The sequence below is a fragment of the Ochotona princeps genome, chromosome 1 (genome assembly GCF_030435755.1).
Source record: "Ochotona princeps isolate mOchPri1 chromosome 1, mOchPri1.hap1, whole genome shotgun sequence".
Lineage (NCBI taxonomy): Eukaryota > Metazoa > Chordata > Mammalia > Lagomorpha > Ochotonidae > Ochotona > Ochotona princeps.
The window spans coordinates 60,828,160-60,897,364 of NC_080832.1; the positions used below are offsets into that span (position 1 = coordinate 60,828,160).

The following is a 69,205-nucleotide window of genomic DNA, read 5'->3' on the forward strand; positions in this document are numbered from 1 at the left end:
GCACTGGATAAGAGATTTCTCTCTTTAATGAATACCATAAACTTTTAAAAGTAGACTATAGATGCAGTAAATTACAGAGCTCACATAAAGTGCCCCAGGCTTACTACTGTACTGCTGGTATTAAGTGTGAATAGCTCCTTCTGCATACTTTAAATGTTTTGACACCACCAAATCCTAGGATCTATTCACATGAACGATTATATGTTAAAATTAAGCCAAACCAAATTGAATAATTTCAATCTTTTCAACAAAGAGTGGAATCATTTGTCAGATCACAGATATCAATAAAAAATAAAAAAACAGTTGTTTAATGAGAATTTGAAAACGTTTTTCAGGAGCCCATTGCGTAACCTACCAGCTAAAAAGTCCTTGCTTTGCATGCGCTGGGATCCCATATGGGCAATGATTCTAATCCCGGTAGCCCCATTTCCCATCCAGCTCCTTGTTTGTGGCCTGGGATAACAGTGGAGGACGGCCCAAAGCCTTGGAGTCCTGCACCCATGTAGGAAACCTGGAAGAGGCTCTGGGCTCCTGGCTTTGAATTGGCGCAGCTCAAGCCATTGCAGCCACTTGGGGAGTGATCTTCCCAAGTGGATGGTTCCTCTCTGTCTCTCTTTGTCTCTGCATATATCTGAGTTTCCAATAAAAAAAAACTAAACAAAACAAAATAAATCTCTAAAAGAAAAAAGGAACAGAAAAAAAATTTCTCAATAATTAGGTGCTGGGCCTGGCGTGGTAGCCTAGTGGCTAAAGACCTTGTCTTGCACACGCTGGTATCACAGTATGAGCATCAGTTCATGTCCTGGCAGCCCCTCTTCCCATCCAGCTCCCTGCTTGTGGCCTGGGAAAGCACTTGAAGATGGTCCAAAACCTTGGGTTCCTGCACCCATGTGGGAAACCCAAAAGGAGCTTCTGGCTCCTGGTTTTTGGTTGGCTCAGTTCCGGCTGTTGCAGCCACTTGGGAAGTGGATTGGCAGACGGAAGATCTTTCTTTATATGTCTCTTCCTCTGTATATATCTTACTTTCCAATAAAAATAAATAAATCTTTAAAAATAAAAAAGAATAATAAATAATTAGATACCAAATTTTCACCATCATACTAGAAAACCTCTCTGTCTTTGAAGTGGAAATGCTATACACTAAAGTCAATGGGAATTTCACAAATACTGTCTCTTTTTGTTAAATCCACCAGTTGATTACTTAGCAGTTTCAGTAATTGAAAAAAATCATCTTTGAGCAAGAAGAGTTAATTATAAATGTAAATAAGCTCCTCAGAACAAGCTTTTCTGAAAACATTTAGCACTTTCTGTGAGAGAAGTTGCATTATTCATTTATGTGTGCTGATTAATTCTTAGTACTCCTCCAGATAGTTTCCTTGGGAGTCCATCTTTCATGAGAGTAGAGATACATATTGCAATGTCTCTATCATACAGTTCCTCTAATGACTCTATGTACATATATGTTTACCTCTATATCTATAGATCTTGCACTTTGCATGAAGTTTGCTTTATTTCAGAGAGAACATATGATATTTATCCTGTTGGGATTGGGTTATTTCATTGAGCACAATGTCCCTAGTTGGAACTATTTTGTTGCAAATGGTAGAATTTCAAGCTTTCAATGACTGAGTAGTAGCCCACAGAATGTTAAATATATCCTGACAATAGGATGCTGAACTTTTTACCATTGCCTATGCCTGTAATGCCATGATGCCCTTAAATAATAGGTTGATGGACTTATGACTGTTTTTAAAAGATTGTACTATAACAATAAAATAGGGGAAGTCAGTAGGGAAGGGAAATTGGAGAGCGGGAAAGAGAAATATTTGAGCCTACAAAACTATTTCATAAAATAAATAAATTTAAAAATAGTCCTCCAGATATAAAATACTAGCAAGCTGCATTTGGCATAACATGTTTTCAATTTTAATAAATTCTTTTTTGTTCACCACATTCATAAACTGAGAACTACGTTATATACGGAAATTTTTGTTCAATTTTTAACCTAAATTTTAAGTACTTACATATTTTTGTCAGCTTTTACATAACAAAGGCAGTGAAATGGTGTAAAAATAAATACAGTGTCTTGTCTGATTCATCTGGTGGCCCCAAAGTGAACACATCTGACAGTAAATTTAGAGATTCCATAATCTTATTGTATCTGTGATGTGATGAAGTCTGAAAAATTAAGCTATTTTGTCAAACTAATCGAAGATATCTAGTTTTCTTTTAACAGAGAGGAATTCTGACTGTGTCCAAGTTGATTATAAGACTCTAATCTTGAATTCAAACTGAAGCCACATTCTGTAGCAGAAGCTGTCAGTGCCAGACACATATCAGATGCTCAACATGTATTATCTCACGTAATTTAATCTCTATAGCAATAATGGTGTAGATTGTAGTCTTACAGGCTTGAAAACTGAGTTTCTGAGAGGTTAAGGAACTCAATTAAAGTCACACAGCTTATATGTAGGAGAGCTGGCATTTAATGTTACAAATGGCGTGCTACAAGTTTCTCCATCACCCTATGATATGATGTATCTCAAATGAGGCTTCATTTGTGCCAAAGTCATCATTTGGGAACTGATAGGCCAGACATAGGGCCAGATATAGGTCAGATATAGTATTCAGAAGCAGCTGTATTTTAACATCCTTCTTGTAATTAAGATCACAAGCTAAGTTGATAAATAACCTGCCAAAATATTACTGTCATCCAGGCAAATGTGACATGGAATAATAAATTTTACTCAGATTTCTACGAATAACCTAAGTAATAATACTTAGACTATTTGTCATTAAATGAGGGTCTCAAAAACAACTGAAAATTTTTCTAACCTTGTATAGATGTTATTTAATATAATAATGCTATACTTGCATGAGGAAATTAAGTGGTTACAAGACAATGATTTGATCATGCAAAATTTCTTGAAACTAATAGAAAATGTAATATTTTCTGTTAAGTAACAAAATTAAATATTACATTTTGTAAACATATATGCCCCAATTCCATCTTGACTATAGTTTAATGTTACAAATAATTATTAAATAAGTTTATAAACAAAATTGTTTGTAATAGAAATAATTTGTTAAAAGTGAATAAAAGCAGTGAGAATGTTACAGCAACATTAAGTATTGAGAAATTACTAAACGTTGAAACTAAGACTGATGGGAAATATTAGAAAGACACAAGTGTTTGAAGCAGTGAACAGCACTATTTATCATGTAATCATAACACCACTACTCTTTCGTCTGGTAGTCCACCTGTCCTAAAAGTTGAGTGGTAGTGGAATCAGGTTACAAATCCCTGAGTTCTAAAGATACTAAGCATGCTAAACTTTCATCACAGACTCATATAATCCATCTCCATTAGGGAGAGTAATGTACACTGATAGCAGCAGTAAATGTCAACAATCTGCACTCAAGAATTCAATCAGGAGGTTTCAGTAAAGCCAATTTCTCAGAATCCTTCATACTTGATTGTCTGCATATCCTTTGACCCAGCAGTTCCACTTCCAGGAAATTATCCCACAATGTAATTTATTTATGTGTAACTTACTCTATAGATGCATAGATGGTCAGAAGGGTACATAGAAAGATGATAGTAGATAGCAATAATCTTATGTACAGAGACATTCATTGTAACAGTGTTTATAGAAGTCAAAGTAACAGAGAGGAAAGGCCAAACCTCTACTCAAAACAAGAATAATCATTAAGCAATCATTGCAGAACCATCAAACACAAAACACCACACTTTTTACTAATGTGAAAAGCTTTATAAGATACATTGTTATATAAAATAACCAAGGTAAAAAGTAACATGAAGAGTGTAATGTAATTTCTTCAAAAATAAGTGTGTTGAAGTGGGCATGTAGTCAGTGATTAAACAGTCTACATCTACATGTAAACTTTTTCTTGGTGTGCATTTCTCTGAACTTTTAAAGACTAATATATGTGTATATATAGCAATTTTGACTAAATTCATCCTCTTATCTTCATTATAGTTATACATTGTACAATACGTTAAATGTACATTAATTTGAATATTTTTTTCTTTGCTGAAATCATGTGGTGATTTCAAAAAGATAAAAACTCATGTTATTAACTAAATTAATACAGTGATGTAAAGTACAAACACACTATTAAGTATAGAATTCAGGTACAATAGTGTTGAGAATGTGTTTATTTCTTCATGATTGCATCTCAATTTTATTTTTAACATGTTTTAAAAGATTTAGTTGCTTTATTTGAAAGGCAGAGCTATATAGAGAGAGGAAGGAACAGAGAGAGCTATTTACTGGTGCACTCCCCAAATGACTGTATTGGCTAGAGCTGGGCTAGACTGGACCCAGGAGCCAGATTCTTATGATTCTCCTTCATGACTGCAAGGGCCTGAGGTCTTGAACCACTATCCGTTGATTTCCTAAGCACATTAGCAGGGAGATGGGTTAGAAGTGGAACAACTGAGACTAGAACTGGTACCCATTTAGGATACCAGCACTACAGGCAGCAACTTAACCCACAATGTCACAGCACCAGCCCACTTAATTTTAAATAACACAAATTTTTGTGTTGCTGAGTAGAGAAGAAATTTGCCCGAATTATGAAAACAGGTGTAGCAGAAGAAATTCTCTGGCTTAAATCTGCACAAAGACTACTTTGCAGAACGTGGCGCCCTGAGTATAAGCCATGTCTCAGTCCTTCATCTGTGCATAGCATTGTGTAGAATGGTGCTTGAACTTATCATTTCAACACTCATGGTGTGGAAGGAGCTGATAATAATTTTCCCTTTCATTAATCTTGTATTGAAGTGCCTAATTCCAGTAAGAGACACTGTGCATATACATTTCGCAGATTCTTAATGATGAAGGCACAATAATTTAAAAAAATGTTGAATCTGAACACACTAAGAAATCAATTAACCTTTAGATTTTGTGATTGTGGACCTCAATGGCTACTAATTAGTGATAAAAATTCAGTCAAAGATCAAAGATCTGAGAGCTTGTCATAAGACTACCATTCAGAAATACTTGGAAATGCCAACAGGCATGTTGGCATTTCATGGATGAAGTAACAGCAGAGTATATTTAGCATGTTGTGAACATGAATATGGCAAAATGGCAATTTTCGTCAGTTGTTGGCAATAGTTTAGAGTGATAACAAATATTATTTTGATTTTTTTGTGTGTTATTTAGTCATGAGGAAAGTGTATGGTAAGCAGTCCATTTGATGGTTTACTAATTTCCTTGTTGTTGAGAAGTCCGAGTTGATTATGTATTTAATATGATAACAATTTGTGTGCTGTGAATTGCATGAAGAGTTAGGTAGGGCAACGATGATGCCTACTAAATGTACAAAATGGATTGATGAGATTAGTCAGTTAAATCTTTTCACCAGTAAGGCACTCAACAGCCCATGAGATATTTATTAAAAATGTCAAATAAATCCTCTTATTTTTGTATCATAGTGTCAAATAGCAGTAAAATAAACATGTTAAGATCCTTAATCTACTGCTATGTTTCACTGTAAAATTTACCTTTGTTAAAATTTGCTTCTGTTCAAATTTGTTGAGATCGCACGTAAAAGTATCCTAATATTACTTTGGCTGGTATTTTCTAATTACTGTATAATATTTTGGGAATGTAAATTTTATTTGAATGTCAACTACAGTTAAGCATGTGCTGTTTATTTTTCTTGCTCAGGTTTTGTAATTTGATTGAATGTTTTTATTATAGTTTAATAAATGTTTGCTTTATTTAAAAAAAAAAAAGAAATACTTGGAGTCTTCTTCAAACTCTAAGTACAACACAGCTCCTCTTTGTCTAGTCACTAATTTTTAAAGCTATTCATTTTCAAAATCTTTCCAGTGTTAACCTCATTTGCCTTTTAAACTTATTGTATTCATATGAAGTGAACAAATTTCACATATTTCACAATGTAGATTTATGAACATAGTGGTACTTCCCATCCTATTCTCCCTCCTGCCCACATTTCCCACCCAACCTCCTCCTTCCTGATTTTTTTTTTTTTGAAAAAAAATCTTTACAATGCACACTTTCACTTCAATTCGCAATCACAGGCTCAACACTTCACTGGGTAAAGATTTCAACACACACCAATTATAAAAAGAAAGTCTCAGATTTCTCAAGTGTACAAACAGAGGCTGTAGCAATAATCACATCTCAAGATACCATTCATGCTCACTACATTTTGTGCACTCTGTGTCTTTGTGACCACTGATAAGGGAAAACATGATGTTTGTGTTTGGGGGACTGGCTTTTTTCATTAAGCATAATGAATTTTAATCATTTTTAATTCCCATTTGTATGTGTTCAGTTCATCACAAACAGCTCAATATCCTCACAAAATCTTTCCATATGTCTCATTAAGGCATAAGTGATAGGGTTTTTTTTCCCTCATGATACTTGAATTTTAATAGAGAGAAACAGATGTAATTTTATCATGATTTACCAGAAATTCATTGCTTATTGGATTGATGCATTTGTTTTGAACTTTTCCATCATTTTGCTTCTGATAAGAATTAGGAGACCTATTTGTGGGGCTCCAGAGCGACCCTGTGTGTTGTGGCTTTTCATGGGAGGGGGTGATATTCTGCCAGCTCTACTTTCAGATCAAGGGTGGTCTCCCAATGAAACTGTCGAATTTCTCTGGGCAATAAGATGCTGGACTCTCTGCATCGTCCATGCCCGCAATGAAGAAATTATGACTTGTTATGAGCTGTACTGCTGTAATAATATGAAGGAAATCAATATGGCGGGAGGTCTTGGGGAGGGGTTGGGGGAATCCCAGAGCCTATTGAACTGTGTTATAAAACCAAATTAAAAAAAAGAAAAAAGAAGAATTAGGAGACCTATTTATTTCAATTCTTTTTTGGAGGAAGAAATAAAGGAAACAATGTATTCATGTTGGGCTTTCATTGTTTCTTCTGTTTAAGTCTACTACAGTGGCATTTTTTTCATTTTGTAAATAAGGAAGCAAAGATTCAGAAATCATGTAAGTTATTAAATGTCAGAGAGCCATTAAAAGACAGATTCTGAATCCTGGGTTCCTAACACCATAAGTACAGGATAACAGTGAAATTCAACTCTTGGCTTACACAAGTCCAGTTGCAGCTAGTACTGCGTACTATAAATGAGAGATAGAGAGAGAGAGGGAGAGACAGAATCTTCCATCCTCCAGTTCTCTTCCCAAACGGCTGCAAGAGCAGGCTCAAGCTGGGAATCAGGAACTTCCTGTGTATCTCCCACTTAAGTGCAGGGGTCCAAGGACGTAAGCCATCCTGCACTGCTTTTCTAGACCATAAGCAAGTTGCTAGATGGAAAGTGGAACAGTGTTCTTAAGGGTTCCTAAGATGTCCCCAATGAATGTTGGCATCTCAGCAGAGGAGTAGCGTGATACACCACAACATCAGTCCCAAGAATTCCAAGTTTGTTTCCTCCAAAATCACCTGTTCCCTTGGGTATGCTGGCATTACACATCTTATCTGTTTTCAGATATCCTTAGCCTCTCCTCATTCTACAAGGAAAGTGAGTACACTAAATACACACATACATACCCACATACGTACATACATACAGAGGTAAAAAAATATCTGCAGTTACATTAGCACAGACATTCAAAGAAAAACAGCATTGAAATGCAATATCGAAATGCAAACAATTTCATGTGTGTTATGTCCAAAATTCAGAGCAGATTTTAGACAATGAGCATAGATTTCATGAGATTTCACTGAAACAGCTACAACAGCAAATAATGAGCAAAAGTTCCAGTAGGTAAGACTCTCAGGAAAGTGCTTCTCTTTACACCAGATGTTTGATAAATGCAAATATTTAATTCCAACCTAGTTGTTTCATAGCAGAGACTTTTACATAAATAATTGTGATAACAATATAATTGGGCTACATAAAATAGTAGCCAATTTTTCCAACCTACATTGTTGTGAATGAGAACTTTTTGTGGAGGAAAAGGATATGAGGAATGGGAAAGGTGAAGCTGAGTAAGTGTGGATTTGTTAAAGACTAAGACTGAAAATTGCAAATAAAGAGGATGAACTCAGTGAGTGAAGCTCTGTGTTTCTTGAGGAACAAGCAAAATATAAACAAAGGACCTACTGATTCAATTTTGAAGCCAGTAGGTGGAAACATGTCAGCTTTGCTGAGGGCAATTGTCTAGGTTCTCTTGCACCTAGACAAGTGTTACAATGCTAGGAGAATAGCTGGCTGGAATTCTAGACCTGGTTAGTGTCAAATCTGTTTTTATTATACCATGTTGCATATGTTTTTTCAAAGATATGAGGGGAACTCTGTGTGCTGACATGAGCCGCAGTACAGCAGAATGCAAGGGAAACCAAACCAGGGACACATCACTGCAGCCCCCAGGCATACCCTATGCACTCTTCAGTGTGCAACAGGCAGGGGCAGGGAAGGGTTTGCTGAAGATGGCCTGGGGAAGCGAATCTGAGGATGCATTGAAGTGGAGGCCTCCTAGGGACTGTTTGACAAGTGAGGACGGACATATGAGGACCACTGCAGGGAGGAAAAGAAGTTGAGATGGGATTGTTTAGAAGAAGAAACCAGACATGTCTGGCTCAGGCCAAGGCATCCACTCACATTTGGGAGACCTGGGCTGGGCTAAGTAGCATTGCCCAAACCCGCTGGAGCATGTAAAAGATGGGGTAGCAGGGACACTCGTCTGGGCTAGGCCACAGTATCCTCCTGCAAGTGTCAGGTTAGGCGGTGGACCACATTAGAGTAGGCTGAGATATCCACAGAGTGAAACTAGATCTGGTGGCACATACTGTAGTGGGGTTGTGAACTCAACTCTGTAGGACTGTAGCACCTGCCAGGTTGCATGAGAGCTGGAAATGGTGGCAGACTGAGTCAGGCTAGACCGTGGAACTCACTGACACTTATAGGAGCCAGAGCTGGAAGAAGGCCAGGCTGGGCCAGGCTGAAGCACCTGCCAGCACATGAAAAGACCATTACTGGGGCAGGCCACGTCAAGCAGGGCCACAACACAGTCAACATTCCTGAGATATGGGGCTGGAAATGGGCCTGGAAGGGAACTTGGAGAACTCCCTTGCTAGGCCACAACTCCCACTGGGGAGCATGAGAGCTGGGACTGGGGGCAGGTCACAGCAGGCAAGGCTTCAGCACTCGCATGTGGCCTGGGTCCAAGGGTAGGCTGGGCTGGGTCAGGATGCAACATCCACTGGCACACATAAGAGCCAGGAGGGGTGTGGGCTATGCTGGGCAGCACTAGGCCGCAACATTTGCTGGTGAGAAGTGGAACTGGGGATAGGCCCTGCCAGGCTGGATTGAAGCACTGGCCCACCAGAAAGCATAAGATTTGGGAACATGTATATACATATATTCATCTAGAGGAACTGTATGGTGGAGACTAGCACACTGAGAAGTAAAGATATCACAGTATGCATTTCCCCACTTGAACGGATGGAAACTGTTTTCCCATGGAACTGTTAAACATATTTTCACGGTAGGACACTGAACTTTCTAACATTGTCTATACCTATAATGTCATGATACACTTTAATAGCAGACTGTTGCTGAATTGTAATAATATGGAGGAAATGTTGGGATGTGGCGAGTAATGGGGAGGGGAATTCCTGGAGTCTATGGAACTGTAGCATGAAAAAAAGAAAAGATTTGGGAGTGGACCTGGTAGGGGAACTGTGAGTGCTCTCCTTTTAGGTTGCAGCCCCCACTGGTAAGCCTGAGAGCTGGGGCTGGAGATGGGTCAGGCCAGACAAGGTGGCAGCATCTGTCAGGGTACAAGTGGGCCAGATCTGGAGGCAAGTCAGGCTAAGCTAAGCTGCAGTACCCGTAAGTGTGCATGAGAACCTAATGGGATGCAGGACAAGATAGGCTCATTTTGTGTTTAGCTCCTGAACACAGGACAAAATTCTATAAGTATTACCAGAATTATAATATAACAATTACATATTGGAAGAATTAGTGCAAGCAAAATCCTTTTAAATTTCAAATATTTAAACGGTCATACCAAAAGTTGTTGGAAGGGCTATATGTTTTGATTTTAAAATAAGTATACTTACAGCAGGAAATTTAAGAAGCACACAAGTATATAATGTGAAAACATGAAAAAAAATCCTTTGCATTTCCTTTCAGGACATCCATGGTGACCATCAAGTGGTGACCAGTAGTAATCATTTTTATAGCATCTGCAAACATGATAAAATTAATCTCTGCAAGCAGCTTTTTTCTATATTGCCCCTTTTCCTTCAAGTACATGCAAATTCTAATTTTTAAATGCTGTGTAAATAACCCATAACATGTCATAAATGGATTAAATATTATATGCAAAAATTATGTGTCAAATATTAAATTTTTGAGTTTCTGGATTCCTTATTTTTTAAAGAGTATATTGCACATTAGATTCTTGGAGTTACAACAAATGCATGATGATTATTATGACACAATTATCAGACATACTGACACAAATATGCATTTCCATTTTTCTCCATTTGTTTTCATTTAAATGTAGCTCCCACATACATATAGGTAGAACATGCTGTATTTGACATTCTGTGTCAAACTTACTCGATTCAAAATGATTTCCTCAAGCTGCATCCATTTTAGTGCAAACATTTTATTTTTTTTACAGTTGAGTAGCATTTTAGTGTATATACTACATTTTCCTTATCCATTCTTCTGATAATGGAACACCTGGATTCCTTCCATATGCTGGCTATTGAAAGAAGAGCTGCGATAAACCTAGTGGTGGTTGCAGGTATCTCTTTGGCACAACATGGTCATGTCTTTTGGACATATACCCACTAGTTGTAGGATCAAACTGAAAGCCTGTTTTTAGTTTTCAAAGAAATCTCCATACTGTATTCCACCATGACAACACTAATTTACATTCTCAGCAACAGTGAATAAGTGTTCCCCTTTCTCCACATCCCCCTCAGCATTTGTATGTCTTGTAGATTATAGCCATCCGGACAGTCTCACTCTGGTTTTCGATTTGCATTTCCCTGACAGCTAGTGATGTTGGTCATTTTTCTCACGCTTTGCTGCTAACTTGTATTTCTTTTCTTAAAACTGTCTTTGGAAGTCCTTTGCCCATTTCTTCACTAGATTGTTTGCTTTCTTGGGATGAGGGGTATTTTTCTATTCTTTGAGTGACTGGCATATCATGTTAATCATTTGCTGAATAGGTAACTGGCAAATATTTTTCCCATTTTGATATTTATTGTTGCTTTTGTTGTGCCAGAAGCTTCTGGGTTTGATGTAATCCTCCTTGACTAGTTTTGCTATTGTTGTCTATTCTTTGAGGATTAGCCAAGAAATCATCACCTTGAAGTATTTCTCCTACATTTTCTTTCAGTGACTTCACAGTCTCAGGCCTTAAATTTAACAGTTGTTTTGTGTATGATGGGACATGGGAATCTCATTTCACTCTTCCACATGTAAATGCCCAGTTTTTTCAGTGCTATTTACTGAAAATATTATCTGGTCTCCTATGTATGGTCTCAGCACTTTTATGAGAAGTTGACTCCATGTATGCAAGCAGATAAATTTCTAGTCTGCATATTCTATTTATCTACATGCTTTTTTGTCAGTACCATGCTGTCTTAATTACTATAGCTTTGTAGTATGCTATGAAATCATTTGTTGTCATGACTTTGGCTTGTTTTTTTTTCTCAAGATCATTTTTGACTATTCTGGATTGCTTGTGATTCTGTACAAATTTTAGTGTTTTTTTCCTAACTCTGGAAAGAATGTCATTAGTATTTTGGTAGGGATTTCGTTGTATCTGTAGATTGCTTTGGGTAGCAAAGATGTTTTCATTATATCAAGTCTTCCAAAATAAAACAGCAAAGAATAGTTTTCGTATTGTGCATCCATGATTTATTTCATCTATTTTATTTTTTTCATTATGGAGAGTTTTCACTTCTTTGCTGAAAATATTCCTACATATTTAACTTTTTGTGACTACTGTAAATGAATTTCTTTCTTCTCCTTTTAAAACATGAATTTATTTATTTTAAAGGAAGGTTATAGAGAAAGGGACAGACAGACTGAGAGAGAGATTGTGTTTGCTGATTTACTCCCTAGATGGCTACAACAGTCAAGCAAGGGCTTGGCTGAACGCAAATTCCAAAAGTTTCTTCCAGGTTTCCCGCTTGCATGCAGATGTTCAATCACTTAGGTCATTTTTCCGGCTGCTTCCCCTGTCCATTAGCAGGAAACTGGATCAGAAGCGGAGCAGCTGAAACTCAAATTGAAACTCAAATACTGGACTAAAATACTGAATGCCAGCATCCAGGCAGTGGGTTTACCCGCTATGCCACATTGCTGACCCCTCTTAATTTCTCTTTCGGTGAGTTCATCAAAAGCATATTAAAAAGCTAATTTTTTGTATGCTTATTTTGTAACTTGTCACCTTACTGATTTGCTCTACCTATTCTAACAACTTTGTCGTGGAGTGCTTAGGTTTTACATATACAACATGCCATCTGCAGACATGAATATTTTGACTTCTTTCCAATTCTGATGTTTTTACTTCTTTCTCTTCCCTAATTGTTTTTGATAATACCTCCAGTACTATATTGAATAAGAGTGGTCAAAATGAGCATCCTTGTCTTGTTGCAGATCTGAGGGGAAATGCTTTCAGCTTTTTTCCTGTTCAGCATGAGATTCACTATTGGTTTGTCATATATAGACTTCATGATATTGAGGCATAATCCTTCTATATTTAACTACTGAAGGTTTTTTTTTTATCATGAAAGGATGTTGAAGCTTATCAAATGCCTTTCCTACATTGAGATGACCATATGGTTTTTGTTCTTCACTCTGTTGATGTGATTTATGACACTTATTGATTTGCAAATGTTGAACTGCACTTGCATCACTAAAAATAAGTTCCACTTGATCAATCTTTCTGATGTGGTTTTGGATTTAGTTTGCTAGTCTTCCATTGAGAATTTTTTCTTTGAGGATATACGTCTGTTTTTCATGTTTTGTCTATGTTAGATTTTGCTATCAGAGTCATGTTGGCCACACAAAAAGGGTTTGGTACAGTCTTATCCAGTTCAATACTGCATAATAGTTTGAAAAATATTGACGTTAGTTCCTACTTATGTGTCTTGATGAATTTAATAATAAAGCCATCTACTTCTGGACTTTTCCTCGGTGGAAGACTTTTTATTACTTTTTCAGTCTCCTTGCTTGCAATGAGCGTGCTTATATTTTCTGTATCTTCTTGACTTAACCTTGATAGGTTAAATGCATTCAGGAATCTGTGGATATGTTTGAGGTTTTCCAATTTGTTAGTAGTTTCTTGTGAGCATTTGTGATATAATGGTTTGGGTTGTAAAGTATCTTGCTTCATCTAATTTTGTTTATTTGAATTTTTTCATTTTTTTCTTCACCACTCTGTTAAAGGGTTATAAAATATATTACCAAATTCTTATTTCAAAATAATAAATATCATGATTACTAAAAATATGAGAGTAAAGAAAAAAAGACCTGTGAATCTACCAGTTTGGATGACTTGTTATTGCTGTTGAGGTATTTCTTCGTATATATCCTGACCTATGTTACAATTAATATTGAATGGTACAATAATGGAATGTTTACCTAGATGGCTCATGGAAATTATCCAGAAATATCCAAATTACCAGAACAGCCAGATGGTGTATCTATTTTCACTCTGTTTTGTACATATTGATGAGGTTGGCTTTAATGGTTAGCAAGGTTTCTTAACAATATGTAACTACAAAAACGGTAGTATTTCTTCATTAATTTTTCACATTCAATTTTAGGACATGAAAATTCAGCCTGGAAGATAACAGAGGAAAGAGAAACAAAAGGTGTACAAATGGATAAAGAGGAAGTAAAATGTTCCCATTTGCAAATGACATTATTCTATGCATAAACTCAAACAATTCATCAAGTGAATATTAGAACTTATAAATGAATAGCTAAGTTTCAAGATACAAAACCAACACACAAAAATCTCAGCACTATTATTGTAAACGTTAACAACTGCTGGGTAGAACAGGTGTAGACATGCCAATTAATGCAAATCTCTGGTTTATACAATGTCATACAAACTGCCTGTCTCCTTATTTATTCTGCTTTCTACAAGCTATCATACCTGTTAGCATTACCCATGAGATACTGCTTAATTCCTTCAACCTTTATTTAATAATCAGAATTGAATGTCTTTTTTCTCTTTCTCACTCAAATTATGCCATTCTTCAGTGTACACACATACATACTCCCAAAAGCAGAAGAATATCCATAGTAAGCCACATAGTCATCTATTATGTAAAAATGAAAGTAAAATTAACCAATCAAGAGTTTGCCAGCACTCAACTTATGCAGAATTTCAGTGAAATGTAATATTTCATTTCAATGATCCAATGCCTTTTTGTTTGTTTCCTCTAGACATTAAAGTATATCCAGTTAAGACTTTCTACAAAAACACTAGGAAAGTCTAGGGCATAAAACTTAAAATCTAGATAGGTTCAATCATTCAAGAGTAGTCATACTTATTTCTTAGTCTGGGCTTTATAAGCCTTCCTAAAGATCTGGTGTAGTACAGTTATATTACCAAAATACCTCCAAACACAGAATCTCCCAACTGAAACAGTCAGGAAGAGCCCAGAAATAAATTTCTAAACCTTTTGGAATTTGCTGTTTAGGGTGACCCATAAGACATGACCTGCATTGGAATCACTATGTTTACTCTGGGAGCCTTTGTAGACTATTATTTTATATTCTGACTTGTCAGCTTACAGTTTTAGAGATGCCCAAGAAAAATTGCTTTCCGAATGAAGAGCTATTTCCTCTTTCTCACTTTATAGCTATGCCCTGGAGGATTTTAGCCTCATTCTCCACGTAGGAGACAAGTCTGTCACCTCCCCATTTTCTTCTCAAAGACAGCAAGATATAAGGTATCTAACACAGTCCCAAAACTGTTCAGCTGCTTCTTGTCTTGTCCTTTTCATTTGAAACATATATTTTTATTGGGAAATCAGATTTATGGAGAGGAGGAAAGACAGAAAGATGTTCCATCCACTGCTTCACTCCCCAGATGGCCGCAACGGTCGGAGATGAGCCAACCTGAAACCAGGAGTCAGGAACTGCTTCTGGGTCTTCCACATGGGTGCAGGGTTTCAAGGACTTGGGCAATTGTCTGCTGCTTTCCCAGGCCACAAGCAGGGAGCCAGATAGAAAAGGAGTAGCTGGGACATGAAACAGTGCCTATATGGGATGCTGGTGATTGCAGATGAAGGATTGGCTTGTTGAGGCACTGGGCTGGTCCCAGCTTGTTGCTATTTCCAAGGGCCTAAAACTACAGTTTTTAAACTAAGGCTTTAAATTATTCTGTAACTTGTTAAATAATTTTATACTGACCATAAAGTTTCTTTTTAGGTAACTGTAATCAATAATCAGTTGCTAATTAACTTGCAGTGAATTAAGTATTCATAATTAGTTGCAAACTAATAGTAACTAACTTTATGATTAATTGATCATTTCTCTGAGGATGGCAGCCACCATCCTGATATGTTTATGTCTTCCCAAAAGGTTCAGTCTCTCCCAATCACACTTGCATGCCTCATTCACTAACCGCAAACCCGTTGGAATGCTAACAAGTTATTTTCCCACTTGGTTCTTCTCATGATACACAACACTAGGGAAGAGCTATTCTCCAAAGAACGCCTGTGTGGTGGCCAAGTCCTAATGTCAACAATGGGGACTTTGAAGTCACATGGATCTTCATAGTCTCTACTCACGGCACTGTAATGGGCTTGGAAACTTCTGAGACTAGTGGTCTACCACAGACCATTGAACTTAAAATGTCATCAGCTAAAATACACACAATGTGCTTCCTAAGAAAGAAAATGCTGCGGTTGGATTATAACAATGATTTCCTAAGACCTAGAACTTTCATTTTGTACTTGATGAAAAACTTCTTACTCACTTATTCATAGAATTTTACTGCTGGTTATTACTCTTGTACACACATAAAAGGAAAAGCAAGCAAAACAATTTAATTAAACTTCTGCAACTATTTCACATGCAGACTTCAACTTTTTTGAATAAACTCAAGCTAACACTAGTATGGCTGAACCAAAAGCACAAATGGAAGCCTATGCATCATATTTGTAAGTTGTTAAAAGCTGAATTGAAATGCTTTCACGGTCCTCCTCAGAAATTCCTTCATTGCCCAGAGAGGCCAAAAGCCACACCCTGGTTGCAGGCCAGTTTTATCTACTGAAAACCAGGGATCTACTCTGGACCTGCATGATAGAAACCAATGTCAAAAGGCCAAGCTCCCCAGTGGATGAAAAGAGAAACCTCCCCTTCTGCAGGTCCACATTCTGATGCAGATTTCCAAGTTCTCAGTACCTCCCAAAACACACTATCCAAGCAGAGGGAGAGAGAGAGAGAGCACCTGTCACCCTGGGACACTCCTCTGCCAAGACATCCATTAGCATTGATATTTCTGTGTGATATCATGAACAAAGGTCTTGAAAATTTCCACAAGTAAAATTTATTTCTTAACATTAAAATGTCTACCTTTCTCACATATTTTTCATCTTCCAAAACATTTTAGAAAAAGAAATTTTAAAAAATATTTTCACCATATAATTTTCTCATCCTTACTTTTATTTATATTCATGCCTTTGTAAAGCAAATATCAAAAAATAAAGTTATTCTGTGAAGAATAAATTGTCCTTCTCCAGGAATATCACAAGTTAAATTTAAGAGAAACTTAATGCTTCCTATTAGTTAAGATTGCTGGAAAGGAAGGAGTGTCTAGCTTCACTCTCACTCTTCATATATTTTTTTCTTCTACCTTCATTCAATGTGGAGTACAGAGGAAATAATCCTTTTAAAATACAAAAGAAAAAAAAAACTTGCCTAAAGTGTCATTTCTATTCTAGTACCATATATTTTTTGAGGAATAGTTATCCATTAAAATAGTCAAATGAACCTTGCTCGTTGTTATACAATCCACAAAGTCACAATTACTTTTCAAATAGCAATGAAAGGCAATTATTGCCACAAATGATATTGGTCAGTCGAGCCAAATGATGGTATAATGCCCAACTCTGTTTTAGAATAAAGCACCCGGGAACTGGAAAAGACATGCAGATAGATATAGGAAATGCTTTCTGAATTTGCAAAAAAAAAAAATCAAAAATCATAAAAGTAGTGCTATTTCAACAAAATTCTTTCTAGTTAGAATTGATATCCTTCCATGACAAATGAGATGAAATAGGATTGTCAAACATTGAGGAGGAAAAGCACAGAATGGTCATTTAAATTTTAATAACAATGAATGTTTGAAATGTAATTATATTTCATTGGACATTGGATACATTTATACTTGAAAATTACTTATTCTTTTTCTGAAAATTGAATAGCCTTTTTTTTAAAATCTGGCAGTCCTGTTTACTCAACCTAACAACCAGTCAGATTAATCACCACAATTTGTAAGCAAGAAAATTAAGTTTTTGAGTAGATCAAGGTATAAGAACTTGAGAATTTGAATAGACCATATTGGACTCTAAAGCTTAGGTTTTAATTCTCTGCTCTTTGTACTAACTGAAATTGTATTTAATGTATTTAGGAAATAAATAGGTTGGGTTCCATGTACTTTATAAAAATTAACTTAGTTAATTCTCATTACAGCCCTATGAGGCAGAAGCTGGTATTATTCACTTTTATAGATGAGTAAAATGAAGCATGATGATGCTGAAACACTCTCCCAAAGTCACATAGTAAATGGCAGAGTCAGGTTTCAGTGCCCAGGAAGTCTGGATACAGAACTTACCCTCTTCTCTCCGTCCACCACCAGGTAACATTTTCTTTAAGAACATAACCTTATTTTTAACTTTTCATAAAAGATATTCAAAACTGGAAATTGAATTAAATCTTCAAACAGTTTCATTTACACAAACCTAGTTACAAGAGAAGCATTACATTCTCAGTGATATAAATACTAATAATATTGCCTTGAATAGAAGACTTAGATTTGAACTTTAAATTTTATAGAATCAAGGAACATTGGATATTGGATAATGGACATTATTAGAAAGAAAGCACAACAGATGCTGTCAAGAATTTGGTGGTAATGTAAATTAGTGCAACCACTATGGAAAACAGTATGGAGATTTCTTTAAATGCTAGAAATAGACTTGACACATCATACAAAAATCCTTTTGCTGGCTATATATTCAAAAGACATGAACTTTTGAATATATAAAAGATATACCTTCACCTGCATGGTTATTGCAGTATTGTTCCAATAGCCAAAATAAAGCGTCAGTAAAGGTGCCCATCATCAGATGAATGATTTTGAAAACACGGTAAATACACACAACAGAATAATTTTCACCTATGAAAAAGAATGAGATCCTGTTATTTGCAAAAAAAAAAAATCTATGGAACTTGAGGATATAGTGTTGAGTGAAGAACATAAATCACAGAATGACAAACATGTCACGTTTTCCCTTATGTATGGGAACAACAATAACAATAACAATAATAACAAAAAGCCTCTCAATATGATCACAGAATATCAATTACTGGAGGCTGGAAGGGATATGTAGAATAAAAGTAGTTTGCTTAATTCAAATTGTGGGAAGCTGTGTGGGGTTCATTAATTGTGACAAATATATCAATATGAGATTTTAATAAAGGAAATAAGGTGAGCAGTAATGGGGTATTGTATTACTGCTTCCCAATTTTTATTTTGTAAATTTAAAGTTGTTCTGGACTAGAATATTAAAAAATGAAATAAATATAGCCATTTAACTAGTTACATATTAAGATGCTGAGATATTTTAAACATTCCTAGACATAATAGATTTTGAAGTTGACTGAGTTTCACATCACTTCTGAGGTATAATCTACTTTTAGAAAAGTATTTCCCTGTTTATTATATCTTGACAATAGGAAGCTGGACTCTGCCATTGTCCATGCCCACAATGATGGACATATGAGTGTGTATAAAGAATTATACTATAGTAATAATATAGGGAAACTCAGTAAGAAGGGGAGGGAATTGGGCAGGGGTTTGGGAAATCCCAGGGCCTATGGAACTGTATCATAAAATGATAATAATAATAATAATAATAATAATAATAATAATGAAGGCTATGAAAGAAAAATAAAATTTAAAAAGATATTTCATTGAGTTACTGCAAAGTAAGTGAATATATTTGCCTGCCTAGTCCCTTCTCTCTTTCAACCCACACAGTCCCTATCACCCTCAGTCCCATTATTATTCCCACTCCCCTTCTCCTCTCATCTCCCAGCTCTACACTTGGGCTCTCATGAAACAAACTTACTCTGTTGATCCCATACGAACATATGCATCTTAACAAAACCACTTAGAAACAATTATTTAACTCCCCAAATAGCCAAAATTTTAATATTGAAAACTTTACACATGAGAGCAAGTTGTTAGAGGAGAAATTTTCTGACTAATTCAGAATTTGGCTTCGCCCATGTATCCCTGATGTGATATATTAGTTCAAATTAAATTCAGCTGCATATCAGCAAAAGGGAAAAAATAACAGTAACTTGAATAAGAAGAAGCTTATTTCACTCACATTAAATGAAGTCCAGAGATAGAGTTCAGAGCTGGTTTGGCAGCTCCAGCACATTGTCGGAAGTCCAAACTCCAATATTTGCTCTACCATCTCCTGCACATGATTTCCACCCATAAGGTCACTTCAAGGATCAAGTCACTTAACAGAGCTTCAACCTTTATGCCTATACTCCAGGTCAGTACCTACTCTCAAAGGCCCTTCACAGAAGTCCCACAAGCTTCTATTGACAGCCCATCGTCTGTAATTGTTTTACTGGAAACACAGGTTGGGATTTAATGAAAAAAATAACTGCATCCTAGCATCCAATGCTTCACAATCACTTTCAGGCTGAAGCAGGATAACAGCATCTAAGTGGCTAACATTCACAAGAAAGCCAGAGTACAATTTCCAAGCACACTATTGCTTTTTTCCCTCCTCAAGAAAAAAAGATTGAAAAGAAAAGAGAGAGAAAGTTATTTGGGAAAGACCAAGACAAAATTGAAACTGGTGGCTCAGTGTGTGTTTAAAATTCCTCAGATTGGTTCTGTAACTAATATATGTTCCATATCTAACACTTGGATTTTTTTCCCCCAATACATAGTGTAATTAAATTCATTTTTAGTTGGAAAAAAAAATGTTTGCCTTTATAGGCAAGACTCACACAGCTGTGGGTGGTAAAGAAATGCTGGGAAACAGAGCATTTTAGCTGGCCACATTTTTAATGTTACACTACAAGGGAAAAATTGGGATTGTGGCAGGGTTTGACCAGTTACTTCATTTCCCACGGAGGTTGTCTTCCCATAACAATCTGAAGTCTCAGATTAACTGGGTAGTTAATGTGCCTTCCAAAACCCAAATAGCTTCAGGTTTTAAATGCACAAAATCCCAAAGTATTAAATTGTGCTGCAAACTAATCACTGAATAGAAACACACCTTTCATATTCTGTTCAGGAGATATTTGTTTCTATATAGTATTAAAGATCATCATCAGTTTACACACTATACAGACATATTATTTGATGGTGGTAATAACTACACATCAAACTGGAATTTGTCATGGAATTTCCAAGTCATTCTTGAGAGATATATATACAAAGTACAAACTTCATTATGCTGGCAGAGTTATGAAGGGATTTGAGACACATTGGAACAATTTTGACTTGGCAAATTTCTTCTTAACTTTGCCATTTTTCATGGAGAATCTGAGCAAATGATTTATTTTTAAGAGTTTTTATTTACTTGAGAGGCAGAGAGACACACAAAGATGGTCCATCCACTGGTTCGTTTCCCAAATACTGTTACAGCAGGTTCTGAGCATGACCTATCCCAGGAGCCCAGCTTGCCCATGTGGGTGTCAGGGACCCAGCTGCCTAAGCTGTAATCAGTTGTGTTCCATCTGCACATCAACAGAAAGATGGAATTGGAAGCATTCCTGGGACTTAAATTGAGGCACCACAACACAGTATGGTTTCTCAAATGATATATTATTGGATAATCTATGTTAAAGTGCTGACTTAAAGATATTTACTGTAACTAATAGCAGTATTTAAGAACCCAAGTTTGGGGAGCCTGCTTTGTGGTGTAGTGCGTAAGGCTGCCTACAATGCTGTCATCCAATATGGGATTCAGTTCAAGTCCCAGGTGCTCCACTTCAGATCCAACTGCCTGTCACTGGCCTGATAAAAGCAGTGGAAAATTACCCAGGTGCTTGGAACACCTGCCACACATGTGGGAGACCTGAACAAAGTTCCTGGCTGCTGGCTCTGGCCTGACTTGATCCAGGCTGTTGCTGCCATGTAGGAAGTGGGGCAGCAGATGGAAAATTTCTCTCTCTTTCTCTCTCTCCCTCTTCCCTTCTGATATTCTACCTTTCAAATAAGCAAATCTTAAGGAAAAAAAAACAGATATTTAATTTATCTATATCAATACTTAGGAGATCTTTGTTCCGACTGCTATAGTCTAGTGTCTTATTATAAATCTTCATACTCAAGAAATTCAATACAAGATAGAGTTGCCCTTGGCTTAAAAGTTTCAGAAAACTATATTTCAACTTAAGTTTTCTTTCTTTTCACCCACTGCTTTCTCTAATTATATCCTAATGATAATTGGAATCAAAGATCTAGGCCACCTGTGAACAGGGTTTTAAATAGCACCTTCTTGAACTAATCATGCATAAAGTTTAAATAGGTTTAGGAGACCCTCACTGAATCAGAATCATACCAGAAAGGAGTGTGGTGGCCAAAAACATGTTTTGTTTTGTTTTGTTTTGCTTTTTGTTTGTTTGTTGCAGTGTATTTTTTTAATATTGACTAATTATTCACATTTTACCACCAATATGAAATTGTCATATACATAATTAAATTCACATATTTTGTGTGAAATGTATATCAGTTCATGCAATGTTAAATGTAAATATAAAATTAATTGCATATATAAATGATACTGTATTTGTACTTTTTATAGTCATAAAGAGTCATTAGGTAATCTCTTCTTTCCCTACCATCATATTATTTTAGTTGGCCCTAAACCTAAGCCACTTGAAAAGGTAAAATGAAACAAAATTAATAGTCCTGACCCACCAGAAATATGCAATTTGCTGATGTGGAAACTATGAATAGTTAGCAAATACAAACATAAAACCTGAAAGTGATTTTTTGACTTAGGTATAGTTTACTCATGTTTTAAGAAAGTCCAGATACAATGAAATAACATTTTTAAAGGTTTTCATAATGTTATCATTAATGATTTGAATTTTACCTAGGTTCATCGCTTCTCGGCCTTTTGGTTAAGATCAAGTGTGAATTTTACTTAGGTTTATCCTAGTTTTCACGTATTCCTTTATTATTTGAAATCACACTGCTTTCAAATAGCTTATATAAATACATTTTAGGGCCACATCTATGGTGCCCACACCAAACCAGGGGCTGGAGCCCAATGATGTCTGTTGGAATTGGCAAATAGCCCATGATTTCATGTCCTGTTGGCCTCAAATGCATCTGAATCTCCAATCTCAGGGACCAGAGCCCGTGGATGTGTGGCCTGACTTCAGCATACACACTGCATGTAAGAGCATCTCCATTGTTGATTCATGTGCAAAGGAGAAAAACATACCCAGGTACTCAGAAAAAGTAAGTCTACCTACTCTTGAAAACCAACAAAACCTCCAGGAGCCTATGGAACTGTATCATAAATAAATAAATAAATAAATCCTGGTTTAAAAAAAAAAAGAAAAGAAAACCAACAAAACCTCAAATATTCCCTTAAAAGGCATAAAAATAAGCCTTTACTGCTGACCTATCAAGCAAGCTGCACTTTAAGGCAGACATGCTTTGTTCTACCTCTCCTCTTGATTCTTTCTGGAAAATGTTACTGGTACAAGAACTTATTAGTGAGCTCTTATTTCTTTTAAAAGATTCATTTACTTTGATTAGAAAGGCATGTTTTTACAGAGAGAAGAAGATACAGAGAGAATGATGTTCCATTCACTGGTTCACTCCCCATATGGACAAAACAAATGGAACTGAGCTAACCTGAAGCCAGGAGCCTTTTGGTTTCCCACATGGGTGCAGAATTCCAAGGCTTTAAGCTGTCACCCTCTGCTTTTCCCAGGCCACAAACAGGGAGCTTTGTGGGAAGTGGAGCATCTGGAACATGAACCAGTGCCCATAAGGAATGCTATGCTTGAAGGTGGAGGATTACTGTTTGAGCCAATGTGTCAGCCTGCTTAGTGAGCTCTTCTAACAGACTGTTAGAAGACATCAGTATGTCATATAAAACTAATTTCATTTTTATGTAAAGATTTCTTTTTTGCAATATTACAGATTGACATGCACAGAGGTACTTTAGATCATTTGGCTTTTACTTCAGGCCAACTTCACAGCAAGAACTCAAGCCTGTGGACACAGCTAAAATAGTTCTGGTAGTCATGGACAATCAAAAAGCCTTAGAATATATACTGACGAAGTAAGCAGAATCCTGTGCAGTGGCTATTGGAATCTGTCATCTCTATGCTAATGAGAGTTTGTTCACTGAAAAGAGACAGTAAAGTCTTTATACTCAAGGTAGATGGTTTCATAATTTGGGAAATAATAAAATACAATCTCTTTTCTTGAAGAACACTATACATGCAACTGGTTTCCTTTCCATTTTGCTCAGTCTGATTGATAATGGATAAATCTGTTTGAGAAGCCAAAAACTTCTAAAAGAAATGATGATGATGATTCAGGGGACACAGACATGTGCACTGACTGAAAATTATCTGGCTCATGAGATGTACCCATTCGGGGAATTAGGAACAGATTTCCAAACATGGGATAGGCAAGCCCTACACCCTTAATCAACAAGAAGTAGCTATAGATGATGTATCTGCATTCTTCAGCCACTCTCAACATTAAGGGTCAGAAATCTCTGAGGAGGAAAAGAAATGAGACAGAGAGGTGGCTAGCTTAGGGTCAGAAGTTGGAAACTACACCTTCCCACTCTGTGTAATTGCCAACCAGTTAATTAAATGGCCCCTCCCTCTGGATGTACTTCCCCTTACCTGGAACCTGAGGTTGGCATCATGGAGCCACTCCTCTTTCCAGACTTATAAGAAGCCTAGCAATGGGGGAAAGGAGCACTCGCTCTTTTGCTGCAGACACAAGATGGAAAGTAGGAACATTCCTCACTCTCTAACCTTGCCCCTCCTGGACCACTCTATTCATGGACATTGCCTACATGTGTCTGTGATTTCAACAACCCTTTAAAAAACTATATCTTAAAAAATACATTTTATGTCTTTAGACAGAATTTTATGTCTTTCACATATTCAAATTCACTTAATGTGTTTATTGATTTTCTGGATTGAACTTTTAAAAAATAGTTGTTTTATTTACTTGATATGCAGATTTACAGAGAGAAAGACCGGGAGGCAGAGAGGTTTTCCACCTGCTGATTCAGTCACGATATGGCAGCAATGGGTAAGGCTAGGCCAGGCAGAATCCAGGAACCAGGAGCTTCTTCCAGAAATCCCACTTGAGTACAGGGGCTAAAGCAATAGGGCCATTTCTATTGTTTTCCCAGCTGCATTAGCAGAGTTGGATCAGAAGTGGAGCAAGCAGAATTCAAATCAGTGCCCATAAGGGATGCTAGTGTTGGCAGTGACTGTACCCACTGGACCACTATATTGGCTCTACAGACACTGTTCTAAGAGTTGATGAGATTGTCTGTCCTATCCCTTATGAAATGGCATCCCCTTACGTTGAATCATTGATTAGCACCGTCAGACCTAACAAAGTTCTTAAGTCACTCATTTATGTGTATCCTCCATTAGTTCCTATGGCTTCAAATTTTGTCTCTAAGAAAATGGTGACCTTTTAACTATCCTTCATATCCCAGATAAATTTTGCTCTTCCATTATCAAATATCTATGAAGCACTTCTATAACCATTTGTATAGTTAATGCAAACAGATTTTCAAAATGTAATTTCACAAATTAGATAATTTGTTTGAAAAATACGTTCCCTGTAAGATTTGTTTAAGTTATTCCTTGGTCATTTAAAAAATTTTAAATCTGTGAATTAAAAGCAACTTTTTTCTTTGTAAGCACAAAAAAGCTTGAAACTATGCATTTGAGTGATCCTCAAAAAGTTAATGTAAAATAGCTACTGTGAAAATTTCAAAAAGTTTTGGTACCAAAATAAGCTAAGCTTAACTTTTGATATGGCTTTCCATGAATTTTTGTTAAGCACCTTCATGTAACACTCACATATCAAACTACAGAAGTGTCTGGAATCATTTCAAAGCCACATAACATCTTCCCCTGAGCTGATCCCTTCCAGAACATCCTTGATAGCCTTTGATGCATCCTTGATTCATCATTCTCCCTCTGCCCTGAGGCAGAGCCTTCCACCAGATTTTATGTACAACTCAATCAGAACCGTCTGTTCAATCACAACAGCCTTTGCTCCAGACTGCTCTCAAACTGCATCCATATACTTCCCTTCCTTCCTTTGTTCCTTTATTCCCTTCTTTCTTTGAATATTACTGAACATCAGTGATATGCCAGGAACTCTTCTAAGTGATATTAAAACAAAGGCCCTTCTGCACAGAATTGGTACTCTAGTGGGGTACTAGTATTCCTCTAGTTGTATTAATAATATGAATAACAAACATCTATGGAATATATAGCCATGCACCAAATTCTATACTAGTCATTTGTATTCAGTCCAGCAAAACTTATCATAGGCCTAAAAATATTTTAGAATATCCTAAATGCTCCAGATAAACACAGTGCCTCAGTGAGTAAAACCCATATTCTGTTAGAGGGAAAAATAAACCAAATAGCTGCCATAATAAGTTAGTAAATTATCGAACATGTTAGAAGGTCACTGCAATGGGAAAGAGAAGGCTATAGCAAGACAGACTAGAGCAGGAGTCTTTATAACATGAAGTGAGTGGACAAGTAATCCTTACCAAAATGTTGATGTTTAAGGACTGGCTCAGTGGCATAGCAAGCCAATCCTCCACCTGTGGCACCAGCATCCCATAGCATTACTGTTGCATGTACTGACTTCTTCACATCTGATCTAGCCCTGCTTATGGCCTGGGAAAGCAGTGGAGGGTAGCTCAAGTTCTGGGGCCCCTGAAACCAAGTAGGAAACATGGAAGATGCTCCTGGAACCCAGCTTCAGCTGACCTAGCTCTGGGCATTGTGGCCTTGGGAAGTGAACCAGTAGATCTCTCTACTGATCTCTCCTCTATAGTTCTGAGTTGAGTAGAATAAATAATTTTTCCCTAAAAAAGTGACATTTAAGGAAAGATATGAAGAAGAATTCAGAAATTAATACTGTGGGCAGGTGGTAGAAGCATACAAGGAAAAAGAAGCAGCTCATCAAAAGAAGAGTCTAAGCAATATGTGGCATAGTGGTAAAGCTGCTGCCTGCAACACTGGCATTCTGCATGGGTACTGGTTAATGTCCTGGATTACCCACTTCTGAGCCAGCTCCATGCTAATCGCCTGGGAAAGCAGTGGAAGACAGCACAAGTGATGGCCTCTGGTACTCGTATAGGAAACCTGGGAGATGCTCCTGATACCTAGCTTCAACTTGGCTCAGTCCTGCCTGGCCATCTTGGGAGTCAATGAAAAGCATCTCTCTGTTGCCCTCTTTCTTGATCTCTCTCACTTTCTCTTTGTGTCTTCCTCTAACAAATAGATTTAAAATTTAAAGAAAAGCAATTATTCCAACTACATTGTTGAGAACAGTTGAGGGGACAAGGATAAAATGAGGAGAATCAGTGAAGAACGTATAGTAAACATCCAGGAAGAAATACTATCACACCATCAAAGTACAGAGTGAGTATTTTGCACAAGATGAAAACTAATAATGCTTATCCTCTATGCTGACTCTAGAAACTCAGTTCTTAACCACTAAGTCTACCACCTCCCCATGAAGCCATAGTAACATCAAAAAGTTTCAATGAAAGACTTATGCATGAACTATCTTCCAAATGGCTGATGAGTTTAAAAGTGAAGTTTCCAATTGTTAAAAGAAATAAATATGTATATGGGGCCCGGTGTGGTAGCCTATCAGCTAAAGTCCTCTCCTTGATGCGCCAGGATCTCATAGGGATGCCAGTCCTCATCACGGCTGCCCCATTTCCCATCCAGTTCCCTGCTTGTGGCCTGGGAAAGCACTAAGGGACAGACCAAAGCCTTGGGATCCTGTATTCATGCAAGAGACCCAGAAGGAGCTCCTGGCTCCTTGCCTCAGATCGGCTCAACTCCAGCTGTTGCGATCATTTGGGGAGTTAATCATTAGATGGAAGATCTTCCCCTCTGTCTCTCCTCCTCTCTGTATATCTGCCTTTCCAATAAAAATAAATAAATCTTTAAAATATATATATATAAACAAATTTCAAGTCTTAGATATCCTTCAGAGCTCTGAAGAGTATCTTAAGAGTCACTCTGATTCTTGAAATCCCATGACATTGTGTTTGGTGCTGTTTGGTTTTATTCACATCTTTGCATAGGTTTTTATAATGCTTCCAGCATGTTGTGACTAGAGTAAGACACAAGATTGTATCTGTTCCCGACATAGCTTAGTACGTAATAGAGGTACAGAGCTTTTAAGAATATTGACAGACTTATTGAATGGCATTGTCATCCCATCTTGAAAGTGGTCCACAAATAACACAGGTAAATTTACCTTTAAGGAAGGTAAGTGCAATATAAAGATACATAAATCTTGACAATAAGGGTATGATATGCAGGTAAGGACAGTATTGTTAAATCAAAAATTCCTCATATTATATAGCATATTACTGTCTATTCGGTTCTCTCACTTAAATAATTTTGATCATAGCATCCTTGAGGTTTTAGTTTCATGTTGATAATTTTTTGAAAAGATCAAAATGTTAAATAATGTCTTTCATACAATGATGCATGATATATTATGATGAAAATTGTATTTTGTGTACTTTACCTTCACGACTTATGTTTTATAAGACCTAGTGAAAATCAGAAGATAATTAATCAAGAGTAGACTCTGCTGACCTGAAACTAGTGGAGTTCTATTGTAAATATTCTTACTTTCTTCAAATAGGCTCCACACACAGAACTGCGAACACTGCTTCCCACAGGTGAATTAAGCACATCTTTAAAGCTGACTTCTCTGTCCTCTTTCAGCACTTTGCCATTTGATGTAGGTTTTAAATGTCATCTACTAGTATATCCTTTTCTTTCCCAACCACACAAAGATCATTAATCACATCCATCTGTATGCAGCATTACACAGTCACATTACCTCCTTTGCGTGCCTGCAGCCTGCCTACCAGGACTCTCTGATAGAATTACCACATCTAGATTCTCAACCATTATTCAGATTTTCACCATGAATTCCTTCCATAGAACAGTAATGCAGCTTGCTCTCTATGATCTGTGCTAATGACACAGCAGGGTAAGTGAGAGTCACAAAGAACTTGTAACCTCAATTTAGCCTTTGATCCTCCCACTTACTGCCCTTTATATGAGTTGCTAATGAGCAGTGAAGTTGACAGATTGAAATGTCACCTCTTTCTGCCCTATGACACAAGTGTTAATGAAGAAGAATATGACAAAGGGATGACAGAACATTACAAAAAGCAAAGTAAAGGCCTGGCTGACCTATATGACTGTCAGCTCTCCTTCATAATCAAGATTATTTTAGTTATTATTTTTATGACTTTTCCTGTGAGCTGATGTTGGATACTGCATTCTTCCTGTTTGTGACTGGGTAACCAAACAAGTAGGTAAGTACTCCCATATCATTGACTTTTTATCTATTCAGATCAATTGAAACATCTGTAGTAGTTTCATAACTCAAAAGTAAAGTACACAGATTTCCAGTTTAGTTTTGGTATCTTCTAATTGGTCTCTAATATACCCCCAAAAAGGTACATAAGAAACAGGTCTCTAATAAACACAGAAAAGGATTATAAGTCTTAACAGAAAATCATGACTCATCACTATCTCTTTTGCCAGGAAATGGGAGGGTTTTCCACTAATTTGTGATCCATGGAGCTTAGTGGAGAATCACAAATGATAATTTATACTTATTTATTGCTACAAATAGAATGTGTATGCCATGCTAAAAACAGAGAGAAACACTATGCCCTCAAAGCTTCCTAAATCCCTCACAGAATTTATAACAACATGAAAAAGAAATTAGTGTCATTCAGAGGAAAACTTTTGGAACAATTTTGTCCCCAGTGCCTCTGTTGCTGTCCCTCTTAAGAGAGTGTGACTTCTGGAATCCAACACATCAGGAGGTTGGAGATGAGCAGAGCTAGCCGTGATGCACCATCATGTGAGAGATTCAACCTCTCAATTATTTGAGTCATAGCCATAACAAAAATAAACTGCAGAAATAGGAAGAGACTAGAGACAGTGTATACTGAAATGGAAAGTCTGACAAAGTTCATTTCAGAGGAAAATGCTATTAAATCCAAATAACCACCATAAAGAATTGCCCTTTAGACAGGGAGAATTTGGAGGGAGACTCTTTCTAGTTGAAGATCTGAGAAAGGAATTTTGCCAATGTCCAAATTGTCAAAGGACCTGAGCGAAGAGGCAGTTGCTTTTACCTCCGGTTGTTAAAATAATGGTACTGGAGAGAACTTAAAAAGGGTAAACATTCTCAAAACTTGGAATTAAAGTTCGATATTTTGGTATGACTTACATGGAAATTTTTAGGCCTCTAGATTGCTCATTTTTAAAATAGGTATAGTATTTATTGCACAAAAATGCTGTTGTAAGGAATAAATTTGCAAATGATTCAAGTAGAAGGACTTCATAAACTTTAAAACACAATGAAATGCTAACTATATAAAGCAACAATAAAATCTCACATATTATCTTCTGTCATCTACACAACATTGGCTATTTACTCAAAAATGAAATTCATTCTATTATAAAAATAATCATTATAGGCTCAGGTATCTTGGTACAGTTGATTAAGCTGCCACTTGGAATGGCAGCATCCCATATCAGAGTACTACTTCGAGTTCCAGATGCTCCATTTTTTATTTATTTCATTGTTAATGCTACTGTCTTAGCAGTTCTGACCAGCAGGTCCTGGTGATCACCAATGGGAGGAGGCAACAGTGTTCCTCAGCAAGAGTCACCAGACACAGTCTGGTCGTACATGTCCGTTTACTGTAAAGCAAGCACAAACTTAAATAGCCCAAGAAAAAGGGAAAACAGAAGGGTGTCTCCCAGAAATCCTCCCACCCACTAATGGCACTATAATTGGATAGCAGGCAGCTCTATTTCTCTGGACCCTCCAATCCTGCTGCAAGTCATATACAGAAAATGTGGCTGGCAGATAATGTGGGACCACATCAGCTTCTCAGTTGCTCATCAAGAAAGTCCTAGCAGAGCTCATCCAAGGACAGAGAAGGAAGGCTGGGGAGCAGCCCACTGCTCTGTTTTGTACGGCAAGTGATCAGGTCTGGTTGAAGTTTTGGTGTGCCATGACCATTGCAGGTGGGCTCCCCTAGAGACACAGTGTGCCGTATCCTTATGACCTATCACATAGGCCAAGCAAGCAAATTCAGGAGGCAATCTCCTACACTCCTGGAGAAGCAGAAGACAGCTCAGGTTCTTGAGTCCCTGACACCCACTGGGAAATCCAGATGCAGTTCTGGTTCCATGTATTGTGGCTATGTGGGGAGTGAGCAAATGAATGAAAGATGCCTTTCTCTCCTTCTATTTATTTTTCTCCCCTCACTTCTTTCTGTACTCCTCAAGTAACTCAATAAATCTTTTATCATATCACCAAAACATATTATGTGAGAGAGATTAGACTAGCTTTGAACGCAAATCATTATTTAGAATCCAGAAACTGATCCTGGATTGATCAACTTAAAAAAAAAAAAACAATTTGGGGCCTGGCATGGGAGCCTAGTGGCTAAAGTCCTCGCCTTTCACATGCCAGGATACCATATGGGTGCTAGTTCTAATCCCAGTGGTCCCACTTCCCATTCAGCTCTCTGCTTATGGCCTGGGAAAGCACTCAGGGACAGCCCAAAGCATGGGAGACCCAGAAGAAGCTCCTGGCTTCTGACTTTGGATCGGCTCAGCTTTGGCCATTACGGCTACTTGAGGAGTGAATTATCAGATGGAAAATCTTCCTCTCTGTCTCTCCTCCTCTCTGTATATCTGATTTTCCAATATAAATAAATAAATAAATAAATCCTTAAAAAAATTACTGGCACTTAGACTAAGACATCAAAAAAAGGTCTTATTTTTTTATTTTAAGAACTTTATCATATAATAGCACGAATTGTATTCCATGAAAACCACAACTTCCTGGCAGTCAAAGTTTATAAAGGAACAAATTTTTATAGAACACTAAGAAATAACTGACTCATTAAGTTGAAAAAATTACAAAAAGGCTATATCAAACACTTCTCTAAAATTTCCAAAATAGACAACCTATATAGTAACTTACTTACCTTAAAAAAAAAAAGGACTTGGGAAAGTATTAAATTTTATGGAAAAGGAGAGTTAAACAGAGTCACATACAAGTAGCTAAAAAAATGACCCATACATAATTATATTAAATGTAAACATATCAAGCTTACACATATTTTCAATATAGATTTTCTAAGATAATATTTTATCTAATTGATATAAAAGAACATTAACAGTTCATAAACTTAGATATTAGGGTCAGCAAGACAACTCAGTTGGGTAATCTTCCTAATACCAATGCCAGCATCTCATACAGGCACTGGTTCATGTCCGAGCTGCTCTACTTCCCATCCAGTTCCCTGCTTGTGTCCTGGGATAACAAAGTAGGATAGTCCAAAGTCTGAGACCCTGTACCTGCAAGGAAAGCCCAAAAGAAGCTCCAGGCTCCTGGCTCCTGGCTTCAGATCGGTGCAGCTCCAGTCATTATGGCCATTTTGGGAGTGAACCAAGAGATGGAAGATTTTTCTTTCTGTCTCTTATTCTCTCATATATGTTAAAAAAAAAAACTATGTAAGTCTTTAAAAAGCAAATAAATAAACTTGGTTATTGACTCATATGTCAATGCTTTCCTCTTGCAACAAAATGGTGCTGACCAGGTTTTGAAGAACGATGTTGATGGCTGGATGTATTGGAAAATGGTATTACATTGTTACAGGATTCAAGAAATTGAGGTAAATGTGAGATGATGTCACATACAAGGATAAAGATGCAGAAGAAGCCATAGAAAAAATTCCAGGGAATCTTTATAATGACAAGGTATCTCACATTAAGATAGCACTGGACCTGTCCATGTAACATCAGATCTTTCCCAAAGAACAGTGAACAAAATATGAGGAATACTGGACCATATGTGAAACACATTATTTAAGAAAAGTAAAGAGAGAGAATAATAGGCAAATCATCAAATTATTGAAATGCACGTATGTTGTGGGTTTCCTGACCAGTAGGCCCCAACACCTCTGAGGGGTGAGGTAACAGTGTTCTTCAGCCGCACAACCACTGGAAACAAACTGATGAGGGATGTTCATTTATTAGGGAGAATTACGGAGTTACATAGAGTAAAAAGGGAAAGTAGGAAGGTGGTCATGATAATACTCCCACCCAACAATGACATTGTATTGGCTTGCAGGCATGCCTATCTCTCTGGACCATCCAATCACAGATCACATTCTGCACGCAGGGCTGGAAGCTGTGCCTCAAGCCCAGGCAGGTAAACTGAGATTCACACGTGCACAAAAGCTAGCACTTGAGGTGAAAGCTTTGCTTCAGGAAGTATTCAGTACTCTTAGCTGATGCACAGGATGAGGGTTGCATTTGACATCTCAGATTGGCTTCTCAGGAAAGTTCTAGCACAGCTCATCCAAGGACAGAGAAGAGAGGCTGTGTTGCAGCCCACTGCTCTTGCTGCACTCCCAGTGAACAGGCCAGGTTGAGGTCTCAGCCACGAGCATTTTCAGGGGATTCCCCTGGGGACATGGTGTGCCATGTGTCTACAGCCTCCCACACGGGCTAAGCAGGCAGAGATCCAGGGGCGATCTCCCACATATGGCTAAGGTTATCCTCAAAGAATTTGGCACAACTGGCTAAATCTGAAACATAACTAAAGAATTATTTGTTTTGTAGGTGTCTGTTTTAATCATTGGGACAGACTGAATCAAGAAATATAGAATAAATGACAGAAAAACAAATAAAATTGGCCTTCCTTTATGGTGCTAAATATTTGGGACTTTTTTCTCTTTGGGCTTTGTTTGCAAAACAAAGTGAACCAAAAAGGGGAGCATTTGAATCTATTACTTTCTTAGTCATATTACACACAGCCAATAATCGAAATGATGGAGATTTCACCAATAACCTTCTCGGGCATGAGATTTTGTTAGTTGCTTCATTAGTTTGTTAAGAAAGGGAAAATCAGAAATTCCTTCAGAAGACAAAATAATTAATGAGGTAATCAATCTGAACAGGATGGAGTATATGCAATAGAATAATAAGCTTTTTTTTTCTTTGTGACATTCTTTCATTGGTTTTTCCACTCTGTTCATGAGATCCCACAGATCAGGCTTGCCTATGCAAATAAATCATTTTCTCATTTTATTAGTTTTTCATGACTGTAACGAAATATATGAAACAAGATATACATGAAGGAAAGAGGTTTGTTTCCATTCATTGTTTTGAAGATTTGAAAGGTCGCATTGGTTTTGCTTTTAGTGATGTTTTGCTGACAAAGTCCCAAGATCATGCAGAGCATCACCTGCCAAGGACTATCCCTATCTCTCCTTATAATGCCACCATAACTCAATAAGGGGCTCCAGACTAGCAATGTAATTCAAACTAGCCACTTCACACAGATCCCACATCTAAGATGTATTGTATTTGTTTGTTTTAGTTTTATTTGGAAGAGAGAAAGAAAGTCACTCTGTTTATTGGTTCAAAACGGCCACAGCAGTCAGGACTGGGCTGGCCTGAAACTAGGGGACTAGAACAGATCCCCACATGAATTTCGGGGACTGAAGTACATCAGCTATCATCTGTAATGTCAAGGTATGCATTAGTAAGAAGCACAAGCAAAAACAAAATAACCCTGACTCAAACTAGAATAACCTGAAACGGAATAATCCTGACTCAAGCAGAATAACCCTGACTCAAATTTGATGTGGGATGCCTGAATCCCAAGCAGTGATTTAACAACTGTGACAAAGGCTAACCCTAGGCCCCACTTCCTTTTTCACAAAAGATCTATTTAATTTTTATTTGAAGGGCAGAGTTAACAGAAAGAAGAAGCCAGGAGAGAGATCTTTCATCCTCTGGTTCACTCCCCAAATGTCCATAAAGGATCTGTACTGATCCAAATTTGGAAACCGGAAGCCTCTTTAGAGTCTCTCATGTGGGTGCAGGGATCCATGACCTTGAGCTATCCTCTGCTGCTTTTCCATGCCACAGCAGGGAGCTGGATCAGAAGTGTAGCACCTAGGACATGAACTACCCCCCTTTGGCAGATGCTTAGCCTAATATGCCATGGTGCCGATACCCAGGCCCCACTTCAAAATGCTGTGACTGAATTGTTACTTCCCATCTAGAATGATTAGCATAAAACATAGGTGACCAGGTCTTTAACATATGGATTTAGGTGGGTAGGGTGTCTTTTCTTGGAGGGCAGCCTTAAAGATCTCTGAAATGCCTTTGGGATCTTGGTGCTACTGTGTGTTGATTAGTACATAGCTGGCTCACTGCAGCACTCTCTTTTACAAGCCATTTCTCCATCATTGTCTCCTGTCCAAGGAAATGCTTTTTATTTGTTCTCTATCCAGGCCATTAATGTTCCAAATATTTCTTCTCTTCCCTTTCTTCTTCACATTTCTCACTGTAAAAGTAACTAAAAGTGAAAACTAAATACCCAATGATAGTTTGGGTACTTGTGAAATTTCCTCTGCCAAGTAAACTAATCCATCATGTTTCAGGTCAGCCTTCCGCAAGATCGCAGGAATGAACTCAATAAGCCCCGGGTCCTTTGCGACACAGGAAAGAAGTGGCCTTCAGTCCAGTTCCCAGTGGAATTCTCCATTGTATGTAGAAGTTAAAAAAAATACTGAATGTGAACATAAAGTAGCAATTACCAGAGGCTGGGTGGGTTAGAGGAAAGAGATAGTTTGAATAACAAACACCAAGGCAAAATTATATTGAAGGAGTAAGTTCCTACTATTACATGACATAGTGGAGTGACTTTCTTTTATGAAAATATAATATATACTTTATGAAAAAATAGAGGAAAGTACCTCCAGGGTTCTGGTCATAAAGTGTGTCAAGGCTGGTGCTGTGGTTCAATAGGCTAATCCTCCACTCGCAGGCACTGGCACCCAATGTGTGTGCCATTCCAGTTTTGGCTGTTCCACTTTCCATCCAGTTCCCTTCTTGGGACTGTGAAGGTGGTGTATAATGATCCAGGTTCTTGGGCCCCCACACCCACATAAGAAAACCAGAGGAGGTTCAAAGTTCCTGGCATTGAGTGGGCTCACTCTGGCCATTGAGATCATTTGGAGAGTGAACCAATGGATGGAAGATCTTTCTCTCTGTCTCTCCTTCTCTCTGAAAATCTGCCTTCCAAATAAAAATAAATAAATCTTGAAGAGTAATGTCAAAGAATGGAAAATGTCAATTACACTTAGCTGACTAATAAACATTACATGGATGTATTGGAATGTTTTAATGAGGTTATCATGTACAATTATTGCTAATACATTTTTTAAAGATTTATATATTTTTGAAAGGGATAATTACAGAGAGATCTTCCATCTGCTGGTTCACTCCCCAAATGATTTCAATGGGCAGAGTTGGGCTGATCAGAAGCCAGGAGCCAGGAGCCAGGAGCTTCTCTTTTTCAAAAATGGGTTCAGAGGTCCAAGGACTGATTCATCTTCTGTTGCTTTCCCTGGTGAATTAGCAGCAAATTGAATTGGAAAACAACCAGTAGGATGCCCATATGGAGTGCTGACACTGCACACAGAAGTTTAACTTAGTTTTCACATTTAGAAATGCATTCAGGGATTCTGAACCCTCAACAGAATTGCTTGCATTTCTTCACTTAGACATTTTAGCTTCCTCCAGCCTGCTCCTCCAATGCTTTCTGGTAAACCAAGTCCAAAAACACAGCCACATCCTCAGACAGAGAGATAGTATTTATCCTGTGTTCAGTATCAATTTTCTGCATTAATCAGCTTCTCGTTTCTACAACTAAATACCTGAGACAAACAATACATAGAAGAAAGAAATCTATGTCATCTCACAACTTCCCAGGTTTGCAGCCCTACATCACACAGGTCCCATTGCTTCAGACTCTAAAGATGAAATTCTTGCAGGCAGAAACCTGACTTGGCACAGAATATCGCTTGGTAAGAGGAAGCACATAAGTCTGTTTACATCTCTCCTGTTAAAGCCAGTATCACAATTGTTGGACTTCATTCTAGCAATCTAATCACTTTCTGCATGCCCCACCTCGTAATATCATCACTGAGTTGAGCTTCCACTTTCATAGTACCACTAGCATAAGACCTTAAGGATCAAGCCTTGAAAACATGAGGATTTGGAATACCCAAACTAAATCAAAACCATAGTACTCAGAAATAGCAATGCAAAATTATTCGATATCTTAGAGCACAGGAACTGAGTTATCTTGATTGACAAAAGTGGATAAATCCATAAATTTTAAAAAAATAAAAATACAGATGGAGAAAGAATTGGGAGCCCAAAGGAGATACAGTGTAAAAATAAAACAGTGGGGGCCAGCACTGTAGCCTACCGGCTAAAATCCTCACCTTGCATGCGCCCTGGGATCCCATATGGCCACCAGTTCATGTTCCAATGGCCCTCTTTCCCATCCTGCTCCCTGCTTGTGGCCTGGGGAAGCAGTCAAGGACAGCCCCAAACCTTGGAACCCTGCACTCGTGTAGGAGACCCAGAAGAGTCTCCAGCGTCCTGGCTTCGGATAGACACAGCTCTGGCCATTGCAGCCACTTGGGGAATGAATCAATGGAAGCAGATCTTCCTCTCTGTCTCTTCCCCTCTCTCTATATATCTGACTTTCCAATAAAAAAATAAAATAAATATTTTTTTAAAAAGGCAGCTAATGGCAGATTCCCAGGATCTTTAAATGGGAGTGGAAAATCAGTACATATTTGCATGCATTATTCACAGCATATACAAGCTAGAACTACTCGATAGCAAAATGAATAAATAAGATGTTTTATATTTTGTAAGTGTATACTAAGCAAAAATGATATGATGCAAGCCACAACTCCCATATCTGCATAGATTACTCTCAGAGGAATAATTTTGGATAAAAAAGCCAGCCAAATACAAAATAATGTTAACTTGCAGTTCAAAATAAAACTAATTTTAGTGCTACAAGTGAGGACAGTGATTATTAGGGAAATTCTGACCAAAAGTGACACAATTGAATGGTCTCTTGGAATGGTGCCCTTATGTTAGATCCTGATCTGTTGCCAACCATGCAATTGTCTTCATTAACTGAGCTTCCCAATTAAGAATTATGCACTGCTTCTGAATATACGCCATATAATGAAAAAATAATAAGGATATTTGTGCTCTTGAAAAAGATTTAGTTACCTTAAGAAAAGTATTAAAATTCTTCTATAGCTGACCACCTGAGTAAATCACATGCTAACGAAATCAAGGCTGTATGTTCTCTATACTGAATAGTGTGGGGTACAGAGAAGAAACATACTGCACAGGGAAAATGTGAAGTTCTGAGATCAATCAAGGGAGGAACTCAGAGCAAGGGATTGGAACATACATGTTCTATGTGGGGAAGAAGAGGACCAAAATAAGGAATGGTGGATTATGAGGGATATGACATTGAGACAGTATAATTTTTTAAAGATTTATTTGATTTTTATTGGAAAGTCAGAATTATAGAGAAGAGAGACAGACAGAAAGATCTTCCATCTGCTGGTTCTCTCCCCAAGTACCCACAGTGGCCGGAGCTGAGCTGATCCAAAGCCATGTGCAAGGAGCTTCTTCCAGGTCTCCCATGTGGGTGCAGGGTCCCAAGGCTTTGGGGCACTTTCAACTTCCTTCTCAGCCACAAGCAGGGAGCAGGATGGGAAGGGGAGCAGCTGGGACATGAACTGGTGTCCATATGGGATCCCAGATCATGCAGGGTAAGGATTCAGGCACTAGGCTATCATGCCAAGCACAAGACAATATAATTTTTTATAATTATTTTGTAGTCTGTAATATTATTCCAACCCAAACAGCCTGTATCTCAAGCAATAAGATATTGTGATGCAACCAATGAATGAACAATCAATGTGAGTCAGACTGCTTATGATCTACATCAAAGTATAATTTTAAAGAGCAACTCTGCCAAGTCTGGTAAGACAAACATCTATTTTATCACAAATTAGCAAGGTATGTGTAGATTTGGGAGAATCAAGATGGCGGAATAGGGTAAGGACACGTTTAAATGGACGGAAAAACATTTAATCAGGATGAAGCAGAGAGGACACATTCCAGGAAATAGGAGTGGACAGAACAATAGCAGAGGGGTACCTGGAGACTGACAGACACAGGAAAGCAGTGGACACAACGGTGTGGTGTTGCAGTGACTGATACTGCAGCGGCATTCAGCTAAGAGCAATCTGAACTCCACCAGCAACCAAGTGGGAAGGGACTTTCACTGGGAGCTCGGGAGGTGAACACAGACAAAGATCTGTCTGTCCTGCTGGTCGGTTTGATTTGACCAGGAGCAGAGGCAGAGCAGCAGATCACAGACAGGCAGTGCCAGAACAGCGTGAATTCCATAGCCCAGTCAGCCCTCTAGAGCTGAATTGGGCACCATTATGCGTAAGGAGGCAAAGGCAAGGGAAAGGACTGAGCATGTGCTAAGATGGGAATGAACTCATTTCTGACTCAGTGAACTGCATCTACGTGGCATTTTACAGGTTCTACCCAAGACAGGTCTGGGTAGCCCTCAGACCTGATGGCCAGCAGATCAAGAACTGAAGTAGTGGTATGTCAGGCGCCATTTTGTACACTGTGGCAATAGCTTTAGAACTGCAGGGGACAACAGTGAACTACGCATGTGCTGACCTCAGGAGAACTCACTGAGTTAAGTGGATTGCACTGGTCTCACAGGAAAATAATACCGACGGTGGCATCATACGGGTCAAAATAGGTCCGTGTGGCACACAGACCTAACATCCAACAGGTTCCGAAAAGATCAGTACCACCAACAACCTAATTATATAGGACACCTGGTGTCTCTCTAATCCTGGGACCTGCTCCAACCGAAAGTGGGAGAAAGGTTGCAGAGACAACGGTGCAGCCTCAGCACGGTATCACAGCAGGTGGTGAGTGGTGAGCCAAGAGCTGGGGCTGTGGAGACCATGGTGGAAATCTAACATAAGAACCCAGAAGTGGAACTCGCTGGAGGTTGTGGCACAAGTGGCTGCAAGCAAAACCTGTGTACCAACTGCAATAAGTAAAATCGCATTGTAGACCTGTGGGTGACAAAGCTTAGAAACCTGCCCCAAGGAATTCAAGACTCTGCTAACCATAAGTACAATGACCAAGAGCAAAAGAAGAGACAAAAGCACAATGAATATTACTGAAAACTCCCCTGCAAAGGAGCAAAACCCTATGCCAACCTCAAACTTAACTGAGGAAGACATCGAGAAAATAGGGGACACAGAATTCAGAAAACTCATTTTAAAGATTCTGATCAAAAATGAGAAACACATACAAGAGTTCAAAGAATTTAAAGCAATAAAGCAAATCAAGGCTGATATATCAGAAATTAAGAACACAGAGCAAATGAAAAGTACAATGGAGAGTCTCCATAATAGAATGAAGAAGGAGAAGAAAGGATCTCAGAATTGGAAGATATTTCCTGTCACAAGGGGGAAACAAACAAAAAGCTGGAAGCAGAGCTGGATCAGGCCAAAAAAAGTATTCAAGAACTGAAAGACACTATTAAAAGGCCAAATATAAGAGTTATGGGAAACCCAGAAGGTGCAGAAAGAGAAGTTGAGTTTACAAATATATTTAATGAAATAATAAAGGAAAATTTCCCTAATCTGGAGAAAGAATTGGGAAACAACATCCAGGAGGTGCGCAGAACTCCCACCAGGCTTGACCAAAAGTGATATTCGCTGAGACACATGATAATCAAGCTCTCTTCACTTGAACATAAGGAAAAGATCCTTAAATTGAAATAAAATCAATTTACATATAAAGGAATGCCAATTAAACTCACAGGAGATCTCTCACAGGAAACTCTACAGGCAAGAAGAGAATGGAGTGACATATTCCAGATTCTAAAAGCAAAAAATTGTTGTCAGGATAACTTATCCAGCAAAGCTTTCATTTGTCTTTGAAAATGAAATAAAATTCTTCCAGAGTAAAGAAAAGTTAAAAGAATTTGCACTTATAACTCACTGGGTGGGACACAAAGATTAGTTACGCCTTACTGGGGTATTGAAGATTTCTCTGCACACCCCTCCTAAAACTGTTCACCTAAACTGTTGACATATGTCTTGTGATAGAGTTAGACTACCCAAAAAAACAGCCAGGTTCAGAGAAACCATGCTTCAATGCTATAAACTGCTAAATACTAAAACTAGAATAGACAGGAGACAGCTGAATGACAATCTATAGCCATTTTGAGGTGTATAGAACAGGGTTGAATATAAACCAAAATGGAAATTTCTAAGAAGTAACAGGATGTGGTTGAGAACCTGCATGTTCCTATAAACATATTGGTTAATCAATACCATGTCAATTAATGCCATAATGTTGTAATTGGTTGTAAATATTATGTTGGGACTTTTAATTGATTGGGATGATACTCTGCCGGCTCTACCTTCAGACCAGAGATAGTCTCACCAAGAAACTATTGAACTTACCAGGACAATAGGATGCTGGACTGTATGCTTGGTAAATAGCTCCAATGAAAGAATCTCAACTGAATTTGAACTGTGAAAATGCAATAAGATGGAGCAATCCGCCGTGGGGGTGGGGAGGGTTTGGGGAGGGGTGTGGGGAATCCCAGTGCATATAAAAATGTGCCACATAATGCAATGTAATTAATAAAAAAAAACAAATATTAAAAAAAGAATGAATGACTATAATTAAAATAGAAAGCATTAGGTTTTGATTAAAAAACACCCTATGTAACATAAAAGTAAAATTAGGGACATTAAAAGCACATTATATTAAAAAAAAAAAAGAAAATGTAACTGTATATACCCTGAAAGAACCTGGGTGTCATACAAATCTTTCATTAATCCTCATCTTATAGCAATTTTTAGAATAGGCAGAAGATATTAACATAGTCTGGTGTGCTTTTTATTCATTATTTGTAACTCAAGGACTGAAAGAGGAAAAGATAGCATTGAGGTCAGGGATGCTTTCTTCTGTTGTTTTTAACCAGAAGGAGGCACAAAGGAGAGAGAGCACCAGGGAGTTTGGTCTCCCACTTGATGTTCCAAAGTTAGTTACAAATTCATGTATTCCTGGCTTGCATAGCTCCCTTGTCCACCAATGCACTCAGCTCCTTCACATGGATCAAGTGTGTATGGCAAGAGTTCTGGCTGACACCCAAGTTGGATGTGCTAGATCTCTTTGTTGATGTGGATGAGGAGCACGTAATCACAATTGTCTTTTGTGATTACCCCTGTCTTTTCTGATGATCCATGCCCAGGGTTAGCACATAACCCTATCCCATACAGACACATGAACTACACAGAGGATTTCTGTGATGTCCATGCCAGCACAGAAGCCTACTGATACACTTTGGGCAATCTGGGAGTTTTTTGTGTTTGATGTCAGACACGCTGAATATCCAGAGACTCAGCCACAGGTGGCGCTCTAGTGTGCAGTCGCAGAATTCCTGCAGCCTTATCTCTCAGGACTGCCAACAGCAGGAACCCAGGATCCACTGAGCCCACAGAGAGAACAGCAATGTTCCCGGGACCATGTACTTCCCCTATTTTCTCTAAAAGACCATATGGCTTTAATTCTTTAATCTGATAATGTGCTAAATCAAATTTATGGATCTGCATGTGTTCAACCATCTTTGCATCCAGAAACAAATATCACTTATCAACTATTGCGTATTTACTATGATGCTAAAATTTGTGTGACAGTATTTTGAGGATTCTTGCATTTACTCATTAGAGATACTGATGTCTAATTTTGTTCCTTTAAGTGTCCTTGTGTGTTTGAGATCAGAAAAAATATTTGCCTTCTAAAATGAATTTGAATATATTTGCAATGTTTTAAGAGTCTGAGAAGAATTAATAACCAGTACTCCTTTTATGCTTGCTAGAATGTAACAGTAAATCCATCAGATCCTGAGATTTGCTAGTTAAAAAAAAAAAAAAGAATTTGCCTCTTTCAAACCAGTCCTACAAAGGATACTTCAAGAGGTTCTCTTGACAGAGAAGAAGAATAGCACCTACCAAAACCAAAGGCAAATGGGACGAACATCCCGGTAAAATGACAACAGAAGACTAAACCAATGGACAACCCATTGCTAAAATGACAGGACCAAAGTATCATCCACACATATTAAACTCTGAATGTAAATGGCTTAAGCTTAATCAAACATCATAGATTAGTAGACTGGATTAAAAAACAAAATAACATCTATTTATTGTCTAGAAGAGACACACTTCACCAACAAAGATCAGCGGAAACTATATCACATGGGTTTTGTTGTTTTCTGTTAGCTTCATCTTCAAAACACTTTCTTCTGATTAACTCATTCAATGACTCATAGATCATACAGCAGCATCATTTTCTTCAAGAAGGTTCTTGATTTTCATTTCTTCAGCTACACGTTAGTCATTTAGTAGCATGTTATTTAACTTCATGGTGTTGCTAATTTCTTTTTTCTCCCTGATGTTGATTTTGTTTTGTGGCTCTTTATTTAAGGGGATGTATAGTAGCTGTGTAATGGAGACTGTCATATCTAGTAACATGTCATTTAACTTCAGGGCATTGTAAATTTCTTCTTTTCTTTCTATTGTTGATTTTGTATTATGACTTTTTCATTTAAGGGGATGTGCAGTAGCTGTGAAATGGAGACTAACATCCAGATGTGAGGATACAATGTAGTATGCATTTCTACTTCCAGACAAAGATGGACTTACAATGAAACTGTTTACTATATCTTGACAATAGGACGCTGGACTCTCTGCCATTGTCGATACCCGCAATGATGGACATATGACTGTTTATGAAGAGCTATATTTTATTAATGATATAGAGGGACTGGGTGGGGGGGAGGAAATTGGGGAGGGGATAAGGGAAATACCAGGAGCCTATGGAACTGTATCATAAAATGATAATAATAATAATAAAATGTAAAAATAAAATAAAGAAATGTATGTGTAGATTTGATCATAAGATAGATCTATAATCTTCTCACTCTTCTAGCAATCTATATCAGATTTTATCACTGTAAGAAAATATCTGAGAAGTTGCTTATAAGGGAAGTAAGCTTATCACAACAGGAGATCAGACAGATTCAGTTGGTTTGGCCTTCTGGTGAGGCCAGTGTATGACAATTGTGAAGCTCACGCAGAGGGAAAAACAGAGAGGGTGAGTAAGAAAACAGAGAACAACTGGATCTGACTCAGCCTCTTACAATCAATCCTCTTGTAAGAACTGTTCTTTAAACACATGTTCCTAAAGATCACCTCCTAGACACCAAAACTGTATCAAGACATCACCTTCTTAGCACTATCAACCAATGATTTCAGAATATAACCATCTGCTTATGTCTGGGAATATCCCATTCAAACCATCAGTCTTTTGATCAGATGGTCTGTATCTGCTTTATCCCCTTGGTTTGGTATTCCTTTCCCATTTTGCGTCTAAAATACGACTTTCATCTCAGCTACTCCACAAAAGGAACCAACGTTGTGTTTAGTACAAAAATAAAGTGCTTTTTTTCTCTATCCCTTTCCTTTATTCAGCTAGGAAACATGTATAGATGAACAACTATGAATGAGCCACTGTTTTAAGTGTTACAGATATGAAAATAAATTTAAATAATCAAAATCCCCATAAAGGCAGCATTTTCATTTTTCAAACATTAATTAATTTGCTTATTTGAAAAGTAGAGTGTCAGAGAGGGAGAAAAAACAGAGATCGTCCATTTGCTGGTTTTCTCTCCTAAATGGCCACAGTGATTATCCAGGAGTCTGGAATTCCATCCCCATCTCCCACTTGGGTAGTAGAGTCCCAAGAACTTGGGTCATCCTCTGTTACATTTCCAGGTGCATCTGTAGAAATCTGGGACATGACATTTTTGGATGCCAATGTTGCAACAGTTGGCTTAAGCTGCTATGCTACAATGCCAGCCCCTAATATCTTCTGCTTTTAAAATTTGGCCAATTGCTTCTTGGCCCTTTGGCTAAGATCAAGTGTAAAATTTGGCCAGGGTTCCGGCACAATAGCCTAGTGGCTAAATCCTCACCTTGCATGCACCAGGATCCCTTATGAACACCAGTTTGTGTCCTGGCTGCTCCACTTCCCACCCAGCCCCCTTCTTGTGGCCTAGGAAAGCAGTAGAGGACGACCCAACGTCTTAGGACCCTGCACCCACACGGGAGACTCAGAAGAGGTCTAATCTATAAATTAAACTATAACATAGGTATTTATAGAAACATAGTACAATCATATATCACCGATCCTCAAAATGTTTATAGAGAATGCATATTATGAACAAACTGTGCCTGAATTTCAAAAATATTTTTGCACCAAAATAAAATATAATTCTATTTTTCCATTACCTTTTTGAATTATCCTAGTATGGGATTTTGCTCTACCTACAGCTTCAGAAAGCCACTCAGGATCTCATAATATAGCCCCTCTGGATAACGGGAAGATATTGTGCGCCAATCTATTTGAAGATATATTCTCTCTGATACAAGGTAACATTCATTTGAAATGCAAAATGAATAAACATATATATAGGTGAACAATTTGTCACATATATTCTCATAGATGAACTGTATGATAGAGACTAACCCACCAGGAAGTAAAGATTCATTTCAGTAAGCATCTCTACTCCCAAAGAGAAGGAGGAATCCCAAGGGAACAATTAAATATACCTTGGAAATATGATGCTACATTTTCTGCCTTTGTCTATACATACAATTCCATGATACACTTGAATAGCAAAATGCTAAACTTGTAATTGTTACTGAAGGACTACACTGCTATAATAATATGGGGGAAATGATGGAAGAGGAAAGTGGGTATACAGAGAAAGGAGCGAATTCCTAATCCTACAAAACTGCATCATAAAAATATAAATAATTTCAAAAACAAATCTACATGAAGAAAGGGAATAAGTAAAATGTTGTTTATCAAAAACATGAGTAATACGCTATTTTGGTTTTTCTTGTATAAAACAGAAACAAAGCAATGATTTTCTACTTGAAATCTTTGAGGAGGACAACACAACTTGCATTCTGCGAAATACAGCATTCACTAAAAAGTGTTGCAAATAAGTGCTGACTTATTGTTGCTTCCTAAACAAGACCTGATTTCTAAACAAGTGTTGATTCCTGAGCAAGACCAGCCTGGGGAGACTAACACAGGATCAGAAATGGATATCCCTGGCATTAGCAAGAAACATAAAAGCTAATTTTTTTCCTCCACCCTAACATTTTCCCTCCAAAACTGCAAAGTTATGTGCATACGTACAATATTTGTTTTATCATATGTGAAAAAGTGAAATTTTGAAGAATCAGCATCTTCCAGAAAGTAAAAATCAACATACAAAGAATCCAACAATAAACCCTCTAATATCGTATTAAATGAAAGTTGTGGCACTGGGGCCGGCACAGGGGTGCACAGGCTAGTCCCCCACTTGCAGCATCGGCATCCCAGCTGCTCTGTGGTAGTTACCACCATCCTTAGAAGCTTCCATTCTCCTCTGAAGCTTTGTCAACCTCATTCACTCTCCCCAGTGCCTGCAACTACTATTCTGCTTCCTGTCCTGAGGAACTTGATTACTCTCGGTAACTCTAGTACTTGCAAGTAGAATTGTGCAACTTTTGTCTTTTTAAGTTTTTTTTTTAATTTTTTATTGAAGGGCAGATTTACAGAGAGGAGGAGACAGAGAAATCTTTCATCCACTGAGCCATTCCCCAAATGGCTTCAGTGTCTGGAACTCAGCTAATCTGAAACCAGGAGTTTTTTCTGTCACTCCCCAATGGCTGTTACAGTCAGACTTGGGTCAGTCACACACCAGAAGTCGAGATCCTCCTCCGGGTTCTTCTTCATGGTGGGTGTGGGGTTCCAAGGACTTGGGCCATCCTCTGTTGCTTTTCCAGGCCATTAACAGGGAGCTGGATAAAAGTTTAGCAGCAGGGACATAAACCAGTCCCATAAGTGATCCCGGCACTAGGCAGAGGATTAGCATGCTACAGCAACATGACTACCCAAATGCTGAAATTCTTAATACTTAATAATTTTACATTGGCCAATGTCAACAGCTAAAGTTAATTGAAACTAAGAAACAAAATAATGTATCTTGTTGATTTTTCTTTTTATTTCATTTTCCACATGCTTTTTGTAAAAGTTTTGTTTGTTTTTATTTTTTTTGAAATACAGAGCAACAGAAACAGAAAGAAGAGAGACAAGCAGTGAGGGGTGGGGGATGGTGATGGAGACAAAGAAAGAGATTCAGATGGATCTTTGACTCTTAGGTTCATGAACCACGTAACTGCAATAGCTCAGTCTGGGCCTGACCGAAGCCAAAAGGCAGAAACTCCATACAATCCTTCCTTCGGGAGAGGGATTCAAGGATTTAGACCATTATCTGCTGCCTCCATGGCACCTTAACAGAAACCTGGAGTCAGAAGCAGAGTGGAACAGCTGCAACATAACCCACTGCACTACAACACCTTCCCCTAAATAAGGTCTTAAATAAACCTCATTGCTAGTACTTCATTTTGAGTTATTCATCATATGAAATAAATTTTATTTTATTTTTTAATGACTTATTTATTTGAAAGGCAAGGAGACAGAGGTGGGAAAGTGAGAGCAAGATTTACCATCAACTGGTTCATTCCCCAGATGCCCACAACAGCCAGGTCAGGGCCAGGCCAAATCCAGGAACCTAGAACTGCCATTCAGCCTCCCACATGGGTGGCAGGGGCCTAAGCCACTTGGGCCACCTCCTAGTGCCATTCCAAGTGCTTTAGCAGGAAGCTAGGTGGTGACTCAAACAGCTGGGACTCCAAACTGCTCCCACATGCAATGCCAACATCTCAGGTGTTGGCTTAACTTGCTATATCACCTGATGGACCAGAACTAAATTTTAAAAGACTTTATTATCATTCTTGTTTTACTGACAATAATGAACAAAATAAAAATACAGTGTTTTTTCCACACAAAGTAATAAAAAATTATTTTAGAAAATATTTTTGATGTAGATTTTGAGGTGACAGTACCAAAGACATAGGTGGCCTTGCATTAAAACTTACCAACAGGAAGATTGTAGTAGAGAGCAGCAATAAAGAGTAAGCAGGACATGCCATCCAGTGAGCTCTCATTGCGTCTACGCCTGCAGGTGCAAGAGAAATAGATGGTTTTCAGTACCAGTGAAAGGAGGAAGCCTCAAATCAGGAATCTACAGGTATCAGCATGGAAGGACCTAGGGGAAGGCACACCCCAATCTCCCATCACTTGTCAATGCTTCCTGTTTATTCCAAATGGAAGCCCATGGATAAAGCCCACAAAGACGCAATAACAAAGAGCAGGGGACGAGGAGTTGCACTTAAAGGTGCTTTCGTCTTCAGAGACCTTGTGATGAACACAAGTCTGTTGTGAGTAACAACTAAGCAAGATCCGCCAAGACTATTCTCAGTAAGTTGGAATGTGTTTTTTGTATTTGGTGGCTGTAATAATCTTTAATCTCCATAAACTCAGTTTTCCTTCTACTAGTAATCATGAAAAAGCAATATCTAAAAACACTGGCTAGCAAGAGTTACACTTATCATTCTGCCTGGAATTTTGTTTGCTGAGTTCTGCTTATGATTACACTGATCTAAAAAAAAAAAAAGAACTGAGGAATGTCCTTCATTGGTTTAAATAATAACTGTATAGTACATTGCTCTGGTACCTTTGATGGGATGAGGCGAATAGTGAGTAGTTCCATTTTGTTAGAACACAAACAGATTTTCAAAACACCTGAAATGTAAGTTTTCGTCTTAGATTTGTGAGCATCATCTCTAGATTTTAAGTCTCCTTTACATCCCCCATGTCTCTACTTAAAGTTTTGAACACATGTAATATATTATAATATTACATATTATAATATATTATAATAATTTCTAATGTGCTTACTGACTAATTCTAACATCTGTGTTAGGTCTAGTGTGGTTTCAAATTCACTGATTGTTCTTTTTAGTATGTTACATATTCAAATATGTATATTACTAGTTCTTTGCATGTTGGTAATTTTTAGTGGATGACAGAGAATATAGATTTTTTTTCTTGTGGGTTGCTAGACATTCTTGTATTCCTAAAAATATTTTATTCTAGAATGTGACAAAACCACTGAGAAATAGTTTAAACCTTGTTTTTCAACATTGTTTGCAGACCACAGTAACCTTATATTCAGATCCAACTTCACCTCCATTCCTGAAGAGTAAATCCTCTGGTTTATGAGGTTCTCCACACTTGCTGTGGGGAGAGGAACTATTCCTGGCCCTGTGGAATCTCTGAGGATTGCTGCCTTTAACACTTCCTAGTGACCTCTCTCCAGTGTTAGGATTTCCCCATAAGCTGGTGCTGATTGGACCTCAGATGGTGATTGGAAGAGGACCCCTTGCAGCTTCCCAGGGGGCTGTCTGAGCAGCTCTCGCCTCTGCACACTTGCAGATTGTAGCTTTACATTGCCCTACCACCCCTTGCTCGGATTCCCAGCTACGCAGACCTCTTCAATCAAGGATCTTCCAGGTTCCTTTTGAGCGCGTCCTCCTGGAGCCAGGATGGCAAACTTTCCTGGAGAGAGGAAATAAGCTGCAGTGGTTCTGCCTCACATGTTTTACTATCTCTGAATATGGTTCAGTGTTTGAAAAGTTGTCTTAGGACTAATGTTTCTTGTTTTAGAGGTTATAGATGTGAGAATAAGTTGAGTGCGTGCTGCTCCATTTTGGCAAGAGATAAAAGTTCTTGTTATCTTTAAGCACTACTTTTAAAGTAGTCTCAATTTTGCTAAAAGAGATTTTTTATTTAATAATTGTGAAGCCTATTCCTTTTGATTTCACATGATCTTATTTTTCCTATCTTATTATTTAAAAAGTCATACAAAATTAGTAACAATGGTCATTTTTATTTGGCTTCAAAATTTTTTGTACAAATTTAACTACAAGGATATTAACTTTCACTCCAAGTAGTTTTATTTCATTTCCAATATTTTTAAATGTTTCATGCAAGTAGTATTATTGAACCTAAACCAGATTAAAGAGTAATGTCAGTTCCAAAACAAAGGCCTCTGTTCTTTTGCCTTGACTACAGCCTTCACCAAGCAATACCACTTTTTCATTCATCCTGGAGATACTCATCTGTGTTTTGGTTTTGATTGCCTGTTTCCACACAAAATCAAAGCTGGGGTTCTCATGGTTTTTTTTCAAGGCTATCAGATAGAACTAGTTAAAGCTATAAGCAAGGACAATTTGAAGCCACCAAAAAATGCCAACTAATTATATTATGAATTCACCAACAATGCATATATTTCATGTAACCTCTCTATTCTAAGATTCCGTCATGTGCTCAGAGTTAGAAAATGCAGATGTGTCCTCCCCCTGGAAAATGCCAGAGGTATATAATGATAATATAATATTTAAGAATAAGAAATCCTTATGTGAGCACTGGTTCTTAATGAAGTATAACCATCTCCTTCCATCCAAGATGTGTCGCATAAAGAGCAGAATTATATCTAAAATCAAAATTCCCTGGTTCTCTCTATTAGAATGTTAAGAACTTTGCATCTTACTGGAGGGTTTGGAGCTAATCAGGGTCTTGATATAAAAAATTAGTTGTTTAGCCAGCACCTTACATTAATTATACTTAAACTTCTGAGCAGGATTTAAAACAGAACATTATTAGTGCAATTTTCCATTATTTTACTAAGTTTGTTGTTTTTGTTTTCGTGGAGTCAGAGACAATGAAAAAATATTCTCTCCCATAATCAGCACTGGTGAGTAGGTTGCTGTATCTTTTTCTCAGCAATACTGAAGAAATGAACAACCAAATTCAAGTTTTTCAGTTCTTTTAAATGGAGTTTACATAGATTCCTTATATATTTGAACTCCAGATTTTTTTATATAAAAATTCTATATTTTATTGTTGGATGAGGTAATTTCCTAGCTCACAAAGCAAGAAAACAAGAAAGGAGGTAAGAGAATTAGTAATGTAGTTTGAAATTAACTAAAGTGATGATTTTAATATATATGTGCATATATATATTTCCCATGATACAGTTTTGTAGGTGTGTATAAATATACATATGTATTTACTATGATACAGTTTTGTAAGTGTAGAGTTTCCTTCCTTTCCTTCCTATCTTCCTCCTATCACTCCCTTCCCCCATGTTATTACAGCAATAGAGTCATCCAGCAACAGTTACACACTCAACATCCATACTCATGTGCACCATGGCATTATAGGTATAGAAAAAGACAGAAAATCTATCATCATATTATTGACGTATATTTAAATGTTTTACCAGGAGTAGAAAGGCATACTGAAAGGTATCCTCACTTCCCAGTATACTAGCCTCCATTATACAGTTCATCCATGAGAACATATGTATATGCTTGTTCACTGATATATCTATTTGTTTTGTATTTTCTTCTGAATGCTTTTAAATTGGCAGATTGAGAAATGAATCATTTCTATGAAAAAAAGAAAAATAACTAGATTCCATTAAGCATGGGTTCTCATTTGAAAAGTTCTCATCTGAAAAGATTGCTCACTCTGCAACAGACCAGAACTTCTGATACAAGCCGTGTGTTCTGACCCTTGCCTCCTTTCTCTGCCTCAGTCACTACACACAGCGCTTCCCCAAGGCTTCCAAGTCAAGTGATCTGGAGTGACACGGCCTTCACCCTTCCTCTCGGCTCAAGTGCCTGTGCTCAGACTCTTCTTTTCCTCATCCTTTTCTCTTCTCTTCAATCTTGTAGTCAAATGTAAGAATTTGACTCTCTTATCCTGGACACTTCATTCCTTGAATCTTTTCACAAGTGCATTGCTTTCTACTAATCTCACCTATTGCTGTTTTACAGTTAATATCCCCAGAAAGTTCCCCATTGTTCCCCTTTCCAAGATATACGCATTCTCTCTCATCAAAATTTCGTAACTCAGTTAACTGAATTCAGTAGGATATTTTGGAGACAATACTGAAGTGTTGGGAAAACTCTCATTTATGCAGGTCATCAAAGTGTTGAGGATAGAATTCAGTGCTCACTGATAACTGATGAATTATTCAATTAATGTTAATTATGTGGTGACTTACTTTCATCTGGTTATTGTTGTCATGTACAGACTGAATTAAATTACTTTAGTTAAAATCCAATACCAAAAATAGGGTGAGCTAACTAAATCTTGATAAGTTCCAAGGTCTCTGAAGACATCTGTGCCTGTAGGGAACAAAACAAAAGGATAGCTGAGTTGGTAATGGGGCCAATGATTAATTTGCTATTTTTAAATATGGCATTTTCTCAAGTAACATTGAGCAAATACTTTTCAAAATTAATCTCTTCTGCATCTAGTGCTTGGATTTTTAATTACTTAAAATTTTCAGGCTCCAGTGATTATATTCAACAAAGCACAAGTTAGTCTTGAATAATATCAACTATTCATTTAGTTTTTACCATAGTTTTGGGGGCTTTTTTGCACATTTATCAAAATTAATACTTTTTTTCATTATAGCTAGGATAACAGTTCCAATTTTAAAATCAAACTCAAATTGATTCTATCTAGCTTCTATGTTAGCTGGTAATTTTTCATTAAACTGTTCATAAAAATTGTCATAACCTTAGTTCTATAAATGATTTGAAATCAAGTTGAGATTGTTTCAGGCCAACCTGGACTCTGAATTTCATGGAAAAGTATTGCTTCTAACAGGTGCAGTGTCACATTTTTCTGTTTGATCAATCACTATTTGGTCACTGAATTCAAAAAGGTAAACAGCTTCTTTCATAAAGCAATACACAGAATTAGATAAAGATAATAAGCTAAATAGACAGTATGTGTGATGTCCTTGTTTTTTAGGAAGCTAAAATATAATTTGTATTATGATAATGTGTAAATTCAAGATGTTCTCTGGGAAATTATAAAAAGATAGGTTAACTATTATTGAACTTTTTGCAATGTGCTTCTATGAAACACTGGCTTATCTACAAAGTATTATTCTGTGCATATAAGGTTTTGTGCTCTTACTGTATGTATGAGGTTTTTAAATTTATCCAATGCTACTCAACAACTCATATTCAGTAGTTTTGTATAGGCATTTTGCTGTAGGTAAATAATTTTTCTAGTTGCCTTAGATTGCAAAAAAAAGTCAAGATTTATTGGTATTATAATTGATACTAGTAGACTCTTCCATAAACAATTAACTTACATTGCTAACGTCAGACAACAGATCTGATTATTGTTAGCTGGTCACACCAATGAAACAATCTGCATTACCCAGAGCAGAATAGGTGACCCGTAATGACAGAGAGTCTATGGGACCATCTGCAGAGACCAATTGACTGTACGTATGTGGATTAATTTCTGAATTCTTATTTTGTTCGGTTGATCCATGCATCAGGTTTTTATTTCAGTATCATGCTGTTTTAATTGATATAGCTTTGTAATATGCTTTGAAATCAGAAGCTGTGATGAACTCAGTTTTTTCATTATTTTACTGAAGATTTCTTTAGCTGTTTGGGGTATTTTATGGCTCTTCTAGTTCTTAAATAAGAAATATTTTTCCATTTTTGGTGTATCTATGATGATTCTTTCATCAATTTTATGATTTTCAGTGTAGAACTTTTTCATATCTTGGGTTAAACTTACTCAAAAATATTTACTATTTGATAGCTAGTGTGAAGGAAATTTTTCTTTCAGTAAGATCATTATTTAGTATAACATGCTAAATAATATAACATTGTTTAGTATAAAATGTGTTTTGCAATGTTGACTTAATATCCTGCAACTTTACTTAGTTGGTTTATAAATGCTAACAGTTTTTGAAGTGTAATGTTTAAATTTCTCTTTGAACAAAACCACGCCACCTCAAACATAATTATTTTGACTTACTCCTATCCAATGAGATGTCCTTTATTTCTTTATCTAACTTCTTTTGTCAATTCTACTAATAGTATACAGATCAAGAGGGGAAAAATTGGGCATCCTTTTCTTGTTCCAGATCTCAGGGAAATACTGTGAGCTTTTCCTCATTTAGTATGATATTAGTTATGTGCTTTATGGATTCGCAAAAATAGCCTTTATAATTTGGAAATATGTTCTTTCTGTATCTAATTTGTTGAAAGTTTTTATCATGAAAGAATTTGAACTTTATGAAATCATTTTGCAGCGTATATTGAGATAACCACATAATTTTTGTTATTCATTTTGTTGATGTGATTTATTGCATTCACTAGTTTGTGAAGGTTAAACTTTGACTTTCTGCTTATCTGTCTCTCTTTGCTTCTTAAAAACAAATTTAGAAACAGAAATCATTTTGTTCTCAGGTACAATTAACCAAATTCCAAGATCATCAAAGAAATCCAGTCACTAGTATTGTAAATACTAACGTGCAAATACAGTTTCTAACTATATATCTGTTCAATTTACCTTTTTAAATTTCATGTTTAATTAATTAATTTATTTGAAATGAACAAGTTTCACATATTTTACTATGTAAACTTAGGATTACAATGATACTTCCCACCTTCCTTTTCTACTGCCACATCCCCTACAAACTTTTTCCCCTCATTATTTCTTTTTCTTCTTAATTTTTGCAATGATATATTTTCATCTCAAGTCTCAATTACAGGCTTAGCTATCAGGTAAAAATATCAACACATAACAACGGAAAAGAAGAACTAAAAAAAGTTACTGTTCCTCAGCATTACAGCAATAATTAAATCTCAGGTTGTCAATTTCACTCATATAGATTACATTTTTATACTCTATGCATTAGGTATCACAGACCATTGAAAGCATATGATACTAGAGATTTGTGACTGGCTTATTCTGTTAAATAGAATGGTTTCCAATTGGATCCATTTAGTTGCAAAAGACGACCAAATCACCAACTGACTATTTCATTCCTGTACATTTTTGTATTCTGTATTAACTACCGCATGTCAGAGAAAGTATGATGTTTATCTTTTTGATACCGGATTATCTCACGAAACATAATGTTTTTTGGCTGTATCCATTTTATTGCAAAAGATATGATTTCACTTTTAATGGCTGAGTAGTATTCCAAAGAGTTCCATATTACAGTTCCGTACCATTCCTTAATATTCTATGTAACATTTTCTTTATCCAGTCATCAGTTGACAGACACCTGGGTTGATTCTATATTTTAGCTATTATGAACTGAGCTGCTTGATATAAATATAAGGATACAGAAAACTCGTTTATATACTGATTGCATTTTGTTTAAATAAATTCTCAGGAGTGGGATGGCTAGATCATATGTAGATCTCTCTTCAGGTAGCGGAGGACTCTCCATACTGCCTTTATCCTCTCTGAAAGACTATAAGCAGAAGGTATTTGATGACTGAAAGTATACTGCCTGGATCACTTGTGACTGGCAGGACTGCCAGTTAAGGCCTCTTGTGAGTGGTAACATCTTTTTACATCATAGAAGAATAATAAATCATGACATGTAAGCTAATGTGTACCTTATAAGTTTGATTATTCAAAAACATAATAAAACCTCATATGTAAAGAATTTCACTGTCATTCTTAAAATGAAAAAAACAATCCAGTTAAAAAAAAAAGTATCAGTTCGATCATCAAAAAGAAAAAAATCTGAGTGTTTAAATTCTAGAATGCAAGTCATCCCACTTTATTTGAATAATGTTCTTTTTCTTAAATGACATTTCATCTGGCTATGGTAAGGCCTCCCTGGCTTCTCAATTATACTTCACCATATAAATCCTTTGTGGGATAAGAGACAGTACATTTGTAACTAAGGAATTCTCTTTCCTGTCTGCAGCTATTTGTCTCCAATCTGCAGGGAAGCAAAAGGCAGTTGGGGGGGCTGAACGGGAACCACAGTGGAATAACTGTGCTATTTGTCATCACTTTATGACCATGATTAATGGAAAATGTAATTGTTGCAAGTTGCCTATGGATTTGCCTCTTTTCACAATAGAAATGTTCCTTCACTTTATATTCCACTTTCCCATATTTTCTCTTTGTTTTTTGATGACAATATATCCCAGAATACAATGGACAACAGTTCTCTGTAGGAAAAATAGTGAAGAGTGCCACAGGGAAAATGGCTGAAAATTCCCAACACTTGAAGTAGAACCAGCTACAGCTCTTTCATTCTGGACATTCTGGAAGGATAGAAAAAAAAAAAAAAAGATGTATGAACTAAGGCCAGCAAAAGTATTGAGGAAGCTGCTAAGTGTGTTGGGTGCGGTGTTCTGAATGGGAGACAAATTCTGAGTTTCTCAAGGAAGCTAATGGAGTCCAAGAGGTAGCCATGTAATGAGGTAGGCTAAATATAAGGCTACTCGAGACCCTCGCGGCTCCGGTGCTTGGCGAGCAGGGCCGCGGCTCGGGGCGCTCCGTGCCACCCGGGGCGGGCGGCGCTCCGGGCATGTAGTGGGGTGCCGGCAGCGGACAGAAGCGAGCGCGGCCCGGCTTCCCGCTCTTGGCCGTGGATGGTCACTCCCCCGCGGGGAGGGCGAGCGGCCAGCTTTTTCTTGGGTCGCGGACCTTGCGGGGACCGGACAGGGGACTGACCTGTCGCACCCGCACTCTTCCCGGTGGGACACGCCGGCGTCAAGGCCGCGGACCGCGTTTGGGCCATGACCAGATATTATTGGTGATTACAACTGCCCTCTGTATATTAAATCCTGTCAACTCGTTGGGATTTGAAGAGAAAATGCCTGGTGTCATACCTAGTGGAAGTAATGGGCTTTCAAGCGGCAGTCCATCCAACAAAAACAGACTTTCCTTGAAGTTTTTTCAGAAAAAGGAAACCAAGAGAGCCTTGGATTTTACCGATTCTCAAGAGAGTGAAGAAAAGGCTTCTGAATATAGAGGCTCTGAAACTGATCAAGTTGGACCTGCAACACAGTCTTCACCTATAAACAGTGAGAAGAGAGAAAATTTACTACCGCTTGTGGGACTGAATAACCTTGGCAATACTTGTTATCTTAATAGTATACTCCAGGTGTTATATTTTTGTCCTGGTTTTAAATCTGGAGTGAACCACTTATTTAATATTATTTCAAGGAAGAAAGAAGCTTTAAAGGATGAAGCCAATCAAAGAGATAAGGGAAATTGCAAAGAAGATTCTTTGGCAAGTTATGAACTGATATGCAGTTTACAGTCCTTAATAATTTCAGTTGAACAACTTCAGGCTAGTTTTCTCTTAAATCCAGAGAAATATACTGATGAACTTGCTACTCAACCAAGGCGACTGCTCAACACACTCAGGGAACTCAGCCCAATGTATGAAGGGTATCTACAGCATGATGCACAGCAAGTATTACAGTGTATTTTGGGAAACATTCAAGAAACATGCCAACTCCTAAAAAAAGAAGAAGTAAAAAATAATGCGGAATTACCCACTAAGATAGAAGAAAAACCTGATCAGAGAGAGGAAGTGAGTGATCTTAACAGTGTGGAGACTGACAACATGAGGAATTCTGAGGACTGTAAAGAAAAGCTCCCAAAAGGAAACGGAAAAAGAAAAAGTGACTCTGAATTTGGTAACTCGAAGAAAAAAGTTAAAACATCCAAGGAACACCAGTCACTGGAAGAGAACCAGAGACAAACCAGATCCAAAAGAAAAGCTGTAGGTGATACGTTAGAGCTTCCTGCTAAAGTAATTCCCAAGTGCATTTCTGAAAATGAGAGTGCAAGACCCTCACAGAAGAAATCAAGAGTAAAAAATAAATTGGTTAAAGTCATCAGCTAAGCAACCCAGCATTCTTTCTAAATTCTGTAGTCTGGGAAAAATAACAACAAACCAAGGAGCCAAAGGACAGGCTCAAGAAAATGAATGTGATCTTGAAGAGGATGTGGAGAAGTGTGAAACTGTTGACACAACTAATGTTTCTGGTCTTGAGTCTCCAGGAAATAAGGTTACACCTGTAAATCCTAGTGAAGCTAAGCCCATAAACAAAGGTGCAGAGCAAATTGGTTTTGAGCTAGTAGAGAAATTATTTCAAGGTCAGCTGGTATTAAGGACTCATTGCTTGGAATGTGAAAGTTTAACAGAAAGAAGAGAAGATTTTCAGGACATTAGTGCACCAGTACAAGAAGATGAGCTTTCTAAAGTGGAGGAGAGTTCTGAAGTTTCTCCAGAACCAAAAACGGAAATGAAGACATTAAGATGGGCAATTTCACAATTCGCTTCAGTGGAAAGGATTGTGGGAGAAGATAAATATTTCTGTGAAAATTGCCATCACTACACTGAAGCTGAACGAAGTCTTTTGTTTGATAAAATGCCTGAAGTTATTACTATTCATTTGAAGTACTTTGCTGCTAGTGGCTTGGAGTTTGATTGTTACGGTGGTGGACTTTCCAAGATCAACACACCTTTATTGACACCTCTTAAATTGTCACTAGAAGAATGGAGCACAAAACCAACTAATGACAGCTATGGATTATTTGCAATTGTGATACACAGTGGCATTACAATTAGTAGTGGGCATTACACTGCTTCTGTTAAAGTCACAGACCTTAACAGTTTAGAACTAGATAAGGGAAATTTTATGGTTGACCAAATGTGTGAAATAGGTAAGCCAGAACCGTTAAATGAGGAGGGAGCAAGGGGTGTGGTTGAAAATTATGATGAAGAAGTATCCATTAGAGTCGGTGGAAATACACAGCCAAGTAAAGCTTTGAACAGAAAAAATGTGGAAGCCGTTGGACTTCCTGGAGGACAAAAGAGCAAGACGGATTATGAGCTTCACAGTAAAGCAGCTGATCCTGACAAAGTGACCAGTACAGCATTTGCTGAAAATAGAAATTCGGACACTAACAGTCCTAACGGGACTCGTGAGTCTGATGGAAACAAGGACTCCAGTGACCAAACAGGCGTTAACATTAGTGGATTTGAGAACAAAATTTCATGTGTAGTGCAAAGCTTAAAGGAGCATGAGGGAAAGTGGTTGCTTTTTGATGATTCTGAAGTGAAAGTTACTGAAGAAAAGGACTTTCTGAATTCTCTTTCCCCTTCTGCATCTCCTACATCTACTCCTTACTTACTGTTTTATAAGAAATTATAGAGTAAACGTATTTTCATTGTACATATATATATATTAAACAGACCTGGACAAACATTGGTAAAGTTGATTACATGAAAGAGTCTTTTAGCTTATCTTTTGAAGTTACTGGATATTATTTGTCTCTAGGTTTTTCTATAGCGGAAATTTGAATTACTGAAAACCATGTTAATATTTTAGGATTCATTTTCCTTTGTAGAGACTAGTGACACATTAGCTTCTGGGAATAAACTTAAATAGGTTCGTAATGGAAGCATTTACGTACTTTTGGATTTACACTGACCTTTTGTGTTTGCTTTTTAAAATAAAGTGCTTGTATTTGTATTCTCCATAAAAAAAAAATAAATAAATATAAGGCTACTCAAGCCAGTTTTGTATCAATATTCTCGATATTGATGCCTGTCTCATAACTCATGATAGTTTAGTAATTCAGCGGCTTGTGTTTATTTGAGCCATTGGTTAAAATAAAGAAGGCACACCCAGCCCAGGGCTGAGAATGATTCAACTAGTAGGCAGACTCAGACATGATCCCAGGCATTGGAAAACTCAAGACCCATTATTTATTTATTTGTTTATTTACTTACTTTACTTACTTACTTATTTAAAACGCATAAATAAGAGACAGACAGAGAATCATGCACCACTGCTTCACTTCCTAGATGACTGATATAGGTAGGACTAGGCCAAGCCAAAACCAGGAGCCAGGCACTTCAGGGTCTTCCATGTGGGTGACAGGGGTCCAAATACTTGGGTCCTCTTCCCCTGTTTTCCCAGGCATTTCATCAGGAGGATGGATTGGAAATGGAGCAGCTAGAACATGAACTTGTACTCACATGGGATGCCCATATTGCATGCCTACATGTACATGGCTCTGCCTCCTATTGTGTATATGCTAAGAATGTCTGTGAAGAATGGTAGTCAGTCTACATGCCACCTCATGCTTTCTCTTTCAGATTTAGGATAGAGAAAATAGCACCTTCCTTGACCATTTGGCAAATATCTAATTTTTGCATTACTTGAATCACTCTGAACTAGTCCTTGGGCCAGATAAATATCAGGAAATGTCTTGGTTAGCATGCACATGCACTATTTGAACAAGCAGCAACTATTACAGTAGGGCTTGGGTTTTCCTTTAAGTCATCTGAATTTTCCCTAGAAAATGGTGTGAGAGTCAAAGCCCACAGATTACTCATTTTTTCACAGCGAAGACAGAGATCTGTAGTCAAACCAATAATACAGTGTTAGTCAATTTTTTACTACCACAATGAAATACGTGAGGTAACTAACTCTGTGGAGAGAAAAAAAATTTAGCTTACAGCTTTGAACATTCTAGTTCAAGACTGAGTAGTCTCATTAGTTTTGTTTCCAATAGAAGTGGTGGATGCTTCCTTCAGGACTAGGGAGAGGAGCTTTCTCTGGTCCTTGTCTGCTTCCAATTTTGGGTCCCCACCCCCTCTCGTAATAATCATCAGGAGCGCTCCAGAAACCCCTCAAAACAAACAAACAAACAAACAAACAAACAAGCAAAACTAGAATAGATAGACAGAGAACAACAAGGAAAGCTTAGAAACAGACAGGAAATGGTCAGCGGGGATGCACTTATAACTCACTGGGTGGGACACAAAGATTAGTTACTCCTCACTGGGGTATGGGAGATTTCTCTGCACACCCCTCCTAAAACTGTTCACCTAAACTGTTGACATATATCCTGTTAGAATTATAGAGTTAGACCACCTGAAAAACAGCCAGGTTCAGCGAAAACGTGCTTCAATGCTATAAACTGCTAAATACTAAAATTAAAATAGGCATGAGACAGCTGAATAGCAATCTAAGCCGTTTTGAGGTGTATAGAACAGGGTTGAATATAAACCAAAATTGAAATGTCTATGAAGAAGTCACAGATTGTGGTTGAGAACCCGCATTTTCCTATTAACATATTGGTTAATCAATACCATGTCAATTAATGCCACAATATTGTAAATGGTTGGAAATATTATGTTGGGGCTTTTAATTGATTGGGATGATACTCTGCCGGCTCTACCTTCAGATCAGAGATGGTCTCACCAAGAAGCCATTGAACTTACCAGGACAATAAGATGCTGGACTTTATGATTGGTCAAAACCTCCAATGAAAGAATCTCAACTGAATTTGAACTATGGAAATGCAACAAGGTGGAGCAATCCGCCGGGGGCGGGGGGGGAGGGTTTGGGGAGGGGCGGGGGGAATTCCAGTGCATAAAAAAAAATGTGTCACATAATGCAATGAAATAAATAAATAAATAAATAAATAAATAAATGTCTATGAAGAAGTCACAGGTTGTGGTTGAGAACCTGCATTTTCCTATTAACATATTGGCTAATCAATACCATGTCAATTAATGCCACAATATTGTAAATGGTTGGAAATATTATGTTGGGGCTTTTAATTGATTGGGATGATACTCTGCCGGCTCTACCTTCAGACCAGAGATGGTCTCACCAAGAAACCATTGAACTTACCAAGACAATAAGATGCTGGACTTTATGCTTGGTAAATACCTCCAATGAAAGAATGTCAACTGAATTTGAACTATGGAAAGGCAACAAGGTGGAGCAATCCGCCGTGGGGGTGGGGAGGGTTTGGGGAGGGGTGTGGCGAATCCCAGTGCATAAAAAATGTATCACATAATGCAATGTAATTAATTAAAAAAATGAAATGCAATAAAAATATGTTTAGAAAAAACAAAACAAAAAGTTAAAAAAAAGTGGTGGATGAACTGAATAGACCAAGTACAGAAGAAATCACTGAGTGAAGCAGAAGAGAGAGAGAACAAGAGAGACACAGAGAGAAACAGAGGGAGAGATTGGGTATTCATAGCATCCCTGTCATGAGAATTGCCTTCTCTTTACCAATATCCTATAATCACCCATGTGTACTACCTCCCAAACTATAATTGAATTAAATCCCTGATCTAAAGTGGTTTCTACAAGAGCACAGGAGCCAAATCACATTCACACCATAGTACATAGAGAGGATGAAATACAGTGTTTTTCATGCAGATATCCATTTAAAAAGTTAGAATAGTCTGACTTAGCATTGTGACAGTGGACACTGAATGAAGCAGATACAATCAATATATTTTGAAAGAAGAGATTAGACAACTTTCATCCATATTGGCAATATACATTTTGTGATAAATTTTTTTAAGAATGAGGAATTCCAAGATGATTGAATAGGGAAGACGCATTGATTTTGATCAGCAAGGCGTAACAGAAGAAAAGCAGAAGAAGTGCATTCCCAGGTGAGAATTGGAGAGAAGTTTGCAGTGGAAATTCTACAGAAATAAGAGAGACACTACGGAGCAGCATGGACAGTAAACACACAGCAGTGAGCAGGAATACCACCCATGACTCCTGCCGATGGAACTAGAGTAGATTCTGATTCTGAGAGGGGTGAGGTCAAACTGCAGCAGCCTGTACCACTGGTGATATTGTCTGAGGCACAACCTTGCAGATCACATTTTTTGAACCCTAGCAGGGACCAATATACTCACTTAATCCCTTGAAGGAAAAACACATCTCTTTTTCCCCATTATCCAATAAGGGCACCAGGTAGTCAACAGAGAGAAAACACTGTCTTACCACCTGGAGAGGCTGGGGGACAAATCCACTCTTGTCCTTGACTTTGAGTCTGGTCTGAAATGTGTGCAAGGGCTGGACTGTAAAGCACTCTCATTGCCCATGATCACAGTCTTCAGGACTCACATTGCCAAGGGGGAGTACCTACAGGTAGGTGAATCTGGGAATTTCTCTGCTCTCTCTATAGGCAGGGCAAGCTGCGCAAGGATTCACCCTGTGCTCGTGAGAGTCTAGAACGCCATGACTCAGGGAACTCTGACTGCATGACAGGGCAAGGTGTAGCTGCATCTCTGGATAATCATTATGTCTGGCTTCAGAAACTCCGAACTTCCTGACTGCCTGGGATATGTCAGTGTAGAAGACTCCATGCTCACACAGGACAATACAGATCTAATGTGTGGTTCATTTACCTGTTTGGGTGGAAATTATAACACTATAGACTAACAACAGGCATCAATAAACCTGAAAGAGAGATGACATGTAATCACCCCCCCTCCTCCCCCCACTGCTAACAGAAAAGATCTGCCATGCCAACTTGGATGTCATCCTTGACTATTGCTCTATTCTAGAGCACCACTAGAGATCACCAACCCCACCCAGCAGATGCTGTTGGAGATCCACTGAGGGAAAGACATTCCACTAAGCCAAAGATGAAAGCCATAAAGGATAAAACCACCAAGTATTTCCACAAATACCTAAAACTGAACACAGAAATACAGGGAAGATAATATGAACACCCAAAAAAAAGCAGCAATACTTAAGCACTAAAATATGAAGCTGGAGAGAGTAATACATATCTGAAAATGAATTCAAAAAAAGATCACAAGATTACTCAGAAACCCAGAGAAAGAAATTTATGAGATGAAAAAATCTATATATTATGTGAATGAAATGTTTCCAAGTGATTCATATATCAGGGAGAAATCAAACTGGAATATTTGAAATATAGAATTCAGTATGCCAAATAGAAAATACAGTGGAAATCCTAAATAACAGATTTAATGAAGTAGAATATCCAAGTTAGAAGACAAATCCTAGGAAATATCTGTCAGACAAAAACTACGAAAACTAAAAATAGTCTTTGAGATTTATGGGATACTATCAAATGAGTAGGCATACATGGCTTAGAAGTTTCAGAAGATTTGGAAACAGAAAATGGGTTAGAAGGGCTATTCAGAGAAAGCTCTGATTTGGAAACATGAACATTCAAGTAGAAAAACCACATAGTCCTCCTAATACACATAAGCAGAAAACATCTTCACTGTGACATGTTATAGCCAACATTCCATAATAAAGCATAAAGATTCTAAACTGTATGCAATTAGACTAACATCAGATTTCTCACCAGAAACTCTACAGGCTAGGAGAAAATTAAGAGACCTTATCCAAGCCCCCAAAGAAAGAAACTATCAATTCAGAATACTGTATTCTTTTTTTTTAAAGATTTATTTATTTTATTATAGTCAGATATATAGAGAGGAGGAGAGACAGAGAGGAAGATCTTCCATCCTATGATTCACTCCCCAAGTGAGCCGCAATGGCCGGTGTGCGCCAATCCGGTGCCGGGAACCAGGAACCTCTTCCAGGTCTCCCACGTGGGTGCAGGGTCCCAAGGCATTGGTCCATCCTCGACTGCTTTCCGAGGCCACAAGCAGAGAGCTGGATGGGAAGTGGAGCTGCCGGGATTAGAACCGGTGCCCATATGGGATCCCCAGGCGTTCAAGGCGAGGACTTTAGCTGCTAGGCCACGCCGCCGGGCCCCAGAATACTGTATTCTTTAAAGTTTTTATTCATAAATGAAAATGTAACAAAACCCTTCCAAAACAAACAGAAATCAGAATTTCTCACCGCTTGTACAGCCTAACAAATGATTCTTAAGCATGTGCTACACATAAAAATAAAGAATGGGACCTGGCATGGTAGCCTAGGGGCTAAAGTCCTTGCCTTGCATGCCTGGGACCCCATATGGGCACTGGTTATAATCACAGCAGCCTTGCTTCCCATTCAGCTCCCTGCTTGTGGCCTGGGAAATTTGTCAAGAACCACTCAAAGCCTTAGTACTCTGCACCCATGTGGGAGACCCAGAAGAGGCTCTGGACACCTGGCTTCAGATTGGCGCAGCTCCGGCCATTACCACAACTTAGGGAGTAAATCATCAGATGGAAGATCTTCCTCTATGTCTCTCCTCCTTTCTGTATATCTGACTTTCCAATAAAAATAAAGTAAATCCTTTTAAAAAATATAGAATTATAGTCACCATTATGAAAGAAGGCAGAAAATCTGGTAAAAGCATGGGCCTACATTAAGAAACTGAAGAGGCATTAAATAAATGATCTATTGATGCAACTCAAGGACCTAGAGAAACAACAAATCAGACTCCAAATTAGTAGAAAGAAATATCTAAAACTAGAGAAGAGATAAACAAAATCAAACCAAAACAATGACACAAAATATCAGTGAAATGAATAGTTGCATTTTTTGAAAAAATAAAAAAAAGATTTGCACTTCATTGGGAGAATATTCAAACCAGTAAAATCAGAGGAAAAAAAAGGAAATGCAGCAACATGTGCCACAGAAATAAAAACGAATCATCAGGGATTACTGAAAATAGCTATGCTCCAACAATTGAAATATCCAGAGGAAATGGATCATTTCTGGACACATACAGTCAATTAAAATTGAGTCATTAAGACATAGAAAACTTAGACCGATAACAAAGATGGAGATTGACTCTCCCAAAAAAGAAAAGCCCAGGACTGTATTAATTTTTCTGCAGAATTGTACCAAAGTACTCAAGAAGAACTAATTCTGATCCTTTTCAGGCTGTGCAAAGCAATTGAAATAGAGGAAATTCTCTCAAAAATAATTTTATGAAGCTAGCATCAACTTTAATTCCAAAACCAGAAAAAGATGCAATGAAACAGAACATAGGGCAAGATCTTTAATGAACAGAAAAATACTAGCTAATAGAATCCAGCAACACATCAAAAACATCATTTACTAGTCCACGTGAAATTTATCTCTGTTATTCGGGAATGGTTCAATATATGCAAATCAATAAATGTGACCCATCACATTAACAAACTGAAGATTAAAAGTCATATGATTAGGATTATGATTATCTCAATAGATGCAGAGAAAATATTTCACAAAACACATCTTTTTCTGATAAAAATTTTAGGCAAATTAGAAGGGACATTCCTCAACACAGGCAAAGTTGTAGATGACAAAGCATCATATTTGATGGGGAAAAGTTGGAAGCAATTGTACAAAGATTCAAAACCAGACAAAGATGCACTCTCACCAGTTTGTCTTAGAAGTTTTAGCCAGAGCCATTAGGCAAGAAAATTGAAGTAAAGGGATACAAATTTGAAAAACAGGAAGCTGAATTATCCCTATTTGTAGATGACATGATTCTACATATAGGGGAACCCAAAAGAATCCTCTAAAAGACTTTTGTAACTCATAAGCAAATTTGCTAAAGTTGCAAGAAATATGATCAACACAAAAAACCAATAGTCTGTATACTCAAACAATTTTATGGCTGAAAAAGAATTTGTAAGATCAGTCCCATCCAAAAAAGCTACAAAAATTTAAATAGCTTAGAATAAATTTAACCAAAGATAATGAGGGCTCTCAAAGAGAAAAAGTATAAAACAATGCAGAAAGATAAAGCAGAAGACACACACACAAAAAGAAAGCATCTTCCATGTTCATGGGCTGGAAAATTAATATGATCAAAATGGCCATACTATCAAAACCAATTTACAGATTCAATGCAATTCCAATCAAAAGACATTCTTCTGAAATGTAGAAAAAAAATCTAAGATGTAGATCTCAACTAGCTAAAGCAATCTTAAACAGCAAAAACAAAACTAGAAACATCAGAATATCATACTTCAAGACTTACTGTAGGTCAATTGCAATCAAACACCTGGGTACTGGCACAAAAATAAACATACAGATCAGTGAAACAAAATAGAAACAGCAGAAAATAATCCACACATGTATAACCAACTAACCTTTAGCAACTTGAAATCAATCCTTGAGGAAAAGATAGCCTCTTCACAAATGGTACTAGGAAATTGGATCTACTTGAGCAAAAGCAATGAAACAAATCTTTTTTCTTTAATTTCATTTTTTTTATTATTACCATTTTATGATAGAGTTCCGTAGGCCTTGGAATTTCCCTTATTCCCTCTCCAATTCCCTCCCCCCTTACTGAATTCCCCTATATCGTTACTATAGCATAATTCTTCATACACAGTTATATGTCCCTCATTGCGGGTATGGACAATGGCAGAGTCCAGCATATTATTGTCAAGATATAGTAAACAGTTTCAATGGGAGTCCATTTTTGTCTGGAAGTAGAGATGCATACTGCATTGTATCCTCACATATGGATATGATAGTCTTCATTACGCAGTTACTATACATCCCCTTAAATGAAAAGCCACAAAACAAAATCAACAGCAGAAAGTAAAAAGAAAAAAAAAGAAATTAACACCACCATGAAGTTAAATAACATGCTACTGAATGACTAATATGTCACTGAAGAAATGAAAAACAAAATCAAGAACCTTCTTTAAAAAGATGATGCTACTGTATGATCTATGAGTCATTGAAGAATTTAATCAGAAAAAAGTGTTTAGAAGAGATGAAACAAATAAAAAAATTAAAATCTATGAGATACAGTTTCTGCTGATCTTTGTTGGTGAAATGTGTCTCCTGTAGGCAACATATAGATGGGTTTTGTGTTTAACCCAGTCTACTAATCTACTGCGTTTGATGAGTTTAAGCCATTTACATTAAGGGTTAACATGAATGGGTGATAATTTGGTTCTGTCATTTTAGCAATGAGTTGTTCTTTGATTTAGTCTTCTGTTGTTATTTTACTGGGATGTTCTTCACATTTGCCTTTGGTTTTGGTGGGTGTTATTCGTTTCTCTGTCAAGAGAACCTCTTGAAGTATCATTTGTAGGGCAGGTTTGGAAAAGGCATAATCTTTTAACTTTCCTTTACTATGGGAGAACTTTATTTCATTTTCAAAGACAAATGTAAGTTTTGCTGAGTACATTATACTGGGCCAACAACTTTTAGGATCTGGAATATGTCACTCCATTCTCTTCTGGCCTGTAATGTTTCCTGTGAGAGGTCTCCTGTGAATTGAATTGGCATTCCTTTATCTGTCAGTTGATTTTATTTCACGTGCACATTTAAGGATCATTTCCTTTTGTTCAATTGAAGAGAGCTTGATTATCACGTGTCTCGGTGAAGATTGCTTTTGGTCAACCCTGTTGAGAGTTCTGTTCCCCTCCTGGATGTTGTTTCCCAATTCTTTCTCTAAATTAGGGAAATTTTCCCTTATCATTTCATCAACTAGATTTGGAAATCCAGCTTCTCTTTCTGCACCTTCTGGATTTCCCATAACTCTTAGATTTGGCCTTTTAATAGTGTCTTTCAATTCTTGAATACTTTTTTGGCCTGATCCAGCTTTGCTTCCAGCTTTTTGCTTGTTTCCCCCTGGTGACAGGAAATAGCTTCCAATTCTAAGATTCTTTCTTCTGCTTGCTTCATTCTATTCTGGAGACTCTCCACTGTACTTTTCATTTGCTCTGTGTTCTTAATTTTTGATATATCAGCTTTCATTTGATTCATTTCCTCTGTGACATATTCTTTAAATTCCTTGGATGCATGCTTTTTGTGCTTCTCACTGTTGATAAGAAGTTTTATAACAAGCATTTTTAATTCTGTATCCCCCATTTTCTCAGTGTCTTGCTCAGTGAACTAAGGTTAGGAAAGTGTTTTGCTACTTTGTAAGGCAGTCTTCAGTAATATTCATTGTGCCTCTGTCTCTTCTTTTGCTCTTGGTCATTGTACTTGTGATTATTAGATTCATCTCCTTGGGGCAGGTTTCTAAGCTGTGTCATGCACAAGTCTACAGTTCGATGTTACTTATTGCAGTTGGTACACGGCTCTTTGTTTGCATTCAGTTGTGCCACTCTGTCCAGCAAATTCCAGGTCCAGGTTCTTACGTTAGATTTGCACTATGGTCTTGTATCCCTACCTCCTGGCTCACCAGTCTCCACCGCTTGTGATCCCATGCTGAGGCTACACCGTTGTCGGTACAACCTTTCTCCCACTTCTGCTTGAAGTAGGTCCCCTGATTAGGGAGACACCAGATGTCCTATACAGCTAGGTCATTGGTGGTACTGATCTTGCCAGAACTTGTTGGCCATTATGTTTGAGGGCCACATGGACTTATTTTGACCTGTTCAATGCCATAGTCAGTATTATTTCCCTGTGGGACTAGCGCAATGCACTGAGCTGTTATCCCAAGCTCAGTGCAAGCGCAGCTCACTGTTGTCCCCTGTAGTCTTAAATTCTTTGCCACACTACACAAAATGGCACCTGATGTGCCACTACTAGAGTTCTTGATCTTCTGGCTGTCAGGTCTGAGGGCTATCAGGACCTATCTTGGAGGAAACTGTAGGATGTCACATTGTGACAGTTCGTTGAGTCAGAAATGGGTTCACTTCCAGCTCAGTGTATATGCAGACCTGCCCCATAGCTCTTGCCTTTTTTAACAAAATGGCCCCTAATTTGGCTTAGGGGCAGACTAAGCTATGAAATCCACCCTGTTCCCGCACAGCCCATCTCTGCTCCTGGTCAAATCAAACAGACCAGCAGGATGAGCAGTTCTTTGTACTCCTTTGTCTGGGTTCACCTTTGGAGCTCCCGGTAAATGTCCCTTTCCACCTTGTTGGTGGTGGAGTTCCAGCTGCTGGTGGAATTCCAATCGCCATGTGCTGAATGCTGCTGGGATATCAATCACTGCAACATGACATCATTGTTTTCATTGCTTTCCCATGTCAGTTAGTCTCCAGATGCCTTTCTGCTGCCGTTCTGTCCTCTCCTATTTGCTGGAATGTGCCTTCTCTGCTTCACACTGGCTAACATTTCTCT

The 69,205-nt window shown here is 37.7% G+C and overlaps 1 protein-coding gene across 1 annotated transcript; it reads left to right on the forward strand.

Annotated features, from left to right (window-relative positions):
• Positions 1 to 56,209: 56,209 nt before the first annotated feature.
• On the forward strand, positions 56,210 to 58,946 carry LOC101527197 (ubiquitin carboxyl-terminal hydrolase 1-like). The gene is given in 2 exon segments (XM_036493993.2): positions 56,210 to 57,279; positions 57,281 to 58,946. Coding segments are annotated over 2 exon segments (2,355 nt in total). The 5' UTR covers positions 56,210 to 56,268; the 3' UTR covers positions 58,625 to 58,946.
• The last annotated feature ends 10,259 nt before the right edge of the window (positions 58,947 to 69,205 follow it).